Source organism: Chroicocephalus ridibundus, chromosome 11 (genome assembly GCF_963924245.1).
Source record: "Chroicocephalus ridibundus chromosome 11, bChrRid1.1, whole genome shotgun sequence".
Taxonomy (NCBI): Eukaryota; Metazoa; Chordata; class Aves; order Charadriiformes; family Laridae; genus Chroicocephalus; species Chroicocephalus ridibundus.
Genome location: NC_086294.1, coordinates 3751245 through 3822784, shown reverse-complemented (window position 1 = coordinate 3822784; position 71540 = coordinate 3751245). Strand labels below are relative to the sequence as shown.

The window sequence follows — 71540 nt, the reverse complement described above, 5'->3', positions numbered from 1 at the left end:
TGCAGTCACTCCTTTCTCCTGGGCATCTCAGTGGCTTGAAGCCTCATCCCTTCCCGAGGAGATAAAGCAAACTTCTGCTGAGCTAGGTGACACCCAGGGACTCTCTGGTTGAGCAGAGAATGGATACCCATTTTTCCCCGGCCTGGGCAATCCAGCTGCCTGGGCAGGCTGTGGCACAGTGCCCCGAGGAAGGAGGAGGACTGAAATGCAGAGCCTCAGGAGACCTCCTGGAGATGCTGCTCCAACGCAAGCCTGGAGCCCTCCGTCCTCCTCCTTGCCCCGAGGCGGGAGAAGCTGGGTTAGATCAACAGCAAAGCATGACCTGCCTAGATGCAGCAGGAAATGGGAGCAGGAGATAAACCAAAACCTCCTCAAATTCCCCACTCCTACTCACCCATCTGACTTAAGAAGTAAATCAGGACGTAACATGCAGTTGCTTCTTGTCTAGACCCAAGGTCCGGGCAGCGTGCGCGGGGCGGCGAGCCTGTGTGTGGCAACGGCTGTGCTTGCGCAGGCACGAAACCCACGTACCCTCCTCGCCTGCCGAGTTCGGCGAGGCCGTGGGAGGGCAGCCGCAGGGGGGGGATTCGCCCCGGCACGATACGCGACGCAGGAGCCCACTCGCTCCTTCCTGGAGACTTGGGCTTCCCTCGGTCCTGCGCAGGGACCCGGCAGAGCTCGCTGCTGGGAAGGAGACACTTCCCACGGACACGGTGGTCACTGGAAGCAACACCAGATACTCCCAGGCTGCCTGCGCTGCCTTCATCACTCGCTCTCTTTATTTCTCCTGCTTGCTTAGAGGTGGAGCTGTTTTCATTTTTATCCTCCCGGGCTAGCAAATATCCCTGCTCCTTGCCAGACCTTCTGCTTGGCCTTTCGCTCATTTGCTGTGTGTTTCCCCACCTCTGGTACCTGCTCTGCTGCCCGCACCAGCATCTCATCCTGTTGTAGCCTCTCTGCTACGATGGGCCCTCCTAGGAGGATTTTCCCGGAGCTGGGACGGGATGGGAGGATGCAGGAAGCGAGTGATGAATCAGGCGCGTTGTCTGATGCTCCTCACACAGGGACCCCTCTCCCCAGTCTCCCCGTAATGCGGGATCCTGGGTATGATTTAGCAGAAGGTGCCCTCTGGCTCTTCAGCGGAGGAGAAATTCCCCCTGGATGCAGTGACCACACCAGGACTGGGCATGGCACCCAGCACAACAGAGTAGCGATGGTGACCGTCGGCCCTTCGCAATGCCCGTGACTATCGGGGCGAGCTCGCACGAGGAGGTGAAGCCCAGTGGGACCAGTGACAAAGAAGGGTTTGGGCTGTTTGGAGTCAGGGCTACAAAACTGCTCTGGCGTCACTAATGTAGCCCTTTGGATGCCCCAAGTTCACGTTCTGGGACAGTGGCACAAGCCCATGTCCCCATGGCCGTGAGGACCCCTTCCTCAGGAGGGACACTTGCCTACCACGAGGTTTTTCAGCGATGCCGAGGCTGATGTCTGCTGTGCCTATCCGTAGGAGAAATCCATTAACCTTACTCTTCCAGGGTCTAGTAAATACACATAGGAACACGCACAGCGGAAACCCGGTAAGAATAAAGGTGTTGGTGTTACCCAACTGGCCAAACATCTTTGGTTTCCACCTGGTCGGACGTGGGTGTTGGAGAGAGGGCTGCAGAGAGTGTCTCCATTCCCCCTCATCCAAAGCCTGGTGCTGGAACAGAAATGGCTCAGCTGCCCCCGCGTTTGTTGGTGTCTCCTTTGGGGCTGCTGGGAACTTCTCCCCTCCACTTGTTGATGCTGGTTTTTTTCAGGTTTTGGCTTATTGGAGAAAAAAAAAATTTTCCTCCCATCTGGAGGGAGAGATTGCAATGAGCAGAGCACAGAGAGCACCAACAGACGGCGCGTCTAGAAATGGGCCAGGGGTTGGAAAGGCGGACGGCAACAGGACAAGGACATTCTGATTTGTACCAAAATCTCCCCCTCCTGCCTCCACAGCCCAGCTCACGCCGTGATTTTTACAAAAATCCGCCGCTGTGTGAAGTGTCTCCAGCGTGAGTCATTCATGGCAGCGCTCCGGTGCGCGGGGAGCGCACGAGGCACGGGGCTCTCTCCTAGGAAAGCAAATTTCCCTTCACGGCTTTTTAGACCTTTTAAATATTTGTTGTGATTGCGGTACTAATTAAATTCAGCTGTTGCAGGTAATATAACTCCTAACAGCTTTTTTTTTTTTTTTTTTTTTTTTTAAAAAGTGATTTTTCTCCCTTTTAGAGGGCAAGTGAGCAGCACTTAAAGGTATAGGGTCCATCCACCGGGATGGCTGCTGGCAGAAACGCAGAGCTTTGATTGAACTCTGCGATCATTGCTTTCCCCGTGCCAGTTCGCCGTAGCCCTGCGCGGAGAGGGATGGCGGCGCAGGGCTCTGACGGGAAGGCACAGACCGTTCCCTGCCCGTATTTTCCCTGCCTTCGGATCCTGCTAGACCAGGACGTGAGATGGGAAGGGAGGGCGTCCATCGTCTGAGCTCTTCCCCGGCTTGCTTTGGGTCTTCCCGGGCCTCAGCACCATCCCTCCTTCAGCTTGCTCGCAGCAGGCTGTGCGAAAACGGAGGCTTCCCCCGCCACCTCCGCTCCTCCGCAAGGGTTATCCAGCATCTGAACCTTCGGCAACGTGGTTCGGATTTGCGGGCAAATTGCGCAGACGAAAAGTGGGTGTCTAACGAGAAAACCGCGTTTTTGTGGTCTTGTTCTGGTGCCGTGCTGCGCCGCGTGTGGGGCTCGGGGCTTCCCGGCGCTCACCTCTCAGGTTGTCAGGGAGAATTTCTGCTTGTCGAAAATGATTCGAAACGCCCTCGCTGTGCGTCCTCCAATGTTTTGAATTTTAAAGAGTAGCCCCGGGGCGGTATATTTAAAACATGATCTCAGAGAAAAACTGCTTCATTGCATTTGTAAGCCTGAAGAGCAGAGCTCGGGATGACAACGATAAATAGACATCAGGGCTCGTGGAGTCACACCGGGGTCAGGCGTGTGTTGTGTCCCCCCCCAGCCCCGTCCCATCCCCCCCCCCGATTTGGGCCCGTATTGCACTTCCTAATTCACCACCGAGCCTGTTTCTTTGTGCGTTTTATGGGTGTTCATCCCACCGGCTCTTCCGACACGGGCACCGTGGCCGCTCCTGATGCAGGAGGTGAGTGCCAGGGCTTTGAAAGCCGGCTGCCCTGAAACCAGGGCCCAGGGCTTTCATTCCGCCGTCTGTACAAAAGCCCCTTGATCTTCAGAAGGCTGGAGCACCTGCAAGCCCCAGCGCTGCCGGGGGGGGACCTGCGAGCGCTCCCCAGCCTTTGAAAAAACGAAACAAAACAAAAATAATCAAACCACCGCGTTAGAGACCAGAGATTGGGGATGATAGCGGGTGATTGAGTTATTGCAACTTAACGAGCTGCCGCTCATCTGCCAAGCCGCAGCAGCCCCGTGCGTGTGCGTGTGTGTGTGCGCGCGCGCGCACGCTCCCGTTCATCTCAGCCCTCGGATTCCGACTGAAATAGTTCCTGCGGATTTGCGCTGGCTTGGCAGCACTCCCGAGGCCGCTCGCCGGGCGCTGCTGAGAAGCCTCAACCGGTGGCGCTTTGAGAACCGGAGTTCGAACGTCCCCGTTCCAAGCGCAGGGGGGGTATTTTTGGGGGCTGCCAGGGGCAGAATTGGGCTGGGGTGGGGGGGACACGGGGCGTGGGTGCAGGTGGTGTACGCATGTAATATACATTAGGTGACCCGGCCCTGCTTTACTCTGAGCTTTGGAAGAACGCAATGAGCTTGGGAAGAGTTCGAGCCCCTCTGGAAAAGGCAAGTGGAGCTACATTTGCGCTTAGCAAAGTGCCAAACCGCCCCAGCCAATGCCACCTGCGAAACGAGACCTCGGGGGCTGCCTTCGGCTGCTCCCAGTGCTCAGGTTTGCTCTCAGGGTTTTAATTACGCCGAGGAAGAGCGAGAGGCCTTTTTTTTGAGCGTCGGGCCTGGCTCCTTATTCCCATTTTCCTTCAGTACGGCTCTGAGCTTTCGGTTAAAGCCCATCCACTGGCGAAACAGGAAGAAATAAAAGCCTTCTGGTCTTGCCTTCGGGTCCCTGCGGCGTTTTGGCTTTCCAGCACTAGTCTCCTTATTTAACCATCGCAGAGAAAGGCGGTTAAAGGAGGACTTGTCTGGATAATAAGCCATCGTTTTGTCCCACGCTTAAAAGAAGCTTTCTGTGCTCTGAAGAGGCCAAATAACATTCCCCCCCCCCTAATTTTTTAACTTTGGGCACCTTTGCAAATGACTCTGCTGGCTGGGATGGAGCCCAGGAGTGCCAGAACGCCACGGGAAGAGGCTGCTCTGTGATACTGCCAACCTGAGGAGGAGGAGGAGGAGGAGGAGGAGGAGGAGGAAACGCTGGAAATCCCCTAAGCACGCCTGTTTTCTTGAGATTCCCAACTCAATTTTGCAAACTCAGAAGATTTTCTATAATTTGGTTTAGTCAGTTCAGATGTTTAAGGCACTTGGCTACACATCTGGATCGCATCTTGGGGGTGGGTTATCCAGAAACGAACTCGGAGAGAACAGTTGGAAATTCAGCCATTGCTAGAAAAACTGAGGGAAAACGAGAGTGTGGGAAGGGAAAAGGGAGTTTCGACTCTGCCACTTGGTGTGCGGGACTCGGGGCTGAAACCCCTGACCTGTCGCTCTACTTGTTTGAGCTACCCGGTAGCGGAGGAGAGACTTGACGCGCCATGAGCCACCATCGTCTAATGTGGTACCCTCTTCAGGGCCAGTGAAGGAAATTTAAACTCCCTCTCTAATCACCTGTCCCTGCCACCTGAAGGTCTTTAGAGCCAAAAAAACCAAACCCCAAACGATAAAAAAATTGATCTGTAATTTCTAAACATGCAAATAAATCTCCCCTCGGATGCGCCAGTGGAACAAGCGCAGCTCCCTGACGTGAGGGTTCCCACACAAGCGCCAAAGGGTTTTATTCAGCCTTCCCAGCCTGCAAACGCCGGCCTTAAAAAGCCCCTAAATGAAACGTTTCAAGTTGAAAAGTCCAAGGCGATTCGAACTAGAAACAAAGAAAGTTAATTTTAAGAGGCCTTTTAATTTTTTCGACCGTAAAAGCCAAGAAAGTTGCGTATCGATGAGACGGTGCCTCGAGCCAAATGAAACCCAGCTCAGCACCCCGCTGCTGGTGTTGACTATCCTTAGGTCTCGTTGTCTTCAAGAGCTGATAGAGATCAGCACCTCCTGGGTCTGAACCTTTAACCATTTGCCATGTTTTGCCTCACAGGCAGCTGCACTTCAGCGGTGGGTGAAACGATTCCTCTTTTTGTCTGGAAGGGCAAATTCTTCCCTTTAGATGTTTGCGCTCACCTCCCATTAACTTTGGTATGAGCTGAGCTCATGCTTCCAAGAGCAAAATTTGGCTTATAATTTCTGCATGCTTCGGGATCCTCTGGGTACCATATAAATGTAAGATACCGTGATTCAGTGCTAAAGAGCAGAGAAAATGCAAACCCCCAGGAGACGCTGTAAGAGAAAATCATATAGGGCTTTTGTTTAAAGCAAAAAAAAAAAAAAAAAAAAAAGAAAAAAAAAAGAAAAGGGTAGAAAGATTAAGAAAAAACAATTCAGGTTCATTCCAAAGCTGATTTCATTGCAAACCAAGGGCGAGAGCGCAGCACATCTCTTACTTAACGTGATGGCTTCTTTGACGTTGGTGAGTTACGGGCCATCGGATCAGGCCGCAGTTTCGAAGGCATTATTGAAAACGTCTTACCTCCTATATTTCCTGGTTTTTAATCAAACTCACTGCGCTGCCAGAGGTGTTTCATTTACCAGGAGAGGGGTCAGCAAGGCAACCCCGAGCAGCAGGAAATCGCAAATGCAGAACAGTTCCTCCATGCTTGGAAGCTCTCCGAGGGCAAACAGCGCTGGGATGCTCGTTATTATCTGCCTCCACGGCACCCCCCCACGTCCGGGCACCCCGCTGTCTCCCCTGGGTGCAAGCCGTGTGCGGGGGCGGGGGGGGCGGATCGGAGGCCGCTGGGGTTGGGGGCTTTTTGGTTATTGTCTTCTGTGCCAGCGAAAAGAGCTAACAATGCATACATTTTATAATTTTGTTTTCTATCTGCTGCCATTTTATAGTTTCTTGGCTTGTTACAACTGTCATAAAATTACTTTATTATATTTTCCCATCTGCTACACTTTTGCCTCTTTACAGGGGGACATCGCATGATGCACATAGGCTCACTTAGCTTGAAAATGGTTGTGTGACTGTTGTTTATGGAAACCGAGCACTGTATTTGCGGAACAACATGTGGCTTCTCCGTAGCACCAGGGAGAACGTATGAAGTCGGCAAACACGACCGTCAGCAGACGGACACGGCTGCCCCCTCCCCTCCTACCCCAGCGCTTTTGCTTTGATTCGTGGTTCGTCTACCTCAGTTAGAGCTGTGATTGCTCATTAATTTAGCCATCCACTCTGCATTCCCCCCGCCCGGTTGAGGGATCTCCGTCTCCACTGGAGAGGTCCACCACGTGGTGAAGCCGCTCGAGCTCCGGGTGCAAACTAAGCCAAAGAATTGATTTCCCAAAAAAAGAAATAGTCGGATAGAAGATAACCAGATGGATCTGCTCTCCCTACCTTGCTTTTCTCCTGTTTTCTTTGCTTCTTCCGTTCGATTCAGTCAAAGCCCCTTGATCCGACTGTTCTTTCTCATACCAAGCGTCTGTCTAGAAGTACGAGCCGCCCCCTGATCTCCTGCTCCCACCACGAAAAATGGGCTGTGACACCACGGCCTGGGTGGCAGAAAGGCCTGGGATGCCCTGAGCACGCACTGGGGCTCCACCAAGGCTTTCCCAAGCTCCTCCTTTAGTTGTTTTGCTTTTTTACCCGGCTTTTTAATTGCAATTTGCACTGCCACTGATGGCACCAGCAGGCCACGCTTTTCACCGTGCGCGAGATGTATATTAAAGACGTGGTACTGTTAAATTATTCATATTATTAGAAGAAATTGAGCGTTTAATCTGGGCGGTTGGTGATCCCGAGGGATTTCTGAACACACAAGATCTTGTTTTAAGAAAAAAATAGTGCAGTTTCAGAGTCCGATTTATGCAAAATCCCCCCCCTTTCACCTTCCTGCCCCCGGTTGTAATACATTGTGCTTTTTAAGCATAATTTTATCTCCGATAGAGGAAGCAATAATTACTCTTAATAGTGGGCCCGTTCCCACCCGAAGAGCCTGCGTAGTCCAGGGCACGCGAGGCGAGGAAGTTCTGCAGACCCGCAGTTGCCGGCGGCACCGATGGAAGCCATGAGAGCACTGATGGAAGGCGCCAACAGCACTGAAAGACCTGAAGCGACGATGTGAGTGTGCTGTCTCAACTGGGATTGGTGAATAACACCGAATACGTTTTGTGTGTGATTTCAACACATAACCGTAAAATTTACGGATGCAGACAACAAGTTCTGTGTTGCTTACAGCTGTCTAACTGGGAAGCCTGGGTAGATTTTCGATCTCTACGCTTGCCCAACTATTTAATGGCAGGTTTTGAAAAGGAACTCCAAGTTTCCCATTTAAAATGACGTTCGTATCTGCTGATTGTCGTGAAGAGGTTAAAAAAGCATCAGCGAAGATACCACGTCTGACTACAGCCGTGCGAGTTCCCTTCTGCGTCCCCTCTCTGGTGGCTTCATTCCTCTGGCAGTAGGCATTTCGCTGGCGGATGCTGTCCTTCAGGCTCAGGAAAGGGAACAAACAGAATTACACGTAAAATCGCGGCTCGTACCGGAATTTAGCTTGATGAAGACCTCGGACTGAACTGGCGAGGAGGTTTTGTTTGAACTCTGCAGCCCCCCGCGCTCAATTCCTTATTAACTTGTTCAATATGTTCCATTACAGTCAGGCAACAATATGGGAGCTATCTTGCAGCTAATTTAACACCTGTAAATTCCCCTGGCTGGTAATGAAACGTTGCATAGGCCAGTGGATGAAGCATTTGCTTCATATATCAAAGGTCATTAGTTCAGTATTTGTTAACGCTGTAGCTTTTATTAAATTTTTTTCAGCTTTTTTTTTTTTGCATCAGTGTACTTACAGCCTGATTAATTCTTCTGCTTCCCAAAGCTAGACACAAAAAAAAAAAAAAAAAAAAAAAAGAGGATCATCTGACCCAGAACATTGGGGCTAAATTCTTTGTTGAAATCTTGAATTAACCTGCTTGAAATTATGCTTCCAAAGCTCCTCTCCTGTTCAGTCCCGTGCAGACTGGGAGGCAGCGTGAGAAGAAGGGAAACGGGGAGGAGAGCATCACCCTGGCTCTCCTGGCTCCAACGGGAGGAGGGCGGGTAACGGTTGTGCCCACCTTTTAGCATTTATATCAACTCCAGACCAGGCAACCTTGTGGTTTTCTGGGTCTGAATTAGAAGGCGCCACTTAGCCGATACAAAACTTGTGCGCTCGAAGCTAAGTGCATATTTTGGTGCTCTGCTGGCTGAGGTGACAGCAGGTGCCATCTCAGTGGTGAGGAGCGATGGCTTTAGGTTACACATGTGCCTCCTGACACTTAAATTAATTCCCTCTGTGGCATGCTCAACAACTAGACACCTCTTAGTACCACGTATATATTTCTTATTTCCTGGCTTTCCCAGTTTTCCTTGGTTTTTGTTAGAGTAGTTTACAATTTTTGACTATTTGGAGGCAATCCTTGGAAGACAGAAGATGGGGAAGCGGAGCCACAACCCACCACAACCAAACCAAGTCATCTCCCAGTAAGCCATGTCCCCCCTCAACGTCCTCGGCCATACTGCCTGGCTACCGCTTGGTGGTGCTGGATGGAGGCGTGAGTGCCCCTGATTTGGGGATGGTCTCCACCGGTGACTTCCTTTGGTCAGGCTGGTTGGTCACGGTTACCCAAGTAACACCACTGCCATACCCTGTACCGTTGGTGAACGTACCATTTCCCTCGGCTGAGAGCGCGCCGTGCCATCACTGCTGCACTGCCTGCGCTAAAAAGAGCTGACGCAGTGAGCTCCGAGCCCCACAGATGGTTTTTCTGCATGTTTTGTATCTAAACTGACCCTTTCTCAACCCTGTCATGGGTTGGGTCCACCACAGTAGCCAACTTTTCAAAACACCACCGGCACAAAAGCAACATTCTAATGAAACCGAGCAGCTTCTGAAGATGAAATCACATGAACTCTGCATCCAAATGTGATGCTGCAGCTTCTGGGAAATGCTGAGCGTGCGCTTCTTCACCTTGAAAGGTCTTGGCATGGATGCTGTTTATCAAAATAACAAGCCATTGAAATGCAGCTGGAAGCATTGCCAGGAACGTTGAATGAACCACTGTTGTTTCCAGTCTACCATGGTCTCTACTGGCTTTTCCAGAGAAGGGAAATCAGCGGGCTCAAAGAACGAATCCTGTATATGGACCTCGCCCAATTGTAGGTGCGTCTCTCGTCAACCTGCAGCGAGTCCTGCCCCACCATCAGCAGGGCCTGAGCAGAGCTCGGATGCCTGCAGCTACTGCAAGAGCGGGACCTTCTCCGTCATGTATCTGGACAGTGAGTCCGGGCATTATTTTTAATAGTAGGTGCCACTGGTCGAGGCTCCCACCCCAGAACGTGCCGTTTAATGATCCTGGTTATCAACAGAGAGAAGAAATCCTGGATGTATTCCTGAGACTCACTATTAATTTAATCTGAAATAAGCTGTGCTTTTTATTAACGTCTTTATGCCGTAGCATTTTATAGGCTATTGGGTTCTCTGTAAGACACACATGCTGTTTTATATTCATATCTGCGCCTGCCTCGGAGCTGGCTTTGTGATGCAACTCATTAATTCAAGACTGAAATGTCTTTCTCATTCTACGACATTTAGATGCCAGATATTTTCTACAAAGCTTATGAAAACGCATTTTTGCACTTCACCGTTCCCTGTAGTACCACACGGTCACATCGATGCGCTCCCGTTGCTTGTACATTCCACGGGAGAGGGTCTTAGTCAGCTTGCAGAGCTAGAAAAACGCACGCCGAGGCACACATCTTTTCTAGACAAAGGAAAAACAGAATTGGTAGCAGGTCAGAGGTGCTCCAAAATGCTTATGGTTTGCCATAGCATTTGTGCCCAGGTAACGTCAAACAATTAATCTGCTCGCAAATAATAAGCATCATTCTAGAAACTCCCTGAAAGGAGGGTGTAGCCGGGGGGGGGTTGGTCTCTTCTCCCAAGGAACAGGCGACAGGACAAGAGGAAACAGCCTCAAGTTGCGCCAGGGGAGGTTTAGGATGGATATTGGGAACAATTTCTTCACCGAAAGGGTTATCAAGCATCGGAAGAGGCTGCCCAGGGCAGTGGCGGGGTCGCCATCCCTGGAGGGATTTAAAAGCCGGGCAGACGTGGCGCTGAGGGACATGGGGTAGCGGTGGGTTTGGCAGCGTTGGGTTGATGGTTGGACTCGATGATCTGAAAGGTCCCCTCCAACCCAGACGATTCCATGATTCTCTGAAATGCTGCTGAGGCCAGCACTGGTTAGTGCACAATTGTTAGCTAGCAGATACAAATTACCTTTATGAAAAGAAGAAATTAATTGAAATAAAGAGCCTGCAGCGCAGAGAGGCAGCCCGGCTCCCACGCAGTGGTCCCATGCCGGGCTGGACCCAGCACCGTGGCTTTCCCGCTCCCACCCGCACCCAGCCACGGGCCCCAGCGCCACAGGATCGGGCTCTTACAATCGCAGCCCCGATGAATGGTGGTTTTGAGGTTCTCTTTTATTGAGTTAATTTCGGTTTTGTTGCAATTTCCCCATGTGTGTCATAAAAAGGCCTGAAACAATAGAGGCCAGCCCTGCCGGCTCTCCATCGGCAGAGCCCGGGCCGTGCCAGGGCTGGCCCGAGCATCCCGCCTGAACTCAGGCAGCGTCCCATCCCCGCCCCGCGAAGCTTTGAAGTGCGGTTTTCAAAGCATTCAAACCCAGATAGAACACTCGTATTTGACAATGTTTCTGTATGTTTGATTGAACTTCTCAAATCTCTCCGTCTCTCTTCAGACGTACAGAGCCCGTTGAGCTAAAAGCCAAGCTTTTTCCACAGCTTATGTTCTTGTAAAAACAGCTCCAAGTACACACATTCTGCTCCTCGCTCCAGTCGGGGCTCCGCATGCCAAGTCAAGTATTTATTTTCATTACTTTTGAGACCACCAAAATTAATGTATCTTTCAGACAGGAAGAATTTTATTTATTATGGTGGATTTGAATCCAAGAGATGAAAGAAGAGCAGCGTGCATCTCGCAAGCGGCCGAAGTTGGGAGACGGAGGAGACGGCCCGACCTGAGCTCGCCTCCTTCCCTGGCACCAGCCCCCGCCTGCCCCGGTGCGTTTCCATACGGATGGACAACAGCACCGCGAATCCCCCCCCAAAACACCACTGTAAAGCCTGCCACAGTTATGGTACTGAGGGCAGGCCTCAATGTTTTAACCAATTCCCCATTTTCCTAAGTCGCCGATGCCGTTGCCGGTTGATGGTACAGCCGGGTGGGGTGGGAGGCTGCCGGAGGGAATCTGCTCGTCCCCAGGGAGCGGCACCCAGAGAGAAAACAGATAATTTTTCCCCTTTTTCATGTGCTTATCCCTGAACCCTACACCATAAGCATTTCCCGTAAGGCGACAGGTGAAACGGCCAAGCCGAGCCGCGTCTCTTTGGTGCCGGCTACAGCCCCACCACCTGTTTCCTTTGAGAAGCTTCACTCAAATTGCTTAAATTGGGATTTCGGCATCAGTCCATGCTGCTGAAGGAGGATGCTGAAGTATGAGGGCCGTGAGCCCCTGGCCCAGGTTGCCCAGAGAAGCGGTGGCTGCCCCATCCCTGGAGGGGTTCAAGGCCAGGTTGGACGGGGCTTGGAGCACCCTGGGCTGGTGGGAGGTGTCCCTGCCCCGGGCAGGGGGCTGGAACGAAATGAGCTTTAAGGTCCCTTCCAACCCGAACCATTCTGTGACGGCTCAGCTACCGGCATGAATTCAGATCCCCCTAATGACATGGACCCTCGCAGGTGTTTCAAGTTCTTCCCAACCCAACCTACTCCACCTGCCCCGGCTGTCCTGGAGCGTTCGTGTCCTCCCGGGCTGTCTGCAATGGGAAGGACACCCACCCGTGTCTTGTTTGTGTCATGCTTCGCTTCCAAGAGGAATACGTCACTGTTTACTTGCATCAGGTTGCTGTCTTTTAGAAAGATACAGAGCAATTATAAAAACCACAGACAAAATTGGGGCTTGCTCAAGCATTTCAGCTGAGGGTTTGGAGGCAAATCGGGCCTTAGTTATTCTGAGAGAAATTCCCACTGAAATCCCGCTCCCCAGCTCAGGTGAACAAGTCGGGTACATTGAGGATCCTGGTCCCAACAGTTGGCCCTTCAGTTGCACCATCGCTTTACCTCAGTGCTTCGGTGTGCTCCAACATCTGGATTGCGGTGCCAGAGGACATCACCGAGAGCTCCTACTGAATGCTCTGTTCGCCTGTATAATATAGGTGTTGTCTAATATTTTCTGCTGTTTGTGGCAGTAGTGTCCTTTGTGGTCTCCTCATCAAACCCACCCAGACATCGCGGCGGTGGGAAGCGCTCGGTGCAAAAAGAGCGAGAAACTGTCCTTGGACCTACCACACCGTGCTCTCCAGTGCGTCTTCCTCCGGGGAAATCCAGACGCAGCAGGGTTTTGCCTGTATTACTTAATTGTTTTGCTATGGATCCCATCATGATGTTCTTTGAAAGCGTCTGGAGTTCCACCAACACGTTGCCCAAGTCATCCTGTCCATTAGGAAGAAAATGGATTACATCTCTGTAACAACTTTTTAGAAAACATAATTTCATTTCTAGACCACAGCCAGTCCAGAGATGGATTGGGTTGGTCATTGGCACTGGTCATTTTTTGGTAAAAATATCCTACTGAGAAACCTCATTGATGCAACTACACTTGAGGCTCTTCTGCAGAGGGAGGCAGCCGCGTTATGTCACGCGGATGAGAGGAAAGTGTGGTGAGACCAAAAAGGAAGACAAAACCCATGGGGAACTAGGCTTGGAAGTTCAACACCTTATACAACAACTTGTTGCTTCTTCCATGAAGCCCACTGGAGCTTCAGACAAGTCCTAAAGGCGTTAAGGAGGCCCCCGGCCCCCGACGTACTTGCCTGAAGTAAGGCCGGTTTGGAAGTCCTGGGGATACAGGGTCATTAGATAGCGCCAGCTCCTTTCCAGGCTGTATCTGACATCATTTCTCACTGCAAAACCTTAAGTGGAACTCTAATTTTTAGTTGCTTTCCTCGTCTCTGATAACGCCTCAAGCCTGGGTCCCAGTTCTTTACGAGCGCAAAGGAAAAAGCGCCGTGTTGGACACCCAATAAAAGAGAATTTGTGCTATCCACGGTGAGTTTGAATTCAGCTTAATTGTTTATTACTCCGAGGTCTCTGAAGGATAAAGAATATGGAATGAAATATTTCTACCACCTCAGCCTTCGTGCAAACATTCACAACCTGTTAAACACTGGGGTCAGTAACTTTGAAATGATCTCACAATTCGATTTCATTCTATTTTAATTGTAAATGATATATTCCAGGGCTCAGGGAGGGTGAGAAGCCGGGACCGAGGGAACATTAAACCCCTGGTTTCTTTGTTGTGGTTTTTTTTTGGGTTTTTTTTTGTTTTTTTTTAATTCTCCAGCCAGCCGTACTGCAGGCAGGTGCAACACAAACTCCCAAATACCCTGATAACGCGAGGAGAAGCCCGACCTGGAGGGACCGACGTGAACGGGCTTCTCAGCCCGCGTGCTTATCCGATTCGCTCTGCGGAAAGGCTGCCAACCGGCGGGGGGGGACGCGGTGCCAGAAGCGTGGTGTTTTGTTTTGTTTTTTTTAAAATGCAAAGTTGCAAAACCACACAACTCGTTTTTCCTAGTGACCTTTTTACCACTAATTGTCGGGGTACTTAAAAAAAAAAAAAAAAAAAAAAAAGAAAAAACAGAAGTTCCTTTGGTCAGGGCTGAAATGATGTCCCAGAAACGCCCCTCCGGCAGCTGCTCCCTGGCCCCGCGCTGTTTGCATTCACGCTAGACCGGGTCCTGCTTGGATGAATCAGACGGTTTTTTGGGTGGTTGTTTTGTTTTTTTCTTGCAAAGCAGCTTTTGGTTGTGAAATAAATCACCAAAAAATAGCTGGAGTGTTGGAAAGAGGGAGCCAGGAGCAGGGGGCGGGGGTACGGACGAGGAGAGGCTCCCGGGCTGCGTCTGCACCAAACGCTGGATGAAGGGGGGTGTTTTTTATCCCTTGCTTTTGCTGCTTTTCCCCCCCTCTAAGAACACACAGGTCTATTTTACTTTATTTCTACGGCTTTTTTAGACACGGACTAGTCAGCAGTTACAGCTGGACTCACTGTGAGAGTTCGACCATGTTTTGATCTCCTCTGCCCAGGTTTTAATACCGATTCATTCCCTAATTTCGTTAGAATTGGCGACACGTAAGAGGTGTATTTGTGAGTGGAGCTTGACCTACTTTTTCCACCTCCTCTGCCGAAGGGATTTAGCCGACGCTCGGCTGGGGGCAGCGGGACGCTCAAGCCGGGCGACCTTTCAAGCCCGTCCAGTTCCGCGCTCTCCGTACACCTTTGCGCAGAATCCCAATTTCAAGTGAAAAAAAGGAGACCAGTCTACTTTAACGAGTCCCAGTAAATTAAAAAAACCCCTCAATGTTCCTGGGCTACGTTATTTATAATTTTGGCCATGTTGCGGTTTCAGCTAGAACGGTGTAAAAGCTGCTCTTAAATCATTTCTACGCACTGCAGTATTTCTATACTCTGTAAATATTTTAAAACGTAGCCAGTATTTACGTAAAAATGCCTAGCAGAAAGCTGAGCGGCAACGTCCCCATGACAGCAGGTACCTCATGGGAAGCGTGTGCTGCTTCTTCAGCAAAAAAAACCCCAAATTAAAGAACAAAATCTCCCCCACTGGACCTGGCCTCCTGCCGCGCTCGGCGGTCCCAAGGCGCTGCTGAAATCCGTGGGCGCAAGTCTGGATCCGCTGAGATCCATGGGGAATCTCCCACCGCCGCCAATGGGCCCAGATTGTCAGGACGGGGTTTCTGTTGTTGCTTTTACCGAGAGCAAATTGAAGAAATTTGCAGCCTAAATGAGAAAGAACCACAATTTGCAATAAAGCGGCTGATGACTAGGGGCCTGGGGATTGCGCTCAGTCGCATCCATGTGAATCCATCCCCCACGACGAAGGAAATATCCCTTCTAACCCAGGGATTTTGTTATTGCTGGGTTGGTTTGTTATTTTCAGCCGTTGTCTCCGCAAAATTTTTCACGCGGTCCAAAAGTCCTAAGGTGATTTCCTCTCCCGCTCCGAAGCCGCGTCTCCGTGAAACTCCAGCAACCGCTGGGGGACGGCATGTTTGTAAACACGGCGTGAAAGCGCTTTGCTCTGGTTTTTCTTTCTGTCAGCACATCCCAATTATCTCTTTTGCCTTTTTTTTTTTTTTTTTTTAAACTTTTTTTTCCCCCCTCGCTTCCCATTATTTATAACGATCTCCGGAAAACATTCTTGGCCTCCAACTTCTCCAGCTTGGTTTACAGCAGCGTTTAACATTCAAAACCAGCCCCGCTGATTGGCCGGCGGCTGGGTCACGTGGCAGCCCCCCCATTGGCTGCGCCCAAGGCGTTGGGTCAAGAAACCACCCGCTCCAATCGTAAGCGAAAGCAGCTGCCGAGGTAGCGGCGGGAGGGCAGGACCAGCCCCGCGTCGTCCATCCCCACCACGAGGGGCTGCGTCTTCGTACGCTCGTTTTTGAAGAAAGCTCTCCGCTTTCGGAAACGCGATTTTAGCAGTAAACAAGTTTACGGAGTTATTTACAGCTCAATTTACCGAGCAGCCTACCGGAACAATGAAGGAATGCTGCGGCGTGCGTTGTCTGTCGAGAGCGGCCAGCAGGAGAGAAGTCTTCTCTCAGTCTTTTAGTGCCTTTTGAACCCTTCTCCTTCCTCCGCTCCACAACCAGTTACAACGCAAGCCTTGCCCACGGCAAAATTCAACGTAGAAAACGCCAGGAACCCAGAAATGCAATCAAAGAAAAGCCAAAGATGGGTAACCTATAATTTTCAGTTGGTTTTTTTTTTTTTTCTTAGTTATCCCCGAGGATCTATCCTTGAGCTCTGCCAGAAGCCTGGGTAGATGGGCAACTTGTCAGGGGAAAAAAAAGCACGGTGCCACCACGGCCGTGTTGAGAGGGAGATTCTGACAGGGCAGGCTTCTCACCCCGCACCAGCGTCTGGTTTTGCTTGGACTGGATTTTGAATTTCACTTTTATTACCTTTGAGCCTGAAATTTTTCAAGGAAGCCCTCCAAGATCTTTGAAATTTTGCCCTCGTTTGGAAGGCAGGGCAAGTTTTACCCTCAATTTAAGCGAGTACAGAGAGAAGAGAGCCCAAGGCAGTTTGGAAACATGTGGCTGAGAAGGTGTCCTGTGATCTCCGTCACAGAACGGGGCCGCTCAGCATTTCCTGGACAACTCTTAATTTGAGGTTTATTTCGTCAACATTCAGTGTATGGAGCTCCCTAACTGAAAGCATCTAGGAAAGTGCAAACGGCCCCTGCCTTAACAAAATACCAGTTACACCAGAAGTAAAGAAAGGTGGAGATTCCTTTCCAGGGAACAGCTTTAAAAACGACTTCTCCAAAGCTGCAGCAGGACCATGGTCTCCCTTGTGCTTTGGAGCTCCTCCAGGAGCCGGTTCCTCCAAAGACACAGCGGCGTCCCTGCACCCCAGGAAAAGGGACTATTGGCCCCACCAAGACCTAAGGCTTCTCCAAATCGGGACCGGGATTTCTCAGACCTCAGCCCTAGGGAACAGACCTTCTCCAGAGGGTGTGACGGGCACCCCCAGATCCCACGCTGGGTGAATTTGCAAAGCTGGGTCCTTCGGGCGGGAGCAAAGCCCGGCGCTGGCTGCAGAGCGGTGGCACAGCTCGAAGCTTGGCAGCGGCAGACGCTGGGCGCTGGCACAGCAGCTGAGGAGCGGCAACGGCAGCCAAACGCATGAGGTCTTCAGGCACCCCGCAGCTGCGGCCGCCCGGGCTCTGCTGGCTTTCCTTGCCCTGGGAGGGGACGTGGTGGCATCCAGCTTCTCCCCCTTGCCGCACGTGGCTCAGATCAGCCCAGGCGACTCGTGAACTCCGGTTCCCTCTGAAACCCGTCTCGCCGCTCGGCTCAGCAGGAGTACTGCTCTCTGCCCGCATTTTAGCACAACGCACCCGTGACACCGTGAAGGTCTGGCACCCGCTGCGCGTTCGCAGCCCGTCGCAGGCCAGCCCGCGACTCCGCGTGGCTCTGGCTCCTGCAAGGCTCTCGCTTGCTACCGCGCTCCCGGGAGAGCCCGTCGGCACCGCGGAACCAGGCAGAGCCCCCTCCTCGGCTGGGCCGGGACCCCGCGGCGCTGACATTAACGGGGTTGCATCGGATTTTGCCAGCCGCGGATACCGCCCACAGCTGTCGTATGGGCCCTCTCCTCCCTCCACCATCTGAATTTTCTGGGCTTTGAGAAAGCATCTACTCATATAAACAAAACCAGATACAGGAGGAGAGGAACCTGTTTAAGATTTGAGATGACAATTCTGCCCTCAGTTACACTCTCTTGAACGAGAGCAGATTTGGTTAGTAACAAGATACAGACCTAATTCTGATTATTTTTACACCGGCAAAGCCAATGACTCTGGGAGAACGAGAAGTGCTTTACGCTGGCACCGGTGCAACACCAACCGCCGCTGCCGTTTAGTGCCCTGGCCATTTTCTCTGCAATATGGTTTCAAAAGCTTGCGAGAGCTGAAAACAAAGAAATGAAATACCAGCCTCGTGCAGACTTTAGAAATGAAAAATAAAATGTCCAGGAATCCCCTGCAAGGTTTTGGACTGAACAGGAAGATACATTACCGAACTTTTTCAACTTTTCTTTTTTTCTTTTTTTTTTTTCTTTTTTCCCCCAACTTCCAAGCAGCAGAACGCCAAAATGCTAACAGGCAGGGCAAATTGAGCAAAAATAAAATATTCTGTGGACTGGGTTAGAAATTAAGGCAGTGTTTATTTTCTTATGCTTTACACTTTGGCCAGCATTTATCCCGAATGAAGGCAGCAAATGTTATTAGATTTCATGGAATGTAAATAAACAGTTATTGGTAAATACATTTTGGTGGTCTGCTTGTTACACTGCATGTCAGGAAAACTATAGGGAACTGGCAGGAGTTCAGACGTCTTCAAGGAACACAGAAAACAGACATATTTTACTAATTATAGCTAACAAAAACACTCTGAGATTACAGTTAAATTACATTAAAACATAACTTGTTGGCAAAGGCTGCGAGCATAATGCTTTGCCTGTATCTTTCTGTATAACGTTTCATCGGAACGGAGCAGTAACATCGGGAAACGCCGGCACAGGCCAAGCGCCGGGGCTGGTCCAGCCGGTCACTTTGTTCCCCGCGCTAGTTTCTGTCCGTCCAGGGCAGTCCCCAAGAGGGACAAGACCTGGGTTTGCCCGCGGCGGGGGCTGCAGAGGGGTGACCCGATGTCCCCATCTCAACTGGCGCAGATGGGAAGGGAAGGAAAAAGAGGCACCTGCTAAAGGGGCTGTGCGGTCCCGGGGAGGGCCGGGAGGGCAGGAGGAGGGGTATGGGGAGGGCTGCACGGCTGAAGCTCCCAACAGGAGCTTTTGTATCCACGCCACCTTACCTGGACGGACTGAGCCTCCTCTGGCCGAGTCCTTGCCGAGCCGCGAGCTGTTTCTGCACCACAGCAGCGCTCCACTGCACCCTCTGCTTCTGTCTTGTGGGTCTTCTGCCCAACGCGTCTATGGCTGAAGGAGAGAAAGAGGCGACGGCTCTGGTCTGGAGTCTCCTGCAGGACACAAAGTCACGTTTCGGTACACTGGCACCTCCAGCAGTCTATCGCAGAGCTAAAATCAGCATCACGCCTTGACCCAAGCCAGGAGTTCCCATACGCATTTCAACGAACCTATTCACCTCCTTACAGAGATGGAGTGGGGCAGAGCAGCCCCGGGCGTGGGATGCCCAGGGGTGGTTTGCGGCAGGGCTGCTGAGGTCTCTGGCAGCCTTGCTCGCCCCCCGGGAGCATCTCTGGCCACGCACCCCCTCACCGCTCCCCAACTCCCCTCCTGACCTGCCCCATGGCACCGCTGCCCCACCGCCAATGCAAACCATTTCTGCCAGAGCAGACCCTTCTCAGCTATCGGAGGAAGAGGAGGCCTTTCTGCAGAAATCGGTGTTTTGATGATATCCAGAGTCTTCAAACGAGCTGTAGGGAACGTTGTCCCCCCAGCTTCCCCCCGCGCACCCACAGCGAACGACCCATGGTGTGGGGCATGCATGAAAACCAGCTGCAGAGGTGACTTGCGTTACACTGAATTAGATTATAAACGATTAACTTTTTTTTTTTTTAAGTACAGTTCGCATGAAGCAACTCGAGAAAGAAAGATGCTCGGGAGCGTTGCGCGTGAGCAGCACTCGGCTCCCAGCAAAAGCAGGCGCAACGTGTGGTTCTGTTCTCCCATGGTTGTACATCAGGAGATGAGAGTATTGTAACTTTACAGAAAGTCTCTAAACTAGAACAATTTCCTTCCATCTGCGGGTGGGATGTGAACGCAGAGGGGTCCCTGGCAGGGTGACGCAGTGGGGCCGGTAGCGCCGCTGTGCCACGATGATTATTGATTTTAAAACCAGGTAAATCAAGGCGGTCATTTAATCTGGCCACAATTTAGACTACGAGAAAGGCGCGTATCACTTTGCCTGCTGAGTGAATGAAAGGGCAATATACAGCCTTATCTCCCCAGAATATTAATATCGCTCCTGCCACTGCGCCCCGCTTCAGAAATACACGGTTGCCGTGGCTCGGGTTATGCGCTTCGTCCATGCCCGCACGTAAAGAAATCCTCTAATGAAATCATGCTTCGCCATTACCCCACGGTAATCTCTTCGCTTGGACTGTCTTTGTGTCACATTTATGGCCCAATTCTTTGCTGGGAAGATTTTTACAGGGGATCTGAAGTTTAAAAGAAGACAGATGACAAGCTGTGATGGCGAGGAGGAGAGGCTCACCATATGGAAACAGAAAGCCCTGGCTCCCTCCCCTATCCCTCCTCCCCCCTCCCCTGCCGAGTTTCTCTACTTCACATGATGCTATTGGGATTTGAAGATCAGAATACAAATTAAATTATTAAACGAGGAACAAAAAAAAAAAAAAAAAAAAAACAACCCAACCCTAAAAACAAACAAACCCAACAAAAACTCGGGCCTTTCCTCTCCATCCTCCCATGTGATCGGTAATTATAAATCAAAGTGGGGAAAACAACCCCGCTGGAAGCTGGCATTTGGGATACAGCCCAGCTGCCTACAGAAGGACAGAATGCTCAGGAGACACGTATGTGCCTTTGCATGCTATGGGGGGGGCGTTCACGCATGAACCGGTTCTATAGCTAAGAAATTATTTTATTCACGCGGCGTATTTCGTATATTATTTATTATTTACTTACTGGGAAAAGCAGAAGCACCACTCCTCAATCCAGCCCGTTTCTCCACCGGCGGACTCGCAGTCACCAAAAACCACGCGGCGTCCCCCAAAACAGGCCAGCCGAGCCCCCAGCTGATGCTTTTTAGTCATTAATCACCACGACCTTGATGCGCGGTAGCAATCACTTAAACCCTAAGCAGTCAAAGAGAAACAAATTAACGCATTTCAGCTGGACAGAACTTGAGATGTGGTACTTTTGGAGTTTATTTTGGTGTGGCCCAGAAGGGACTCGCTGCAGGGGATTTTGCAGTTTGGAAAAACCCCAAGCACACGCTGCCGGCCCCGAGTTTTGAAAAATTTGGTCCCTTTTTCAACGCTGGCTTCGCAAGGCTTGGGCTCAGCTGCTGGCCTCGGTAGCCAGACGTACAGAATAAGCACTTAGTCCCCTTAGCGCGGATTTGGGCTACGGACATCCCATTTAAGGCACCCATGTTTGAACACCGGCTCCTCGTAGCCAAAATAAATAGCTGAATCAATGCGACACAGAGTTAAATCTAAACACGTAACGGAGTCTAGCTCAGATATACACTGTATTCCATCGGCAGGTCCCGGAGATGGCAAACTGAAGCCTGCTTTTATAGTGTGCCAGCTCAGGGACCTGTTCCCAATTTGCAGATTTGGCCTGTTGCATTCTGAAAGATGTTTAATATACTCGATGCCTGTTTGTGTTAATGTTTACCATTGAAGTTTTTCATTATTTGATGTTATATTTGGCCTTAGCATTAAAATTCCATTGGACCGACTGAAATCTAGTGTCAAGTTGAAGCCAAAGAAGCTTCTTTGTGATAGACCTTCAGCTCCCATCCAACCACGATAAAAAATAATAATCGATTGTAGGTGTTTTCTTTGTAGCTTTTCTTCCTTTTGCCAAATGTCCTGGTTTGGGCTGGGATAGAGTTAAGTTTCTTACTAGCAGCTGGTATAGCGCTGTGTTTTGGCTTTGGGATGAGAATACTGTTGATAACACACTAATATTTCAGTTGTTGCTGAGCAGTCGAGGACTTTTCGGCTTCTTATACTGGCGGGGGGTACCCAAGAAGCTGGGAGGGGATGGCTGATCCCAACTGGCCAAAGGGCTACTCCATGCCATATGTTGTTGTTCTTAGTACGTAAAGCTGGGGCAGAAGAAGGAAGGATGTTTGGAGCGACGGCGTTTTGTCTTCCCAAGCCACCGTTGCACGTGATGGAGCCCGGCTTTCCTGGGGATGGCTGAACACCTGCCGGTCGATGGGAAGCAGGGAACGAATTCCCTGTTTTGCTTTGCTTCCATGCACAGCTTTTGCTTTACTTGTGAGACTGTTTTTGTCTCAACCCACGAGTTTTCTCACTTTTACTGTTCCAATTCTCTCCCCCGTTTGACTGGAGGGGAGCGAGCAAGCGTCTGCCTGGTGCCTAGTGCTGCTGGGGTTAAACCCTGACACCAAAGAAATAGCAAACACCATTTATTAGCTGTTGTTTTTATGGGTGCAGCTCTGGAAGAGCTGAGCCCAAAGCCGTGGCCAAGCAGGGAGGTGCCAGCCGCTCTGCCGGGTGGGCACAGGTCCATCCTGCGCCAGGGTCAAGCGGGAGCAGGGACGGCTGCCACCTCCCTCCAAGGCCTTGTCTTTTGGGATAAAGAGGATTCCCTACAGCCCTTGGTCCTTAAAAACCGAGGCACGTCGGGGACAGCCGAGGGACTACACTGGTTTTCCTGCTGCTTTGCAAATTACTTATTATTACTTGGATCATGATCAACCTTTGAAGCCTGAACAAAACCCCATTTCTCACCGTGCTAGACCCCAGCGTTGCAGGGAGAGCGATCCTGGCCTGAGAAATCTAAAGCCTTGATTCACAAAACTACTTAAGCACATGCCTAAAATGAGACAGCTGCGCTAGGACACGCTTAAACGAAGCGCTTGCATTAACTCTGCACCTACCGAGAGAGCTGGCCTGTCCCGGGGGTCTGGCTCTCCGTCCTGTCCTCCCCTCTCTCAGCACGCCTGCATCTGCTCGCGGGCCAAGGCGGGGAGCGGGATTTTTGGTGGAAACGCGGTGATAGCGGATGAGGAGTCGATCCCCGAGTGCCGCGGGGAGTCACAAGCCTTGGGGGGATGCGGAGGACTCTTGGCACTGGCGGCCGCGGAGCCTGCGAATCACGCAGCCGCTCACAGAAACCCTGGCACAGCTCAGCAAGGCCAGAGCGAAAATAAATGAAGGAAGGTTTGCCGAAGTCCAGATGTGCCTGAATTCAAAGGGACCTGGAAAATATGATGGCCGGGATGAAAAACTGCGAAACAGCATTTAAACATAAAGCCACGAGGGCAGGTTTTGAAAAACAGTCAACAGATATTCTCTCAGCTAGTTAAAGAGGGGGAGCTCTGCGAATAACCCGTTCTTCGGTCCACCAAAGAACTGCCAAAGCAGACAACGGCGGTTCAAACCGCGTCCCCTCCCCAGAATATTTTCTCCAACTTTCTCATCGAAGTTAAGATCAGATATTTTGTATTTCAGTGAACTTTACTTTTTTTTTTTTTTTTTTTTTTTTTAAACTCAGGATGGTGTTGTTTCGATTTTAAAGATTATAAATTATGTAAATGTCATCTCAGTACATAAGAGCAGTTATTTTGACAGTATTAAAATGGCATGTTTTGATTAATGAAAAGTTCCCACTTAGCTCCAGACTGGATTTCTTTCTGAAACGGGAAACAAAAATCTCTGCCTGCAAAACTTTGTTCAGCTTCAGTTAAATGCTGAGACACTAAGAAAAAAGATCTGCAGCATTAGACCGAAGTAAATGTTCTATACTTATAATATATAGCAGCAGTTGCGAAAAGCAAGACCAACCCTGGGATTACTCATACGAAAATGTTCTTTTTAAGAAGTACGCAGGAACTTTGACATTTTGGGGAAAACGAAGACACATTCCTAAGAAGTCCCAGTGGCCACAGGCCACTAAGACGACCCTCGTTAGGGTCCAACTGAGATTTTAGCATTTAGCCCATTGGCGCGGTTTGCCAGGCTGTATTTATTTCTGTATCCAGAGCTGTTAATCCTGGATGGTGTCATTTTAATACATCATTCTCTAAGAAACTGATTTACTAAAAGCCTTTGAGATCCCAGTGGTACTGGTTGAGATGTTATACGTCACTGGCTCCAAAGTGATGGAAATCAGTTTTCTCCCAGCACGAGTGTTGATTGTAGTGATCGGGTTAGGATGGGTTACCAGGTTCTCCCACGTCAGCCTCCAATTTTTTTAATGTTTCTGCTAAAATATACTGTTCAAAGGGGTGAATTTGGTTTCCTTTGTGACCTGCCGCTGGCTGTGCGCTGCAAAAAGTATGTTAGGATTTGAAAGTTGGGCAAATTGTTCCCTTTAGAAAAAAAAAAAAATCTTCAACACTGTACTTAACGAAGTGTGTGAAGCTGCTAACGCTGGCGCCGGTGCTCAGCGACGAGCTTCTCTCCTCACCATCGCTGTCGTCTCCTGCTCTCGGCAGGTATCTCGTTGACGGCACCTCATGCCTAGAGCTGAAGCCCGGCTTCTGGAGGGCTTTGGATGCCGCCCCCTGGTTTAGCTGGTGACCCCCCGCAGCTGGGTCAGTTTGAAGCCGCAGAGGCTGAACACCATTTTCCTCTCGCGCTTCTGTATTTACCTGGCATCGGTTTCACGAAAGGACAACTTGCCTAACACAGGACAGCCTGAAATAACAGACAGTCCACTTCCCGTAAGACTTAGAAAAAATATAGTGATGGGAAGGCCATTTGCAGCAACGAGATGTCTTTCCGCTCTGCTGACGTCAATCCATTTTGTAAACCCACAGGCTGCACGGGTTGGGGGACGGCAGGCTTCTTTAGTGACAGCAAACAGCCTTGGCCACCAACGACCGTTTCACCTGCTGTACTCCCATCGCTCGCCCAGGCCCGACCCCCTCAGAGGCTGTTCCTTGCTTGGTGCAGGCAAGAAGAGAAGGGTACGTACTTCTCTCCGAGTAGCAGGCACCGCTTTCCCCTTCTAGTAAAAGAACGACTGTCCCTGGGCTTGAAGCAGCTTCTAGCTTAAGCCAACAGAAAGACTTAAGGTCTTGGATCTGGCCATGAGACAGCGACGGCGCAAGAGCCGGGCCAGGCTCTTACGTGTGAATTGGATCGCTCCATTGGCTCCATTGAGCAAACCCCGTCTTTATCAGCAGAGGATCTAGTCCACGTCATATCGCAGCTTGCTGCACCTATCCTGAGTTGTATCAGGAAGGAATCTGGCCTCCCGACGGAGCTGTCGCATCTGCCGCTTCCAAATAAAACGGGCTCGTAGTATCAATGAAATGGCATCAGAGAAAGCTTAGAGCAAACGTAATACGTTAACCATGAACCGCAATGCTCGCAGTCCTAGAAAGGTCTGATAAGCCACGATTAAACTTAATTATGGATTATTTTATATTACCTACCTCCAAGCACTGTGGAAAATTGCTTCCTTTTAACTGCCTTGGCTGGCTTTCTCTGACCACACACATACCGGGGGATATTTTCCCGTGATTGATGTATTTGTTTACCAAGCTCCTTGCTCAGATACAGGCCGATTCTCCCTTTAATCAGAGGTGTGAATACCTTAATAGTTGTCAGAGCCCACATTAACCTCTTGATTAAAAGACATCCTCACACTTACCATTAAAGACATACATGGAACAAAGCAAATTTGTGTTCTCAGCATAAAACTCGCGATGGACAAATAGTTATTTTACGTCAGTGTACTTGGCCCATTGGCATTGCATCAAGTCGTATCTTACAACAGAAACGTTTTTTCCTTTTTTTTTTTTTTTTTGTTTCCTTTTACCAATGAGTAGATGGAAGGGTTTTGGTGGGTTGGGTTTTTTTTTTTTTTTGCCTTTGCCTAAGGGCGAAAAGCTCCATGAACATCAGTTTTCACTCGACTTCCTTTGACTGCTTACCTACAGTGCCTGTTACGCTCTTTCGCTACAGCAATATTACCAATAAAATAAACATGTCAAAATTCAGAAGCACAAACAAGTTCATCTGTGACACTAATTTTGCCTGGCAAATAATTCTCCTCGTTTCTGCAAAAGCTTCAATTTCTTGCGGATTCCAAGCAAATTCGTCTTTAATTTGATGCCTCAGTCTTATTTTTCTTTCCCAGTCTCATTAGAGTAAAAATAGCAAGGATATCCATATGATTAAAGACTTCATGTGCAAGAAAGCAATCTGGTCATAGTGCTCCTTAGCTTTATGTACTTCTTTCTATTTGACAACATTAATTTGCCATCTGTCAGCTCAGTTACATAGTTTACTTGCTGCTTGCTTGGCGTTCACCTCCCCCTTTTTCGTTGTCAGCTGTTTTTAATAGTTGGGCCTCCTTGAGTGGGCCATTTATGCAGATTTGAAACAGGAGAAATCCTAAAAACTGACCATATGGGAAGGCACTTTGTACTCCCCAGGCTGACATAGCCATGCACAGGCCTCCTCCCCGTCCCGTGCACCCCCTGCGCTTAAAAAGAAATTAAATTTTTCCATACCTCCGTAGCACCTTTCATCCGGAGGACTCCGGAACATCCCACCGCAGATGCAAACAGCCGAATTTCACTCTCCCGGGCAGGTCTGCTGAGGTCAGCTGAATTCTCCCAAGATTTCCCGGGAGCTACGCTCAGCCCTGAATACGCGATCAAATAAATGAAGAGATCGTTAAGACGGCAGAAGAAAGACAAAGTAAGCGTGGCCAGGCGAGTCTTCACGCAGCCCTCCACCACCGAGGGTACCCACGGGGCCGTGTGCCGCACAGGTGCCACAGACGGCTGATATTTATCTCACATCCGCAAGAAAAGTTACGGATCTGTTCCATAATCGAGTTTTCAATCTTTTGTGATAGCTGTCGGAATTCCTCAAAACGTTCCTTTTTCATCTCAAGGCCTTAATTCTAGGAAAAAAAACCAAAACCCAAACCAAACTGGGAGACGGTGAGGAGAACTGGGAGATGGGTGAGGAGAATTGGGAGATGACCTTTTACTACAAAACGTGTCGTGTTTTGCAGAGGAATAGGAGCATCTAGTTCCCAGCTTCCAACTCCTACCAGGCCCCCAGCAAAGTGGCAGAATAAAAGCGGGCTTTCATCTGGAAAACCTGATTTTTTAGAAATTCTCCCCAAAACTCTGAAATTTCCAGTATCTCTGTCAGCGCTACCACTTCGTTATTATCGTCCACTTGGTACGCGCTCTCTCTGAAAACCCTTCCTTTGTGCAATATTTTTAAAGTGGTCTTGCAACTATTGAAGCATGCCTACAAACCTTTTGTTGCTATAATTAGTATCTTCTGTCTTCCCAAATCCACGGCAGAGAGCGGAGCCCAGCGGGCAGTGGCTCAGCCTTTGTGTGAACAATCCTATTTCCCACTCGACGAGGCTGAGAAGGTAAAAAACGGAATGCTCTTCCTTTTCCTGGAAATGCCCTGTTTTTTTGAGACAAGAGGCTTTTAGAGCAGGGTCTCTAAAGCATCAGGGACGAGGGGACTGATGCGGGAGGGGGACCTGGTTGTCAGATTGAAAAGACTCCATCAGTAGGGGCAATTTTTTCCAGATCCCAAACGTTTAATGCTCCAAACCTCGTATCTGATGGTAAGAATTATGCTTGTAAAAGGCGAAACATCAGCGTATCTATCTGGAATCGTACTAATTTACCTGAATATACAGCAAAAGCAATTCTGTCCATTTTTTTTTCCACGTCGTTTTTCCGCCAGTTGAAGAGTTTCGGGATACTCGGGGGCACTGAAATGAAAAGATGAACTTTCCTCCTGTGCAGAAAGCCAACATCAAGGCTGGTGATTACTGATTACCGCTTAATTCGTAGGGGAAACCAGAGCAGTGCCCAGGCAGCGCTCGGCGAGGGTGAGCACCCAGGCGGCCAAGCGCTGCCCTTCGCCGATCAGACCGGCCCACGCTCCTCCTTCTCCACCTCAGTTGCGCGAGGGGAAGTACACCTAAAAGGGTTTTCGTCCTCAGGAGTGGCTAAATTACCTGCAGATAAGTGAATTAAGCGGTTTGTATCAATAGGAGAATTCATTACGTTCCAGAGCTGCCGGCTGCTTTGTTTATGCCCCGTTTCAGGAAAACGTGACGTTATCAGGGCTCGGGAGTAGTTTGCACTGGTGTGGTGGGTTTTTTCCTGGTTGCCTTTTCAAAAACTCGTTTCCAAGTGATTAGAGAAAAATGTAAAAGCTTAAAATCTTTTAAACTGAAACGACAGCAGCAGATGTAGAACAGTATCTCAGGTCTAGACAGTTTAAACGTAAAAGGCCCTGATCCTTCCTCAGAGCCGTGCAGGGAGGGCGCAAGGTTGCAAAGGGATGTTAGTCTGGGTGACCTCCACCCACGTTGAGCATCTTCACTAAGACCATCCCTGCAACCCAGCACAAAGGCTGGACAACATCAGCAGAGGGTGTCTGAACTCGGACGGCACCCGGAGCTCAGCTGAAGTTGTTTTCGCTGGTTTTGATCCACGGCCCAGGCAGAAAAAGAGCCAGCGCTGGGGCAGGTCCTCGCCAAGGAACCCAGAAGAGAGCTGCTGGTGACGGGGAGAGAAGGGTCGGTCAGTGGGCTGACCGCGGGCACGGAGCCTGACAACACTTTACAGCCGGATTAATATTTCCAGAAAAGCGAAGATGGAAACGACTTCCCGGCTCTGATAGCCCAACCCCGGTACAAGCAAGCATGAGAAGATCACCCCAGTAAAGGGAAGTCCGACTGTGAGACGGAGCCAACGCACTACCTCCAGCACCGCTCCCCCGGCGGGAGCCTGGCCAGATGTGTGCCTGCCTCTGGGGCTACAGCACTCTTGTAATTTATAACAGTCTCCAGGCTGCTCTCATTTACGTTGGGGGCCAACGCACAGCTCGCTTCAGACAGAGTTCAAAGGCTGCCCCGGGCTGCTCTGCAGGCGGGCTGGCCACCGGCCGCCACCCGGGTCACCAGCTGGCACCATCCACTTGCCAGATTCGGCTTCCAGCCCCACGCTGGGCTAGCTCGTACAAATGGGGCTGGCGACCAGCTGGCTGCTCTAACGGGCTACCAAATGGTCCCTCGCACCTCCTCCAGGTACCCTGACGGGCTCTGCTGTGCGTCACCTCTCTGTAACGTACGGATGCGCCCAGAATCACGCAGCTGGCGCAAAAACGTAACCCCGCAAAGATATCCAAAACTGGTTCGAGGTTGGTGAAGCTCATCCCATCATTGCGGGCAAAGATACTTAAACTTGATATCAAAGGCAGCATTTCATGATTTTGAAACACAACCACTGCTCCCAACATTTCCCAGGGTCAGCGCATGTTGGGTTCAGGTATCCAAATATTGAAGAGTACCTTTTGGGGCTGGAAGCTCTGCACCACTGGCCGAGCCTTGCCTTGCATAGGTAATGCGTTGGCATAGAAGACAGAAGCTATAATGGCAAAACAAACACATCACCACTTTGACCAAAACAGAAATAGTGGGGAAAAAAAGAATATCAACATGATGCTGTTGGCAAAAATGTTCAGTTTAAGAAAGCTGAGCCATTTACATTTACAATAAGGCCTGACAGCTTTTGGGACACATTGTCTTTATGGAGGTTGGGTTCATTTTAGAAGCTCATTCATTCGCACGGGGGGTTAGTGAACCAGTCCTCCTCCTTCTCCTCGCTGGGAAGGCTCATTAGCTACAGGGAAACTCCGTGTGAATGGGAGGGGCGCGCGGGGTACGGGTAATTACACAGGTACCTCAGAAATAAATCACGAACCTACTGTTGATATGACTGCAAACCTGGAACTGATCCTCATTGTAGCCTGGGAGAAGGTCTTCAGCAACACTCCATAAACTACAAAGAAAAGAAAAGGAAATTGACTTTAAAAACAACACTTCAATAATACCGAGGTGTTGACAAAACCCTCGGAGAGCAAAGGAGCTCCGTCACACGGGATGGACCCACAGCCTGGGAAGTGGCTCCTGGCATCTGCTTGGGGTGCCAGCAATGGTTCGTTAGCCCAGAGACTGCTGCTGTCGCCGTGTCTGGAGAGGACGCTGTGGTGGCAAACAGCCCGCAGGGATAGATAAGCTGGTACTGGCTGTCACAGCGACTGTCTTCAAAGGCGGCTCCCCAGCAGCAGCGATGGCAGAGGCAGGACCGCCCTCACCCGAACAGGAAGCTGCGGAGCCGTGGTGCTTCGCAGCATCGTGACATGCGAAACGGGAGGTCAGAGCTGCCGTATTTCTTATCGGGGAATCCCAGAGGGAATCGGGACGCGCGCTCCCGAAGCATGTGTGCGGTTAGCCACGCGTGCCTGGGATGGAAACGTGAGCGCCAAGTGCAAATCGGCTGTCTGGCACATCGGCTTCGAGCCTGGAATACCCGAGAGGCACCAGCCTTGTGGTGCACGCACTGTGCTGTTCACTGCGTGCGTGCAGGGATTATTTACCCTGGAAATGGATAAGCCAGGTTCTTGGGCACACCCCGTATTCCAAAATACACCCCCCTGGCTTTCAGCAGGCCACCTGACATCCAGATGTCCTACAGATGCCACGCAGCGTCAGTGCTAATAGGGACATAGCGACGCTGGTGGAAAGGATGGACCTGTGGAATTCCCCCTGGTTACAGCAGAAAAATTCAAATCTGGGAGGTTCAGGATGCGCTTCTGAAAGCCTGGCCACATAAATTCAATGCCCAGGGAACACCTTTAGCTATCCCCAATTGTAGGAGCTATGCTTTCTTGAAAATCTATTATTTCCAGGGCTCTGTTCTCTTCCCTTAAATTGGGGTCATAGTTTTGACTGCCTTTTCGGCGATGACGGTCTCCTGCACTGGAGACACACAACGTCTCAGCCAGCGGATCCGCGATCTTTACAGAAGCCGAGCTGACAGTAACGTAACAAAAATCATATTGATTCTGCGTTAAGAGCACGGTGCAGAGCGCTCGCGTTGATACTCCGCTCACTGCAGCGACGCATGCTGTTAGATCCGAAACCACGAGGGAGAGGCACTGGAGTCCCGAAGCGAAAACCCGTGTAATGCAATAAAAAAAGCCACAGAAAAACTCACCAGAACGCAGCGGCCTGATGCACCCTGCTACCTCCTGACTGGTTTTGATAAAATTACGCTGTTTCCAGCCAGCTGAGAGTGTCTCTCTGGTCCGCGGCTCAGGCAGAGGTTTGAGAGGCACACAATAACCCCAGTGATTTTACGAAGAGGAGGTGCCGAGCCCAGCACACCGAGCAGGGAGGACAGGCGGCCACGGCTCCAGGTAGCCACCTCACCATTTGTCATGTCAGTCATGCTTAGGCGGCTTAAAGGAATTCGTTTTCCATTTAATTTGGGAAATTTTCCCAGAAAGTCTCAACCCCTGAATACAAATAAGAGTTCCTTAGAAAAATCTTCCATCGCGCTTGGCTACCTTTCGGCACGACGCCGGGTTAGAGGAGTCCAGCCCGGGCAGAGCAGCCTGGTTCACTGGATCCTTGGCTGAATTTACCCGCAGCCTGCGAGGAGCCAAACGGGCTAGAGGTCTTCTGCAGGTATCTGCTCATTAGTGTTACGTTTCCTAATCGCGACCCGTTTTCTTGGCGCCAGACTCTTTGAAGGTGGGATATCGGGTATTTACAAACAGGACTGCTGCTATTCAAGGAAGGAATCGCTGCAGAGACAACCCTTACACTTGGTAGCAGCCCGATGCCGGCGCGCGCTGCTCCACGCTGCAACCCCAGGGCAGTTCACCCGGCAAGGGAAAGTAGGGATTTTTCTCACCAGCAGAAATGTGACTTCGGGTCTTGCAGCGGTAATAGGTCAGACCATAATCTAGCGGCTGAGGCAATGTTTAAATCCGGTCTCTGGAGTCACTGGGTATGCAGTGGGTTACGACCAAGCCATAATGCCATAAATGCAATTTATTTACTGCGGATAAACCAGGCTGTGCAATGGATATCTGCTGTTAATAAGGAAGGATTTTGTGTGGGTGATGAGTAGGGAGGTGCTGCCGCAACCTTTGCTGTTTGTAGCTATACAGCTTTACGGCAGCTAAAGGCACTAATCCCTTCAGCCTCTTAAACATACTTTGTCCAGTAAAATGCATGACTGATGTTCCACACCCGCGCATCCTACGTAATTCCACAGGTACAGCTCTCTCCAGCTACGACCCACCACCAGGTACAGCACAGGACACCTTCCAGTCCCCAACGTGCCCCCGTCCCCGCCTGCGTAACACCCGCAGCACCGGGACTCCCTTTGCTTTAACTAGAGGGACAAAGGAGCTGCACTTACCATGTATTTTGGTCACGTCCTGCTATTTCAACCTGCTAAAAGGGAACTAAAGACCTCTAAATAACTGAGTTATTCTACAGATCTCCCCTCCCCACATCTCCCTCCCGGCTTTGCTTTCCTTAAAAACTTTGAAGTTCCTTTTGCATTGTGGTTGGTTTTCAGATGCACCATAAAAATCCGCGTGCTGGGAATACTGTGGTTAAGACATGGGAATGCAAACATTGTGGAAATAACTTGGGTTTTGTTTTTCTTTTCCTTCCCCTTTTTTCCCTTCTATAAACTAACTTTTCCACTTCTTCAGTATGTTGGCACTTAGAACTTGTTTGGCCTGTTCATAGAAACAAGGACCGAAGGGGTCACATAAACGATCTGTTTTGAAAAATGAGCAGAAGTCTGTTGCGAGCTCTCAGCCAGGATTCCAGCAGGTAATTTCGGGTGTAAGGACTCGCACGTGTAAGCATTCAGCTGTTGGGAACTCACGTGGCTGTGACTCACGACCCTCCATCCCCCAGCCAAGCTTGTCCCCCAGCCCCTGCCTGCCCGTCCCTCTCCCCCAGAAGCCTGTCCTCACCCATCCCTGACCTCTCTCTTTTGCTGGCTCTTGTCCAAGGGCCTTCTCCAGGTCATCCCATGTCACTTCCTTCTCCCAGCTTTGAGAAAATCATTATAGAATCATAGAATGGTTCGGCTTGGAAGGGACCTTAAAGATCCTCCAGTTCCAACCCCCTGCCATGGGCAGGGACACCTCCCACTAGATCAGGTTGCTCAAAGATGACCATTAGCTCTTATTGCTGCCCACAGTCTTACCCTCCAAGGTCCTCTCTGCTACCTCCCTGCACGGCTGATGCCGTGCATGCTTTTGCGTCCTAACAGCACGTTTGAACAAGCACTGGAAGGTCACGGCTGCTGTAGATCTCTACAGAGGGCTAGACACCGCACGGTATCACCACAGCGAGCCACAACCCATCCCACCCAATACTGAAGACTTATGGTAGAACGAGCAAGTTCACTGTACCAGCTCCATTGTCCATGGAAGACATTCACTGTCAGTAATGCTGGGCTCTCTGGAAAAAAAAAAAAGAAAGTAATGTCATGAGAGTTTGGGATTTTTTCCGTGGTCCTTACAGATCTGTCCCAGATCAGACCACAGACCAATTTGTTTTTGAAAGAGAAAATTATTTGCATCGAATAATAAAAAGACAAAAAGCGTTTTCTTAGGAGTGCATTTTCCCATCGATGGCTCCTATAACCACATCGTCAACCACTGCACAACCTTCACCCCACCACACCCTGCCTTTACCTTCAACGTGTTGAAGGAAGAAAAGGCTAATGTCCCCTTCCTGTCACCTGGAGACCTACGACTCAGGGAGCCCACACGTAGCCCACGGGGCCTCGCGGGAGAGCGCTCACTGCCAAGGGCCAAGCCAAGTCCCCAGCCACTCGCCTTCTCCCAAAGGCTCACTCTGCTTCCTAGGAAGTAGCGCTTTATGGAAAACAGTACTTTGGTTTTTACCTTTTCAGTAAAGAAAACATTCCTATAGTTTTTCAAGAAGGACGCAAGATGTGATATCGTTAAAAAAGCAAATAAAATAATCTTACTTTTTTGTAATCTTGACCTGTATCTCCTGAACAGGTCAAGGTTTTGGTTTGGTTGTACTATGTTGTTATTCAGTTTTTCACTCTTCACCAGTGTCTCGGAGACGTCTGCGTACGGCCTGTTTCTAAAGGGCTTTGGACAGTGATGTCTATTCCAAAACACGCCTAGAAAATAGAATAACACGAGGGTGATCTGAGCTCCCTGTCTCTGGCCTATCTGCAAAGTGCCTGGTGAAGTGCTGTTGTAGGCAGATCATAATTAATAATTAGCATTATTTATAGTGGGGCCCGCAGAACAGAATTGAAAGTGTCATCAGATTTTACATCCAAAATATTGTCTAAGTTAGTCCTTTCTAATTCCCAGGCATTGCTGTGGGAAGATACAATTGCACATGTAAATACTTTCCCATGCCTCCTCACCATGTGCATATTCCGCATGTGTAAAGCATATGGGAATGTACGTAGGGCCTCGTTGGAAATGTAGTGTGTGTGTAAATTGTTGCTTGTCTACATCTGTGTATCTAATTGCATGTGAAAATCACTACTTTAGTTGCATCAATGAAATACAACTTTTTGAAAATATAGCTTGCATGTGTTTCTCATTCATTTTAGTGAGGCACAAGATGATCCAGTTGAAAAACAGTAGCTAAGACCAGATGTTCTTCTGTTCCTCCAGCGTGAGAGAAGCAGCTCAGCCTTAAGAAACTCCAAGCTGCTTAGCTTAGGATCCTTGCAGTACCATGGGAGAGAAAGATCACCTCCTTCAGTGCCCTCCTTGTCCAAGGACTCAGACCTACTCCCCAACGGCGTAAATGGCCAAAGTTCACCTTTGCTTCCAGTAATTTAGAATCAAGCACCACGTCTTCCTCACGTGCTGATGAGCAACAGCTGGAAACGCTGCGCTGTGGTCATTCTGTGGGTTTTGAGGCAACCAGGGGACGCTGCTGGCCAGCTAAGACCGGACATTTGGCAGAGGTTTAATGTAATATATGATGGGAAGGGTAACTCACCCAGCTTTGCCAAAACGTCATTTTTAAGCTGTGTGCCTAATTTCTAAACAATTGAGTTTTAAAGATTTTAATAACTCCTTGGATTTTTCCACGGCTCTGCTGTGGTCGTATTTCCAAATTCAATGTACCTCTTACTCCTCCACTTAAAACGTTCACTTTTCATTTAAACCTGCAGGAAAAACAAAATCTGGATTACTTTCAAATTATTGGCCAAGCTCAAAGAGACATCCCAGCCCTTTATGGGGCGCAGATAAAAGAGCTCACAGTCCCCGCTCTGCCAGGAAAAATGTTCGCTTTCTGTGAAAAACATTAAGACATCAAATGAAGAGCTTATTAAACTTTTAGATGCAAGAATTTGCGAATTGGACAACGATGCATGTATATGTCAGACCCTCGAGATGAGATGGTGCCTGTCATAAACTGCTGCTGGATGCGTAACTAAGACTTGCTGTGCTCTCCCCTGAGCCGTCGAGTATTGAAGTAGGAGCTCGGGCTGAAAGCACTCTTTGTGAGGATCGGCTCCACAGATTTATGCGCAAGAACCTTTTCTTTATTTACCAGCTTGCTGAGACTGAACAAAGTATTTGATAGCTCGGAGCCTCCAGCCTGAGAGCCCGGCGTGGAAGAGTATCTGTCGGAGATTGTACCTGCTTGGCTATTTATTTTTCAGTGCCCCAACCTGCAAGTGCCCTCCCGTCCCATTGACGAAGGACTTTAAGCGAAAGCAAGCCGCTCCACTTCTTCCAAAAGCCTCAAACAAAACCGTTTTGGGTGCTTTATTCTAGGACGTACGAACCAAATCCTCTACTTTTCAAAGAAGCATTAGTTATTCTAATAGTTATTCTAAAGTATTAGTTATTCTTCTGAAGGGAGGTGTTTGCGTTGGCAGAGGGCCTCACTGGCCATCGCAGGTGTTGGAAGTGTAGTTGTACCCGAGGGAGTGATGACTATTAAAAAGCGCTGCTTCTTACCCGTCGGCTCTATAAGGTTACTTTCACAAATAATTGTAGGCTATACGGGGAAGACAAGTCATCTTTATGCTTATCAACCCGATGGACCTTCATTGGTACCGCTAATAAACGCATGAGCAGCTTTGACTTGCAGAGCCCGCTCTGAGTTCGCAGAGTTAGCAGCTACAAAAAGCTTTTCACTTCTTACTAGTAAACGCGTCGCATGTGATCTGTAAAGGGAGACAGGCCAAGGTCTCAAGTTATAGATGCAAACGTGCAAACGGGGCTGCTGCAAGCACAGGTGTGCGTGACCCCAGGTGTCCATCCGAAGATGCGACAGGCGTCTGCCAAGTTACCCGGGGAGCTGAGCGAGAGAAGCATTTTGCATTGTCTCCTTGATCAGGCGAATACAATACGTGCCCAGCTAGAGGATATTAAAAATAAATACCTATTTGTCAGTCTTCCATATGACCACATGGAACAGAGATCTTGGCTAAAGATTCGCGTGACAGCTCATATTGTTTGTCCTCCGAGCTAGGTGCACGGGTACGAAGACAGGGAGACCACTTAACCTTGGAATACGCTGCTTACGATACTGCATGCTTTATTCTTCCTTTCTCCTAGCAAGATCATATCCACCTTACTGATGAATTCTGTTCTAAATACAACTTACGCAGAGCATTTGAAACATTTGCAAACCTTATCTGCATTTTTGTGCGTATATTTTTGCTCCTATATTGGATTTTACCTCGTGAGCAGGCAGTGAGACTACGAACAGGTAAGATATTAAAAAGTTTGAGTCGGACCACCAGGGATCTCAAGCACTCCATGACCGCCTGATACGAGCCCTAAGCCATCACAGATCAGTCTGCTCCATCCACATCCAGCTCACGCGGCTGTAGATTCGGTCAGGCTCTTCTCAGCCTGTTTGGCCCTGCCGCATAACTGGCTGCTCTTGGAGCTCCCATGGGCTCCTTGGACCGAGCTCTTGTCCTCCTCGAGTATTCCAGCGTTCCCAACCCGCACAGCCCTGCTTTATGAGATGACTGGGGACAAGAGTCTCATCTTTGTTCAAGGACTTTCCTTCTGACACACTCCTCAAGACGGTCCCAAGCCCTGACCTCCGCAGCCTGCACCTTCCATGCCGGGTTAGAGAGCAGGGTCCCAGGGAAGAGAGGGCTTGTGCCACGGATCCGCCCAAAGCAGCCCTGGTAAGAGGTCGTCTTCGACACCACCATGTGATCTATTTAGGTACCTCTAGGTATTCTCTGGTAGCACAGGAAAGATCTCAAAGCACCATGCTTCCAAACTACAGGCAACAGTATTTTAGGGTGACCCCTGGTTAGTCTCCCTCTTCTCCTTTGCAAGAAGAGCGGCACTTGGGTCCAACAGAGGACTCTGGATGAAGGACAGCGTCCATAAGAGTATTCCCTGTCAAGCTTCCATGTTTCTGTGTCTCATCTGAGTGTTTGGCCACGTATGTCTTTTCCCAGTTTTACGTGGCAGTTCGCATGACCCAAAATCATCTTGAAGTGTCCTGGGGCATTTTACACGTGCTGCGCGTGACTCAGCAATCCCACGGCGCTGAGAAAAAAAACACCTTAAAAGCCAGCTTTCTCCAGGTGCCCCCCTGGCTGACAATCTCTCCCATGCTCCGGGTGATGGAGTGCAAACCTGACGATGCCACGTACCTCGAAACGGTGCGTTAATTTATTTCAGAGTGATTTCTTAAGACTTCAACCAAGAACCCAGTAGGCTCTGGCAGAATGGTGGTCGGAGTCTCCCTCCACTCATTCAGAACATGTTATTGCTGGTGCGGGAAGCAAGTACAGCCGACCAGCGATGCCTGCTTCCAAAGAAAACACTCGCTTTACTGTATCTGGTGTTTTGAAATGTACGAAAATAAATTATTTATTATCATGACTTTTGGGCTGAACCTGTTTATATGGGCTTGCATCTGTCTGATCTGAAGACTGAGTCACTGACTGACAGACACCCTGTTGGCTGGTCCAGTTACTTACATTATGTCCATACCGTTCCAACAGCTTAAATAAAAATAGCAAGCTTGAAACTTCTCCTCTGTTGGCATTTCTTCATAGAGACGGGGTGTTGCTTAAAGAAACATCAAATCACTCTGAAAGATGTCAGATCTGCAGGGCGAAATTGGTAGAATTAATGGTGAGATTAATTCTGGCTGCAGATTTCCAGCCCAGCTTTAGACCCCTCAACAGCTGTGCTGGATGCCAAGAGAACGGGCGAGGAGGTTTGGACGACACGTGAACCGCTTCAGAGCTTCCCGCAAAATATCAGTCCATGAGAATTAAAAAAATCTCCTTGAGTCCAAAACTTGCAGCCCTGCTGCCACCGCCAGCCACTTCCACGTCTGGCAGCCGGGGCAACCTCAAGAGCAGGATTTCCACAGACACCAAGTTCATTCTTTTTTCCTCCTTTTTACTTTGCAGCCCCTCAGACCCAGTGAAGACTGAAGTGAGAGCTGCAGATGAGCCTCTTGGAGAGGGAGCAGGGTGGAGGTGTGGGACTGCGGCAGAACTCTCCCATCCCTGTGTCAAGGAGCTTCTGGTATGGCATACAGAATTCCAGAAACGTGTCTCAGAATAGAAACATCATTTTCCTCACTATCCCACCCAGCAAGGTACAAACATCTCACCTCTCAGTGCAGAATAAGGGGACTCGAGGCTGAGTTTGAGTAGTTCCAGACTTGCAGACATTTAAGGCTTTGTACCATCGGTGCAATTTTCTGATTTCCTGACTTTCCATTAGGTTGTAACCTTTAAATCTACATTTCCTGAGTTTATTTTTCATCCCATCATTACAGCAGCAATGTTACTTGAAATAACCTGACACCTGTGCAGATCCTCAGGTGTGAGCGAAAGAAAGGCCACCCGGATGGGCAGAGAGAGCTAAAAAAGACCTGAGGCAACAGGTAAAATGTTGTCCCTCCTCCCCATTTCCTTGATTAGGTAGGAATTGAAAGTGGCTGACGGCAAACGCCGCGTCTTACAAACAAGCAAAAAGTCCTGGCACAACCGTCAGACAGCATTCCCATGGGGACTGGGCCCCCACACGGCTTTTCTGGGATATTCTACAGCCATAAATGCCACAAAATCCTACTAGCGTTGCAGCCGGGAGCAAGTAAGCAAGAAGAGCCTTGGACATTTTGAGGGTCAGCGGCAATACTGCCGTTGCAGTGCAGAGATATGGTGTTAGAAGAGGCATTGGCCATCTCGTAGCATCTTCCTGGAGGCTTTAGTACAGATACTAACGATACTGTGACAAGAAAGGGATAGTCCTAGCGTGCTAGTGAACCTTCTACCTCTCTCAACACCATGAAGGCTACAATTCCTTACCTGGCATGTCCTTTTGAGAACTACTTTGTGATATCTTGAAACCACAAAGAATTAACCGTACATAATTACGCTGCAATACACACCTGAGTGTCCGTCTGCCGGGAACCGAGCAAAAAAACCAAACCACAGCCATGCCTTACTATTATTAGTTTGAATTATTCGTCATTTTCATTCCCAACACTCTGATCAGGATTAGGAGCACAAACATATCAGATGGTCTACAGCGAACACCACGACCTGCCTTTTGTCTCAGAAGAACTCTTAATTCGGTGAGTACAGCCACTTGTGGGTGAGATCTACAGGTGATCAGACAGGTTTTTTTCCACCTGAAGGCGATACTCCTTTCTACGTAACTGAAACAAGCGTCTAATCACAACTTCTCCCGTGATTTCACAGATTATTTTTAAAGAAGAGGAAGCAATTCAGTACCGCCTGGACTTCTGCGACCGAGAAGAACATGCAAAGATGAAGAGGACCTCCTGCTGAACACACATACCTTGGAGCAACAGCCAATATCTAAGTGAAGTATAATATCCTCCACTCGCTCTGCACTTGCAAGCATGGAAGACTATGAGTAGGATGTGTGTTTGTGGTCGAGGAGGCATGCGAGCTATGCTCTGTGTGGATGGAATATGCCTGGTGCTGAAAGCTGCGGGATGGAAGAATGAATGCAGTTGTATTGGGAGAAGGAGGAATGCTTGCAGTATTTTGTGTCCTCAAATGTGGATTAGCTTGGACAGGGATGTAAGGTGGGAAAGATGTATCCTGAACACCTGTTTCTACATCTGTATTTTTATTTTTTTTTTTTTTTACTCATTTTGGAGACGGCATGCCTTGCTCCACGCTCTCTGTCCTCATTCTGCGCTCAGGTCCTTTCCATTTCATGCAAAAATAGTTTCTCCTCTCACGAGAGCGGGTTGTGTTTCTAAGCGGGGAGAGGCTGGGAGGGGAGCAGTGCCCACGCGCCTGCGTTAGGGCTGAAGCACACATCTGCCGATGGAAGCACCGGGGAACTGGAGCAACAGAGAAGCACCTATGCTGGGACCCAACCTCCTGCTGCTCCACTGAGGGCACGCCATGGCCGCCAACCTCCTTCCTGCTGGGCTTTGCTCTTGCTCTCCTTCCCCAGCTCAAGCCGCCACTGAAGTCGGTGGGAATTTGGTCAAGTCAAGGCATTCAGGGTGGACCCTCTGGGGAAGGCAATTAAAGCTGCCACATTCCCAAAGTCCCACGCCAACTGCGCACGCAATGAGTCGGCAAACGGTGCTACTCACACTTTTGTCAGCAAAAGGAAACTTAATTGATTTATCAAGAAGCTCAGGTTAAAAATCTCTCCGGAGGCAATGGAAATATATGCACTTTCACTGACCTCTGAAAATACGTGATTTATGGGAATACCCACTTATTTACCTAAATTCCCACAAACTGACCTGAAAAAATTAGCCCTCGATCTGTGATGGCAAGGGACTCCACAGAGGTAAAGTCACTGAAGGAGAAAGAAGCAAAAACAGAATCAAAAGTATTATTTAAAACTAAACAAACTAAACATTGAAGGGCTAGAAAATAATTTGTACTAAGTAGTGTAACAGAATATCGCTTGGCAATGCTGTTAGGCTGTGGATGGACAGAGAGACTTAGGGCTTCAGGCTATTTCTGTTTGGCTGTTGGTAATTAGGCACTTGAAAGGAAATGTGGAAACACAGAAATAATAATTTCAAGTTGGAAATGCTACAGTTGCGCGGACCGATAGCCACACGCCTGACCTCTGTTCTCAGGGAACTTCCACGCACACCCCTCCCCAGAGCTGCTGGGCTTGACGTAGTCACACTCCACTTGAGAAATTAATTTTTTAGAGGATGGCTACCACCCCTCAACGCTACGCTGGGTGTCTGGTGGCCGGTACTTTCTGATGGATCACAGAAACCTTTAGACCGCAGGCTCAAAGACAAGCCCCCTTGTGAAAAGCTCTGTGTTCTCTTACGGTGTTTCTACAAAGATGACAGGACCTTGACTCTCAAGATGTCCCATGAAACCATTTAATGCAGTAGACTGGACCGTATGTAGTGCTTCCATCTTGGAAAGATGAAGAGTTTTGTTCATTCTGTTAGATTTGAACCTGAGATCCAGAGGGTGCAAGTGAGATGCACAGGCCAGCGCATCAGCCCTCATAGCAAATGCTAGTTCTGAAGTTTTCTTTGAAAAACGGCTTGATGAAATTTAACCTTCCTCCTTGCGGTCCCAGCACAGCCAGCTCCCCTGAATTCAGTCAAGAAATACGAAGAAAACGAGGTATTTCAGATGCCGGATCCAAAACGCATGCTGCTCTACGTGCAAAGAAAGCATTGTGATAATAAGATGGACCACCATCAGGTTTGATGTGCAATGCTTGAACTGATCTAGGATCTTGTATGGATCTAGGGAACTGAGGAAATGAAAAATAAAAGCCCAGAAGTCATCAAAAGTAGATCAGAAAATCAGATCTGTAAATTTGTTTGTCCAGGGAGTGAACAAGTTCACTAGGCCATACCTTGCGGTGGCTCTGAACCGGGACTGGTTGTTCTGTCATGCCTCAGAGGCCTAACCTCAAGTTACTCTTTGATATCCTCATGGCGTTTTAAGTAGAGAAGCCACAGAGTCCATCAGAATCAGAGCGTGAGAGCCTGAAGCCAGATTTGGATCTGGACTCTGTGGGTTTGGCTCATTTCTAAGAGTAAGTGAAAATGCGTTTGGTGGTCTGATTCAAGTCTCCAGCAAACAGGTGAGTTGGCTTTGTTCAAAACCACCGTATAATTCTGCATGATTGGCACCTTTCACTTAGAAGAAGCCTGAGCTGCATTAGCCAGCAATGAATTAAATTGGCAAAGGCTTGGGGAGGTTTGTAAAGCAGTTGGCTCGGTTCGAGCCTTAGATTCTCTCATTTTCATGAACCCAAACCCACACTGGAATAGAAAGCAAAAGAATAAACTACCTACCCAGCATCTGATAGCGCGAAGAATGCCATTCTTCTTAAAACAAACAAACAAAAGAATCCCTCTTAATGTGATAATCTTACAATAACTAATTATTTCAATGAACAAATGACACCAAGACAAGAAGTATCCCGGAGTCAGAGGCATGAACTTTTAGCTGGTAGGTCAGCGGTAACATATCTTGTTTGAACAAGCCTGACAAAGATCTGCTGAGCAATATCCATTGGGGCCAACAGCGCTTGGCTGTCTGCATTGTGGTGGAGAGATAGACTTGGATAACGGTGTCACTCACTCCTTCGCTGACACCGGCCAAGCATAATGAAGCATGGCCAAAGCCTTCTTCAGCACGATGGCAAGAGAGAAATGCTGAAAAGACCTAAAAACGGTTGATACGGATGAATTAGAATGAAATGGTTCAGTAACAACGATCTGAGACGGCGTGTCCAGCGTCGAAGCCAACACAACCCTGTTCCAACCCCCTCCTTCCTCTCTAACGGCTTCATGCTGCAAAAAATTACGCAAGTACGTAGGGCCCACGGCGGTGTCAAGGGATGTCTACGCCGCAGACTACAGGGTAATGCCGACGTATCCAGATCCGCTGTAAATGAGTAACTGCGGCTTCACGATTTGCTTGGCATAACTGTTTTGTATTGTCATTTTTCATGCCGATAATAGCATTACTATTGTAACAGAGTTAAGGTGTCTAAGGCCAGGGACCTGCTGATTTAAACCCAGGACACATCCGCCCCCAAGACTCCCAAAACAAGATCAGACGCAGCAAGTGGATATGGAGAGACAGGCAGGCCGAGCACGAAGAAATCAACTGAAGATTTGCACTAGCTTAGCTCTCACAGGAAATCCTCGCTGCTGTCAAATCCAAGCGTTAAATGAAAATGAAGACAAAAGGGAGAACAGAAAATTACATCGTTTTTTTCTGCTTTGAAGGAGAGTTTTGCCTGGCTCTCATCCTGCAACAGAGAACAAAACTTTCACTGGATGCATGCAGTAAATTCAAATCTTTGTTAGAAACTAAGCTATGAAGAGGTGTTCTCTTTTGCATGAAAATCCAGCCTGAATTTTTCAGGAGCAATTGCTATTTTAGCCATTTCACAAACCTGGCCTAGAGAGAGCGTATGACTTTTTGGCCGTAAGAGAGAGCGCTACGACATCACTCAGAACACCTTAATCCATCTTCAGAGAAAGGTCAGATCATCAGGTCAGCATCAAATTTCTGGGACCAGACTCTTTTCTGGACTGTATTCTTCCTGCAAACCCACTAACGACAAAATTGTGTGAGGCAACAAGCCATACTGGCTTTGGCCAATGTTTGCGAGCAGCATCGGCCCAAGGGAAGGGCAGCCCAGCCCTTGTACGCTCCGTGTTGAAATGGGAAACACAGATTCAACCCAAGGAATCTGGTTGACCCACAGGCCAGTAGGTATCTTTTAAACCAGTTGAGAATATCATTTCCTCAGCCATGAGAAAGAACTCAAAAAAAAGGCAATGTGGATATTTTTTTTTGCGAGCAAATTGAGAAAATGTAAGACCGTAATCATCACGGTCCAGGACAAGGAGGATGGGATGGCTCAGGATGATTTCCAAGAGTAACTAAGAAAGAGAAGTAAAGGGATCCTGTGCGGCACAGCTCAGTGATGATAACAAATTAGCGCAGATTAACGTGCTTCTCAGTTCCTAGGTGTTGGTTTGGCACTATGAATGACCCAAGAAAGAAATCGTAACATGTTATGCTTGTGGAATGTACTCAGAAGCTGAAGGAAGCCACAAAACCCAGGCTGATACTGCTCTATTTGTAACACGAGCTGATGGCTGCTTCCAGTCCTTCTCTTTCTCCAGTGCATCTCAGAAAATAGCTTTTGAATTCATCAGATCTTGGACATACAGCACGGGTAACGTTCCAGCAAGTAGCCGTTTATTTTATAAGGGGATTTAAATATTGTAAAACTGAATAAAACGCAGGTGTTTGCATTACAGACAAGTGAACTTTGTGTAAGCTCTATAAAGACGTGAGTCCCAGATTAAAAGGGCTTTGCGCAGTTTGTGCTGCCTCAGGGGAGGAGGTGGATTTTTTGGATCATCTGGTGCAGCATCTTCCTTTGCATGATGAGGTCCCGGATTCAAACCTCTACTGTGTTTGCACACCAGGGAAACACACGCAGTAAGACAGATGGTGCTCGTATTCACATCTGCACAATTTTGTCAACTTTGAAAATTTGGCTGAATGAGTTCAACCACCAGATTGCCCAAACACAAATAATTGCCATCTAGTGTCTGGAGCTGCCATGCTTTCTGAGAAGGATGGACACTGACCCCGTATTGTGCTACTATTCAGATGACGCAGCCCAGGCTGCTACCAAGGGATGCTGGGACTAACCACCGGAGGAGCATAAATACACGTGAAAAATAGATCCACTGATTTTCACACCGGATTTTGGTAGCAAGGAAAGAATTACAGCCACCTCTTGGAAAGCTGCCCCAGTGATCAAACCCAAACCTTCTGGCTCGTCCAGACAGGATCAGCCTCCTCAAGAAGAGAGATTATAAGGAAAACCTTACAACAAGGCTTAAAGACAATGAAACTCTACCTGTGTCAGTTCATTGACTCCTGATTTACACCAGTAAAAGTGAACAGATAGTCAAGGTAATACTGGTTAATTATTAAATATATAATCAGTGTAACCATGCCCTCTAGAGGACTAAGTCATAGACTTCATAGAGTCAAAGCCAGCCCTTGGGTCTGAACATTCTTAAAATCTGGGGGAAAGGCATTTTGGATGTTGGTATTTTCCTTCCACGTCTGAATCTAGACGTGAATCGCGATTTCCTCACTGGCACCATACCCTACAGCGGGTTGAACCAACCCCCCAAAATGGCACTGATAGGTGACTTTTGGTATTTGTACCCACCTGGTGTCTCTGGCAAACAATTAATTCAGCTAATCTCCACCCAGAGACTGGAAGACTGATCCGAGGTCTTATTCTCCACCAAAGGGAAGGTCACTCCCGTAGACAGGCTTTGCGAGGCCTGACCCAAATCAACATGCTGAGTATTAAATAAACAGCGTCCATTTTCTTACCTCCTGCTTTCCACATCTTCCTTCCTTTTCTTTTTTTCTGCGTTCACTGGCAATTTCCCCAACTTTCCTTGGTCAGTGCGGTTTACATTCCCAGTTGGCTTGAGCTGCAAAAATGAGAGTGAAATCCATCTGCGTGCAGTTTGCTTGCCGTGGCTGCGGTCGCCCGAGTCCGACGGGATGCTGGTGGCAGGATCAGCCAGCCGTGTTCGTGGGGACTCGGTGCAGGCTGTAACACGGTCCTGAAGGAGCCCATAAATGCTTGTGGAGTTAGGTCGGAAACATTTTTGGCCTGAAATGTCCACATTTTGAGATGAGGAGCCCACGGCTGTCAGCGTGTGAGCCACACACCACCAGCTGTGTGGGCAGCTACTTTGAAAAACGAAATCTGGAAAGGAACAGGGAAAGGGTCAAAGGTATGAGCTAATGGGAAGCAACAAAGAGGAAATTCTCCCTCATCATCAGTTCAGTAGGTTTCTGCTGGGGAGGTTGGTCTACGCAGAACTGCAGATATTCCCTTGAAAGTCCTGCAGACCAGCCGGGGGACGCGGGGCTGGAGTGGTGGCCTCCCTTCAGGCTGGCGAGGGACAAGCACACAACAGGGAGGACACCCACTTTCTACCTTTACTTTCTGCTTTCTACCAGAGAATATTTTGACGTCTTTTTCACAGCACCTTAGCTCGTGTCTCAGGTTAGCCTGCTCCCCAGTAGTTTAAGGGCCAAACGTAATTAGAGCGCAGCTACGTCGTAGTAGCTCTGTGAGTAAACACGAAATAGCTCGGGCGTGGGATTTTCAGAGCCTGTACCATCAGCTTTGCTTTTCTCATTGAGGCGTTGGGATGTTAGACACCGAATATACCACAGCTGTCAGACGTCGGTTTGCAAATCCACTCCGTGGATGTTGGGTTTTTTTTTTGGTTGTTTTTTTTTTTTTTTTTTAAATCCCACTTTACTGCATTCATTATTTTTTTTCTGACTTTTCTCCCAATACAAGAACATGTGTTTTTTTCCCTTGGTTACTTCCACTCTGCTGACCTGGTTTCTTGCCTTCGTTTGGAAACATTTAGGTGTCTCAGCAATGGAGAGGATGAATCAGTGAATGTACAGCGGGTCTGGGAAAAGCCCGGCAGAGCGGAGCGTGTGGGGAGCAGAGAGGTTTGCGGAGCCTTTGGAAACAGCTCGGCAATGAAGGGCACTATCATTTTCTCTCCCAATTTTCATTAGCAGCCAGTATTGCTGCTCCGAGCAGATGCTGCCCTTGCTCTTAGTTCAGGAGGACGGAACTCAAAACACCTTAGCGTCAACTGAAAAATACGTACCACATTGCGAATTTTCCAGCAGTGGGAAATTTTCCAGCGTATTGGAAAGTGAAGGATGATTGGTTGGGAAGGCGCAGCTCTAGCCCTTGCAGAGGGCTAAGCACAGAGGCACGCACTTAGGTTTTAGCTCATTCTCAGGAACGCCAACTGCCTCACCTCGGGATCAAGTCTTCATGGTGACCAGTGCTTGGTCACAGTCTACTGGAGATATGGCCATTTGCTTCCTCAGCGACAAACGCACCTAAGAAACGGGCAGAGATTTGTAGCTAGTTCACCAACAGAAAAAAATAGGCCGCCTTTGTCAAGTAAATTACATGATATAAAGGACACCGAAAATTTGACACACAAATACGGAATGAATGCAGAACAATCTAACATGATGATGTAATGACTGAATTTTTAAATAGAAAACTGAGATGTAATCTTTAGACACCCTCCCTACCCAAAGGTCAGGAGCGATATTCTAACATATTTGTTATTCTTCTTTTTTTTAACAAGACTTCCAGAGAAAAGAGTGAATGAACTGCAATTTAGGCGAAAAACGTTCCCCCAGCATTAAACGTCCTGTGTCTTGGCCCTGCGGCAGGGATGCACATAATTTTAAGCATTTTGAGTCATCCGGCTGATTTCAGCCAGATTAGTCATATGCTCAGTCTAAGCACGGAGCTAAGTACCGTGTGCGATCCGACTTTTTCTTTCGAAAAAGAATAGATGTTCGTGCTCAGATTTGCAGCAGCTCCCGCCGTCGAACCAAGGACGTGCGCCTGTACCCTGAACCTTTGAAAAGTGCTTTATACAAACGCGTGTAGACTTACTGCAAACAAACACTTTTTTCGCCTAGAATCAGTTGAATCTGAATCAAATGAATGGGTGTGTTGAAATGAAGACTGAAAAACAAGAGCGAGTTGCGTAAAGTGATAGTACTACTATTAGGGTTGAGCAACACGCTAGACCTTTTTCTGAAAGTGGTAAATATTTTTCGAATTCTGAATGTTTGATACAGCTACAGCGACCGACATTCTGGTTTACAACACGACTAAATCACACCATAACGAAATTTAAAGGTAGTTAACAAAATAATTTTTATGTCAAATGGGTGAAATGTGGCTTCACCACTTGAAAACGTCACTCTTTGGTTTTGTAGTGTCCCTTAAAGGCTAATCTGAAAGAAAATTAAATTAATCTCATGCTCACCACCTTTAAATTGCAGGAGTGAAAACCTTTCAGGACTTGCCAATTACTAAGGAAACTTCATAGCTGGATTATTCCCAAATTGCACACCCTTTATTTTAACCACTACAGGCAAACACATGGTTTTGATGGGTCGTAAAAGAACAGGTTGCTTTTTCAGTACTGAAAGAAGCTGTAATTACTTCCCTTGTTCGGTGACTTCCTGATTTACTTAGGTTGTTATGGGTGATGCTATTCTGCTAAGGTAATTGGAGCTGCCGGAGTGAAGCCGATGACCTGAGGGAATGACCAGCGGCTTTTCACTCTAGGTGACTTGCACCTAATGAGTAGAGTCCTGCTGCCCAGGAAGAGGACACTATAACTGCCCTAAGTGCTTGGTATGTGTACTTTAAAGGCTTATGTTTCGCAGCCCAAGCGGATTATGTCTCTGTAGGATATTCAGAAACCAAACTAAGTCAGTTCCAGATACAGATAAAATAAAGGTATTTTCCTCAGACAGAAATACGAGAAATAGATTACGCCCGGAAGGTGAGCTTCAGGTATTTCGCTAGACAACCAAACGCCAACACACTAACATCAGGAGGTAACCAACAGTTCCTGAAGTCAGTTCTTGTCTGTAACGTCGTACCTAATAAACCATGGCTGCAATGAGTGCCAATGGGCTATTGTAGTATGAATTAAACTACTTAACTCAAGATTTTGAAGACTACGTACGTTTTCAAAGGCTAGCACAGACTTTGGGAGGGCATCATGCCCCAGCCATCCTTAGAGGAGAAAGCTGCCTGCAGTTCGACTCCGGGGGACTGGCCGCCCCCTCAACAGAGGTCCCTTCCTTCCCCCAGCAGACGAGACAAGCAGCCATCCGACACCTTTGCAGTGCTCCCCAGAAAAGGCATTCTTCTCCGCTGGCAAAGGGAGTGTCTGGGTTTAGCTGTAGCTGCTGCCTGGTTTGGTTTTTGCACGTTTTTTCAGATATGTGTTATATTACCTTTCTGTTCGGAAGGACAAACTTTGACTTGCTGCATGTTGTCTGAAGCTGAGATACATGATTGAAACCTCTGGTTCCTGATTCAAAGTATCCTAGATCTCACGTGTTTCGAAACTAGTGCTGGCTTGGCTTGTTGTGCAATAGGCTGCTTGCTCCAAGTAAACTGATGGGATGAGGTTAAATCAGCCAATTCTGAGGATAAAAGTCCTCTATCATGAATCATACATAGCTTTCCACTTCATGTCCCCTGCATAGTCTGGTGGATCCATCCACGTATGAAACCTTGCAAGGGGTGTGGGTACACAGAGAAGTTACGGCGAGATAAACACAATTTACACCATTGTGTAAATTCAATTTACAGCACCGTATAGCTGTCTGTTCCTCTAAGAACAAAAGCTCAGGTACTTTTCCTCCAGGGGAAAAGCAAGCATGGGCAAAGACTGAGGAGCAGCTGAGATGCTGATGGTTAACACCTAAGTTAATCTCACAGTAGCTCAACCTTGTCCACAGATTCATAGTCTCTGCTAGAAGGTAACGCATGAAGATGTGAGCAGGCAAAGACAGCCCAAAACCTAGGTCTCTAAGACACTCGTCATCTATGGACTGACGTTAAAACACCAACCAGGAAAGAGTTCGGCTACGGCACCTCTTCAAAGTGTCCAGAATATACTAAGACTTAAACTGCCCAAATCTTACAGCATCTTAATTTCAGCAGTTATTTCAAGAGACGTCTTGCCTCTTAATGCAAGAGACTGCAGACAAGTACATTTACAGCTAAGATTCTTCAACACCTGCAGGCACCGCCAGAAAGTCTCACATACGGTATCCAGATGTCCCGCACGGCTGGAAAAGGCATAGAGAGCACAGCATCCTCCAGGAGTGGCCATGGAGGGCTCTCCTTAGAGAGGCAGGTGGCCAGTTAATCGTTGCAAAGGCTCCTTCCCCTGTCTTTTCTTTCCCAAAGTTCAACTAAAAACCTTTTCAAAGTATTAGAAAACCCGGCCATTTCTTTAAAGTATCCTAACGGTTTAAGCCTTCCTTGTGAAACACGAGCAAATTACATTTCCAGTGGCTGGTACACAAATTGGATGCCAGAATAGCATTATGTAGCATTTTACTTGAACCCCAGGTCAAAATTAGTGATTGAGGAGAGGCTTCATAACGTTGGGAGCCCCAGGAGCCTTTGTAAAGGTGACCGATTGAGTAACATCGCCATCAAGGACTTGAAGATGATCTGAAGAACAAATTATTTAAATTCATTACGGATTCTGAAATAGCAGAAACAGAGCTACTACTGATGATACTGAAATAACATTTACGGAAGGCAGGAGTTAAAGCTAGAAACCCGAGCCTGAGCTTGGGAGGGCACACGTGCCTCCGAACACACGCAGTCGAATGACAGGGGAAATCTAGAAAAGCGATAATGCAGAGACGTATATTAAATTATAGCTTGCAATGCTGTGTGTCAGGGAAAAAAAATCCTACCTATTAATTGGACAAAATTTCTTTCCTGTGTGAACTAAAAAGGCACGTCCAGATACCCCGTCACCCTGGGGTTGTCACCACCACCAGGGCCAACACCATACTCAAACTACAGCACGTGCGGGCGAGTGGAGGTGAGTCCCCGAGATAAGATGCCCCCCACACTCTCTGTTTTTTTAAAAAGCAACAGTCTACACCATGTTAAATGGATCAAACTCACAGCTCATTCCCACCAAAGCTCCTGGCCTGGCTGAGGGCTGGGGAAGCAGATTTGTCCCGGTCTCCGGGATGGACTATGGGACACCAGAGCTGCGTGTCAGTGCCCCGCTGTCATTTCACCTGGAAACACCCCCGCTTCCCCCTTCCCAAGTCAAACAGCCTTATGAAACAGCAATATCCAAACAGAATCTGGTAAGGACCGAAACATCAGCCATACATGGGTGAGTAATTAATGACCTTAAAGGATAAGTGGGGCATTTTTGAATTATCTTATCCGGTTGCTGTAGGATTAACATGAATTTATCAGCTCGTGTAGTCAGCTGTGTCAAAAGTTACTGGAAAAGCGCCCTAGGTAAGCAGTTACCTGGGATCTTTGTGGCCTTCAAGGAGACACCCATCACCAGCCAGGTCAGCTGGGACTCGGGAGGTGCCCAGGAGAAGCACGGCACCGGCAGCCTGAGCTCTCCAGGACACACAGAGGTTTGCCAAGGGGTCCTCCTCCCTTCGACAAACCTCCCCGAAGGAAAAGGCACTGATGGGCAGTTCCCGAGTGAGGGAAGAGATGCCCTCTGCTTCTCTGCCCACCTCCACTCCACAACGATCTGACAAGCTGAGTACGGGAGATGATGATGAAACGGCTTTGTTTACTCTTTTCCGATATAACGGGCAAGGAGATAACATTTGTTGAAATACAGATCTGCCATAAAAATAAGCAACCACAAATACAAGTAAAACAAAACAGCCTTCGCGTCTTAACTTTCCAGATGTAAGTTTCTGAGCTCCCACATGGGTTGTTATTATTACTATTACTACTATTACTACAATAATAGGATTCCCAGTCATGGAGCAGAACCAGCACACGTATAGAAATGTAAGACGGGAGAGGAGAGGTGAGTGTGGCCAGCCAGGGGAGCAGAGGGTTCCTCCTCTGCTTTTTCCAACGTGCCGAGCACTCGTAACCACCGCGTCCCCGGGGGAGCCTCGGCGAGGCAGGCAGGCTGGCGAGACACCTCGCCTAACAGAAGGGACTCCAAATCCTTTTACAGTCACACAGATTATCAAAGTATCGGCCACAGTTGTTAGAAAGGAGGAGGAGGTTCAGGAGCAGCCACAAACCTCTTTAAGAAAGGGCCCATCCCTCTACAGCTTTACCTTCCAACACGGGTTTAAGCTGCGAGATTTGGAACCAGGCGCCGGTAGTTTGGGGCTCAACTTTCCCCCGAACCCTGGGTCAGTTTGGATTTAGGGATTGGGCCTCTGCTTTGTGAAGGAGAGAAGGGCTCTAACTGCAGACTTTGGATCTAAATTCAAGCCTTCCCAAACTTACGCGGGAATGCTCCGACCCATCTCTATTTGTCTTGGGTAGGGGAGTCGCTGTGATGCTATCTGCAGTGGAACTTTCCATTAGCAACAACACGAGAGACAAAGAGCTCATGCTCTGACCTTTATAAAACTATTCCTTAACAAAATTTACTCAAGTAAAGAATCCACAATCCTCTTTGGTTTTACTCATTTAATTGATACGGACATCAAATATTTTGCGTTGTTTTAATAATACTTTGGTTTTCTGCTATTTAAAAAATAAAAAAAAAAAAAAAAGAAAAAGTTCATTTCTCCGAACGTATTTTTAGCAAAAATATTTTGCTTGAACTTTTTTCCTCTGCCTTCAAAGGCTGCTGCACAGTTCTGGGGTGCTAAATACTAAACTCACATTCTACCACTCCATCTCCTCCCATTTGGATGGTAATCACAGGATCTCGATGCCAAACTCTGGAAGATATTTTTTCCAGCAGCAGCATCTGGCTTCTTGGCAGACCCCGCGAGCAGTTGTGTTGGCAGCGCTGGGAGCTGCTTGAGTCTGTCATGTGTTTAGGCTGCTGCAGAGCTGTCTGAACCGCCTTGTTGCCTTAGACAGTATGTTCTCTTGACTTCCATTTAATTTTGATAAATTTGTACTTTCTGTTGTCCGCCCGGTAACGCAGCTCTCCCGATCCTGAAAGGATCTATATATAGTTTCTCCTCATGGAGAATCATAACGGAGGTTTGCGGAGAGCTTTTTTAGCCCGCCGGACCCCAGCTCCCGCTCGGCAGAGGAGAACGGCTCCGTGACCTCTGCAGAGGGATCGGTTTGCACGCCGCTGAACCGCAGCCACCTCCAGAAGGGATCGCGGGAGCCATCGAACTCGCAGGAGACCCTCCGGGTCCAGGCGCTCTCTCCACTGTCCTGCCACATGCCAGGAACACTCTGACTAATGCTTGTCACGGGAAGACCAAGACTCCAGCCTGCAAACTGACTCACCCAGCTCCTTAGAGAACCCCCTTTTTGTCTCCCGAGTACCTTAAATTTTGTGTTCTGGTGAAGGCACACCAGGAGGGACCCGCTTTACAGATTGGCAGTGGAGTAACTTTGAACTTGACTCCCTTTCAGGCTAAAGGAAGACAGAAGTAAAGAATGGATCTGTCTCCTACAATGCAAAAACTTAAAATGTTATTCCCGGTTCTGCAGAAAGATGCATATGAAAAAAAGAAAACTGTGCTTAGCTCTACATTCCCTTGCTAAGCTTGGATGTCCCTCTCGATTTTATCCACTGAAAAGCCCAGCAGGGTGCCCGTACAGCAGTCCAGGCTGGGATTCAGTGCAAGACTTTGCCCTCCTGTTCCCCTTGCTGGAAATCATTGGTTTTATCATAATTCTTCAGATATGCACTTTTCTTCCTGAGGCTCAAAACGTCCCCGAGGCTCAAAATTGCCTCGATTCAAAAGATTAGTATTTCCTTGAGGTAATCCATTTTAACACTTATTCAAGAAGATTGCTAGCCGTCCTTGCTTAGCTCTAGGAACACAGATGTCTCTCTGGGTGGCCAGGTAAAGAGCCTCTCGTGGCCAGAGCACAAACAGAACCTGCTAACACCTTTCCAGCGAGGAGAAGGTTGCTCCAGACTGGAAGGATGGGGCTCTGTTTTACCTAAACATACAAAAATAATAATAATCCATGCAGTTTATTAGGCCAAGTCTCGGACAAGACTATAGAAGGATCTGGTGAGTCCTGATCTCCGAGGACCTGGTGTGTCTGGGTTGGAGTAACGATGCCCCGTGACACCCACCGCAGGCTGTTAGGATAGGACACGCAGAGTGCTGCATGCTGCTGAAAGGCAACCGGAAGTCGTAATTTAGACATTTTTCCTTAATGTTGTTATTTGTCCAAGACCTCTAATTAAGTATCTGAAATCTTCAGAAAAGGACTCTTCAACGTATCTAAGAGAAAATTGGGTTTAAGTTGAAAGCAGCACTTCTGGGAGATGGGGGTCCCCCAAAAATTCTCCCCTTAGAGGAGCGTTAGAGCGGCCACTGTACGGTTACACCTATCAGACTCGCAGCTTCTCCCACAGCTGTCTTGAGGAAGGGCCAGAACCACCAAACATCCAAGCATGGCCCAAACCCCGCTTTCCTGCATTTCCCCTTATAGCATCCTTGGGAGGCACAAACAGGAGACGTGTAAAATGGCAGCATACCTGATTTAGGTTTCGCAGGGTACCTGTGTGCAGCAAAAAGACATGTGGCAGGTCCCCTGATGCTTCAATGGGGCCTTCATCACCGAGCCATCCCTTCTGTACACCTGCAGCACACACAGCACCCATCTACTGAGGCCTTCTCTCTCCCTCCTGCTCCCACTGCAAGGTTGGATGAGCTTCTTCCCAACAAAACGCTTCGGCAAGTACCACAGTGACCACGTGGGCGTCTGCTGGAGAAAATACTGAAGAAAGATGAGTGAGCATTTCAAGATTCCATAGCCATAAAAAATATGACATAAAGGTCCTTCCAGGAACTTGCTGAAAGCAGCACAAAGATGGATCCTACTGGACATGGGGACACTGAGCCACAGCTGCTCTCGAACCACAGAACCAGACACAACAGAGATGAAACCCAGCTTCTGTAAATCAAGTAGTCTGTTCTCCTACGCTGCCATAAAACCGACCCCTACAGGAATTAAGCTGAGGCAGGATTATTCCTGCAGGTCATTGTGGGCCATCCCAAAGATTTATTTTTATAACGGGATTTAGCTACACTGGACACAGCTCTCGGTTGCTGGAGCCGAGGACTTGCCAGATCGTGCAGTATTTTTGTTTCGATTACAAGTGTAAGCCACCCGACAGACCTGCTGCCATCAGGGGGCTGGCGAGGGGACAGCACTGCACGCCAGAGGCTCAAACCGCCCCGCCACCCCTGTGCGAGGTGGGCAGGTGGGGACCCATGAGCTGTTCGCTCTTCCAGCAACGGGCCCCTACGGAGTCAACGGCGTCTGCAAAGAGTGGCCGCTTGGGTGCTTGAAGGGAAAGGGACTCTCTTCCCTCAATTCCCTGCCGAAGGGATGGAGCAGTCTCTAAGTAACCAACCCTGCCCAGGATCCAACCACGCGGTACCCTGTCCTCTCCTGGGCCACCTCCCCTGGCCGAACAGGGCCAGGGGGGAGGGAGCCGCGTCTACAGATGTCCTCTCTGAGCCGTATCTGCAAGTCCTTCGATGTTAAGATCAGTTGAGAAGTTGAAATTAAGAGGTCAGAGCTGCGAGAGCACTGTCTGGCCAAGGATCCTATCAGGAGGATCTCTGGCTTCCTGCTCTACAGCAGAAATACTGTGCCCCAGCACGTGAAGAGAGTATCTATCCCCAACATTTTCTACAAAAATCTAAATAAAATCATGCTACTCCAACCCCAAAGCTGATTTCTACACAGAGACATTTGAAAAGCTACTTGTGGTTTGACAGAGTGTTTAAGAAGAAAACAAAACAAAAGTTTGGAAACGACTTGCATTGTTTATTTATTAAGTCTGAATTGGGACCTAATTTTGTTTCCCCTGCTTTTGTATTCCCTTCTGCAGCTTTGGCATGGTTGAGGGATCTGTGTGACTATCTCCAAAAGATCACAATCCTACAAACTTTAGGAACGAGTTTGTTCTTGTTTATTTACCAGTTCAATTCACCATCCCTAATTTCTCAGCACTTGCTGAGATATGACTATATCCAACCTTTTAAATCTGGACGCTTCAGAAGTATGTCTGAACGAGAACCCTGACTCAGACTTACTTCCAGGCAGTTTTGCTGACATACGGATTCAGAGAGACCCGATCGGGTTTCAAACTTTTTCAGTTCTTTTTCTAAGATCAACACACATGCCAGACGTTCTGGGATTCACTCATCACTAATAAACAATCATTTTACTATTGCAAAACCTCATTCGACTGCTATTTCCAACCCGTATCAGAAATGCTGCTTTAATAAACTCAATTCATGCGTTTCGTCTGAATGCGCAGGAGTTACCCCAGGGGTGATTTTGGATCAATGTATTTAATTTGTTTTGTGGGACGGAGGAACATTCCTTTCTCATATATGCGGTTTATTTGTGTCTATGTATTTTGCAAAGGAGAACATAAGTCATTTAAGGAGCCAGCTTAGGAAACGTAAGGAACCACATTAAGAAATTAGAGAGATGGATTATTTGGAGGGGCTCCTTTAAGCTCCAACAGAAGCTATTTCGTTGAAAACTTTATGAAGAACTAGCCCATGCAGCATCTCGATGTATTCCCAGAAATTCCAGAAATGTTTAATCAGATATTTAGAATTTCCAGTATTAACCAGAAGTGCTGCCAGTGGAAAGTTGGACTTCTAGCACAAGACTTTTGTCTTCTTAAGGCAGGTTTGCTTGTTGTCAGAAGGTGTTACTTCCCAGAATTTTATTATGGAAGGGACGGAGAAGTAATGGCTGATGGCAGTTGTGGATTTTAGAGATAGCCAGGAGTCATAAGCAAATCCCAAGATGTACAGTTTGGTTTTAGTTAACATCAGAAAACTGCAGAGATAAGGTTCTCAAAGGAACTGAAGGGGTGCACGTCATTCCCATCAAGCCTGGACATTGCTGACACATGCCTCTCCAAACGTCCTTTGAAAACCCCAGTTTAAATCTCAGCCTCTGGCATGCCTTCAGTGAAGCAACTGGGTCCAGTCTGATAAATTTGCTAAGAGCTATGAAGGGCTGAAGGCTTTCAACTGCCTTTTTTATATTTGGGGGTGAAGCAAGGTCAACTCTTCCCGAGAGCCACTTAACCACTCGCAGGATTAGGCGTTTAGACAAGAAATGCCTTTTGCAATACGCATCCGGCCTGGAGAGGAGAAGGGGGAAGAACCCAACTGAAACCCTCACTCCCCTGACTTTAATCCATAACCGGTGCCTTCACCAGGACCAAGGTTTTGTACAAATATCTACGTATTTCATAACCTCAGAAACTGCCCGAGCTCCTTTTACGCAGTTGACACAGATGCAAGGTTGAACGTTACTTAGCAGGGCAGGTTCCCTCCTTCCCACTCGGCCAGTTCTTCAGGTCACCATATATTCCTCGCAAATCGAGGGAAAAGTCTTTCTGGATACTTCCAAGAATCCCATCATCTTTTTAAGCGGGCCCAAATTGTTCTGGCAATGCAGCTTTCCATACGTATGCTCAGCAAAGGCTCAGAGCAATAAATCAAGCACAAATATAGGATAGGCAGGCATTTACCACCTATAAATACAAGCAACATATCTGATCCCTCTCTTTCCTATCTGTACTGTAATCAGGTGTATTATAGCTTCGCTACGAAGATTTACTGAGATATAAAATAGATCATGACCGAGGGATGAGACCCAAAGCCAAAAGGATGCTGGAAAACAAAAAGGGCACAAGCAGACAAGCAGAGCCCTTTGGAAATGTAATCACCATCATCACACACATTTTTTTATACTGTGCTTTTCATTTGATGATCCCTGAGTGCATTAGATCCTCTCGCGGTATAAATCAACACGGCTTCACGGAATTCATACTGACTCAGCTCAGAGACCTGACCCATGTCATTTTTCTCTTCTTTGGCTCTGTCCTACCTCCAGAGACAGAAGTATCCAAGACTGTCCCCACAGCTGAAAACATTTCTCTAGCTGAACATCTGCCCAAAGCCCTGGCACGGCCACATCCATCACAACGGCAGAGCAGAGAGGGCGGCTGCGATTCCTCTCCGGAGCCTCTCCCAGCTGTAACGTCAGCCTCACTGGTGGCCCAGGCTGGCACTCATGACAGCCAGCCCTGCCCGACCTGCAAAGTGACTGCAGCTAGGGCTCAGAAAGAGAAAAAGTAGGCAGGGACAAATCATTTTTAGATATCCCCAAACATCCCCGGGCTACCCATGGTTAGCAGGAATGCTTTCAGGCAGCAAAGCTTGGGTGAGAGCATCCCAGGGAGGCGAGGTGTGCAGGCAGCAGTCGGTACCTGTCTCACAGGTTGGGGAGGGCATCCAGTGCCTGACGGGCTTGGAGCATCGCCCCAGGAGTTCTGCAGAAAACCGTGAGGGCCCTGCACAGCTCTGCTTGCTTGCTTCAGCCAGACAGTATGAAAATAGCCTAAATGAAAGTCTCCGGTCACCGGGAGAGACCTGCGATTGTAGAGCAGTCAATTAACATGAGTTTTGATGTCTCCTGCCTGCGACTTTCATGCTACCGTGAGACAATGAGGCAAAAGATACCTCTTGAAGGCCAGCCTGAAACTCTACACTCCCATTGTCATGCTACTTTGCCTCCCCAATCTGGGCTGCCTGTCCTGGAGCCCTTGGAAATCAAGAGATCCTACCGGAATTAGTTCAAACAGATTACTCAGGTAGTTTTCACAGAGGGTAAAGAGGAAGTTCAGAGGCACCCTGTTATCTTTTCATTAAATAAAAGTGTCTTTTATCTGCTGTATTAAAGGCTATGAACATCTCAGCTGAGATTTCTTTAAGTATGAATCTAACTTTTTATCCGGCGTGAACCATCTGCCAAGCAAAGTTCGCATCATTGAACCAAGGGAGATCAACAGGCCCAGAGCCCAAACAGCGAGACACAGGTTATTCAGATAAAGAACAAAAAAAAGCCTTACAAAATGTTTCTGTATTTTACTAACTAAAGCTTCCATCGCTGACGGTTGAGAATCTTAATGGTTAGACAGGAACACTGGCTTACAATACCTGCAAACTATTCTTTGAAGAAGTGATGTGGTTTAGCCCTCCGGATACCCCATTGTTAGCAATTACTTTTTCCTATTTTGACCACATCTATTACTGTCCAAAGTGCATTTATTCAGAAAGGGGCCTATAACTTGGTGCTTGTTTGCAAAGACGGCGCAGGAAGGTACAGAGCTATTTTGCTGATTTCTCTCTCAGCTAAACCCGTAGGTGTCCAGGGTCCCACGTTACGGACATGACAAACTCTGTGGTAAAAAGTGTGAGGGACAGGTACCTGCTTGGTGTCTGGATGGGCAATTTTCTCTTCCGTCTTTGTTATGGAAAAAGGAAGGTTTGGACAATATATCACAAAGCATAACTGAAAGAGATCTGGCCTCTTGAGAGCCAACATGGCTGCTCAGCTGGGCAAGAGCCCTGGGACAGGCTCGTAGTTTGCTCAAAATCCTCTCCTACGTGCCGTTCACTTTTGGCCGCCACCAGATCGAAGCAAAGAGCTCTGCAGCGTGGGGCCACGGTGACGAATGTCCATCAAAAGGTAACATACGGCACTGAGGCAGAGAAGGGTCTCACTCCCTGGAGGTGAAAGATCTGCAGCTTTTGGAGAAGGACATGGACATATACATAGAAATTAAGACTTCTTTTTAAAAAATTATTTAGTTGAAAGTAGGAAAAAATATTCTCGCAGTAACCTGTTCATAGGCACTGGCTAATTTAGCATTAAATCACATACTCTCCCTGGCACTGGTGCAGAGGAAGGTATTTCCTGAACAGCTCGTTTCAAGTTTCATTCATAGGTACTGTCTAAAATTAGATCCACCACTTTCATTCAGGTCCAAAACCTTTGCCTAGTGTAACATTTTTTAGAAACAGAAACTCAGTTAAATGTGCTCCATCATCTGCACTATTCCCCCGAGCTGGCTGAGGGCTGCGAGTCCCACCAAGCGAAGCATGAGAGCCAGGCCGGCAGCGGAGGCTCGTAAACCCGTGGCTAAATGCAAAGTACCTGTTTTTATGGGTGATCACAAACTCAGAAAAAAAAAGAAACAAACGCTCCCTTTGACTCTGGACAAAGCACATCCTGTGCCACAGAGATAAACAAACGTCCGGTGGCCAAAGTCACCGGGCAAAGTCACAGGCAAAGCCTGTGAGCCAGGCTCTGATGGTGGAACCCTGAAACGTGGCCAGAGGATGCTCTTTCCTTGACGACACGGAGCGGTGAGATTCGGGAGGCATTGAACTACACGTCCCAACAAGTCTCAAACAGCAAAATCCCTTAGAGAAAAGGGCCTCGCCAACAAACTGCGCAGCGGCTTGGATTTATTTCGACCCCAGCCCATTAACTTTAACCACAGCCTTCAAGCTTGCGGCTGATTTTGGTTTCAGAGTCTGTCCCACGGGTGTGAGTGACAATGGCCTCCGGACACGTTCCTCTTCCCACAGGAAGGCAGGCCGATATGGGTAACCCTGACGGCTGCGGGCGGCCCTGCGTGAAACGGAGACCTCAGCCCACCTCCAGACGCAGGCTTCCCCACCCCAGGCCGTGTCTGCCACGCCATGGAAGGGAAGAGCTAAAACCCCTGTCCTTCAAAGTTATTTTGGTGCTCCCAAGAGAGTTAAGCCCCAAAGCTCCTTTGACGTCAGGGCTTTAATGGCTCCTGCCATCATCACCCCAGTGCGAGCGTGGGACAGTGAAACCCAGTCACCGAAGGCGGGTGATGGAGCACGCCTGTCACCCAGAATCACGATAAAAACACCAGTAATGCACAAAAAAATAACACCAGGGCACTTCAACCCCCTGCCCAGGACAGGCATGCCCTGACGTGAGCCCAGGGGGAAACACGCTCCGAGGCCCAGACACTGCTGAAGGCCCCGGCGGCCACTCGAGGCACAAACTGCTGGCAAGCGAACAGCAAACAGACATTTTTTGGCAAAATCCACGAGAGAGAGAGAGAGAGAGAGAGCACGCTGCCTATTTTTAGCACTTGTTAATTGTTTTAAAATCCATCTGGCAGTGGCTGCTAAATAATTTAGCGTTTTGACCCATATGTCTGAAGCAATAAGTAACACAATCCCTCGGAGAGGTATGGCGGTGGGAAGCAGAGGGAGCACGCCGCAGCCGGCCCTGCGGGGCGGAGATGGCACCGAGGGAAAGGCCCACGTGGACGCCCAGGGCTGGATTCCCCTCGCCCGACCATTCCCACCCAAGGGTGAGGTGGTTCGTCACGCCAGCTGGTGAGGGTCCTCCACAGCACATGGCGAGAGAGGTGCCTGCAGCGGAGGGTTCATCCTGCCTACTGTGAACACCTCCATGGATGCGCCACTTGCCCGGGGATACGCTTGCTTCATAGAAAAGAGGGAGCCCAAATCATTAGTGCAGATCAGAAGCTTAATTTTAGATAGTCAAAGTCATCTGAGGTTTTTAACCCGAATATTAGGTCAAACCCTCAATATCAGCTCCAAAGCACACCCGAGTGGGACGTTCCTGGGGAAATCCCGGAGCCAGAACAGCCGGAGCACACAAGGATAAGACATAAGGCACTATTCCTGTTTATACACTCGAGATTTTCCAAACCACGGACTTGGGAAAGGTGCAGCCCGCGGCGTGGCTCGCCTTGGGAGCCTCGCCGTGCGTCACACCGGGGCTCCCTGCCCTGGCTTTGTGTGGGCATTCACCCACCGATTGGACACAGTCAAGCGTCTGCTTTTTGGGGAATGTGTTTCTCTCGCATTAAACTTCAGCTCTGAAAAGCACTCGCCTCCCTCCTCCCTTCCTCCTGGAGGCTCATGAATCACAGAGCCGCCAGACGAATGAGTCACCCGGCCAGTTCCTGGTCAAGCATGCCAGTCTGGGAGGCTCTTCTGTGATCAAATGTGAGCAGGGCTGGCTTTGTCGGTGACTGGCCATGTGTTGAGTCGTGTAAACCTCTCCTAGGGGTCAGCCCCACTCTCTTTGTGAGTCGTCTCCGTCAGGTTGTAATTGCTCTTTTGTCAGGAAAACTTGGGAACGTATTAAGGGAGGGAGGCAGGGGAGAGAGTGGGGGGTTTCTTAGGAAGGAGAGCTTCAGAGGGCTTCCCAGGATGGCAGCGGCAGCCGGGGGAATTGTTCTCCAAAGTCTCAGTTCATTGAGCTTGAACTTCCAAGCAAACCCGGCCCATCCCTCGCGCCTGTGAACCGACCCCGAGGACGCGGCTCACGAAGCCTGTGAGGGTCCCACCCGGCCCTATCAAAGGCTTGTCCCGGCCCCCAGCAGCTCGGCACGCACTGGGGTGCCCCTGGCCCGACGCTCAGAACTGGACTCGGGGTGGTGAGGAATCTTTAGCACTGGTACAGACCGCACACATTTGAATAACTGGAAATATGGCATGCTAAGAAACAGTCGCCTCAATTTATTCCTGAGTTGGAAACTTGAAATCTGCCACCAGCTTGTCAATTTTTTTTTTCTTTTTTTCTTTTTTTTTTGAAAAAAAGAGAGAAAATAGCTGAGGTTCCAGTCCTCCTATGTTAAAATGCATAGTGGGGTCCTTTTCGGGCATTCAAAGCGAGTTTCATCTCCCTAGGAATCATCTATTTCATTATTACACCATTAGGCACGGACTGCGCTCCCCCGGGAAGTCGGCTTTGCCCTCTCCCACACCTCTCATCTCTTCTGCTCCAGCGCCAAGCACCACGGGCGGGTGTCCCACCTGAGCCGCTCTGCTTTCCTCCCTTTTTAATTTGGCTCCTCAGGTCTGCGGGTGGAGGAGGCAACTGGGAAGGATGACACCTCTCACTGCTTTGTCCAGACTGCAGGAAGGATGGCGAATTTAACACCACCTCTGGGCGAAGCGGGTGAACGCACAGTAGCACTTTCCTTTTCGCAGAGGGAAAGTGATATAAAGAGGGATCAAGGAAACGGGAAGAGGTAAAGGATCTTCACCTAGATTGCAGCGCGAGATTCGTGGCCTCACACTTCATGCCGCAGAGATTTCTCCTGCAGTAAACGAGAATCATTCCTTTCCTAGTTAGGTGGTCCTGTGAAACACCTGGCTATCCAGACAGGTTTCAGTGGGACAGAGCGGACGTGTCTATGGTTTCCTACACAGGAAACAGTCAGCAGCTTTCCCCAAAAGCCCCTTGCAACCAAATTTCCAAAAGTTGCCAGCAATTCAAGCTCTAGCCTCAAAGAATTTGGGATATGTGAAAATGTGGGCTCTCTGACACTTGGTCCCTGACCAAAGGATCCAGCCCGTGGGATATCACCCCTCAAACAAGCAGCTCCAGCTTTGCAGGAAACCCAGCATGGCTCCTGCCTGGGATCTCCAACCTTCTCCTTGTCCTGTGCTTTTAGGGAAACACGAGCTGCACGGTCACTTTAGTGTGACTTAGGTAGCTTCAACCCAGTATCATGTGAAATACTGAACTTGCTTAGGGTGAAAAACAAGGAGAGTTTATCCTGGCAAGGGCAAAGACTGCATTCTTGGTTGAAAACTCGAAAATACCTCTACAAAAGCAGAGAATAACTAACGAACACTGCCTGAATGGCTGCACTGAACTTCTTTTCTCACTATCACTTGGGTCCTTTTAGATATCACTCAGTCACAGGAGCCGAGGGCAGATTCACCCTCTCCTGACATCCCGAATGCGGCCATTCAGGTTGTGTCACCTGCAGGCTTCGTCTTCAGACATGTTCCTTGGCCCGACGTTTCTCCTCATTGACTCTCACCCTCCCCGCCCCCAGCATTTTTGAAGCTCCTTCTCGCACGTTTTGTTCAACACAGTTCGTATTTCCTTTCCTCTTTTTGTACTGACTTAACTCATGCTGCCGTGCATGGGCTTTCTCCTTCCTCTTCTCTGAGGTTTGCCATGAGGTTTTATTTCTTAGCACATCCCTTCTAGCCACCTTTTGTCAGCTTTCCCATCTTTGCCCACTACCTAGCCCTGAAATAAACTGGAATGGATTTTCAGAACCGTTCAAATGCTGGTTATCCGTGTTCCTGCCTGCTCCAAAAACGTGGGGTGGTGACCCTGTGTTGCCCACAACCAAAGCTACTTTTCCCCTTACCACCCTTCACGCCTCTTCTCTAGCTACCACATATACTCACTTACTCAAGGCTGAAATTAAATATATATATAAAAATACAATTTGTAAATACACCTCAATCTAAATATTTTAGCGTCTTGGGACCAGGCAGAGCTGGTAAGGGTGATCTGAACGTATTTTTCACAGGCACCCAAAAGCAAAAGATCAAACATATTCTGGCTCTCATGTATTGAATATAAATCCAGGAGCAGATCAGGCACATAAGAACGTGTAGCTGTGACACGAAAACATGGGATGATGAGTATGTTCCTATCTAAAAAGAACAGTTGCAGTTTTATCACTTTCTTAATTTGCTTCTTTTCACAGATATATTTTCTCCATCTTCATCTTTTATCTAAAATGACCTGATTTAGCCTGGGAAGCAGCTGCGAAATCTGCTGTTCCAGGTAAGAAGTGGCAGAGCGCGTCTTCAGTAACGTCGGAGTGATGCTGGAGTCCTAAAACCCTCCCTCCCTTCCTGACCTTTCCTGGAGTATCCGCTGAGATGTGTCCATCTCCCTGTCCATCAGTCCGTCCGTACTGCTATTGACCACAGTAGAGTGTCTTACAAACAATCTACATCTTTTCCATGTTTTGTCTATAATGGAAAGAAATACTGAAAAACCTGATCCCAACTACACGTCTGAACGCGGTTCGTTGCTCAGGATGAAGTAAAGTTGGGCTAATAACGCTAAAGTACCTAGCCACAAACAGTGATTCTATGTGACAAACAAAACTGTTTAAACCTTTCTGCATTTGTTTCCTGTCGACATTAAAGCGAGTGAGTTTTACTGGCAAAAATGCATATAAAAAGCTTATTTCAAAATCACGCACAGGAGTATTCACGGAAAAGGAATTTTAAATTGCATACACCAGATTGATCCTATAAGTAAGAGTACGCTCCCCTAACCGCGTCAAAGGAAGGACATCTTGTGACTAACGTGGCCAACCACCGCAAAACAACAGAGCAAAGATATTCCTGAATAATCCACCTGGATTAATTCAAGAATGTATCTGCCAAATAGTTTATGGAAATCAAAAGATATTTGCAAACATATCATGAGCAGAGAAAAGCAACCGCGTTCTCTAAATAGACTACTGCTGCACATCACCCCCTCGCTTCCCTGTTTTGGTGGCCTCTCCCCGTGTCACACGTGTCAGAAGTTCCCTGATCACCATTCAAAGAAGTTCAAGGGTTGGTCCCTTTTTCAGGAACTTTCCTGAACATTTATGGCAACATTTTTTACCATCTAGTCTGTGGCAGTCGTCAAAAGTGGAAGGTGCAGCAAGAGGAGGATCACTGAATGTTTTCCTGAGGGAAAATCCAACCTCTGAGTCTTAGAAATTAAAATAAGCAGATAAGGGTTTGTTTCTTTTTTTTAAATGGCTTCTGCTAATGGGTCTCACCAGCAACCAGCTCCTGGTGTCTCCAGGGATTTTAGCTACTTGTATGAGGGGAGGATCCATGTGAGGTTGTTTCCTCTGTAAAGCGAGACTACATAAACTGACATAGAATCATAGAATCATTTAGGTTGGAAAAGACCCTTGGGATCATCGAGTCCAACCATCAGCCCCACTCTACAGAGTTCTCCCCTACCCCTTATCCCCCAACACCACGTCTAAACGACTCCTAAACACTTTCAGGGATGGTGACTCCACCACCTCCCTGGGCAGCCTATCCCAGTGTCTGACCACTCTTTCTGGGAAGAATTTTTTCCTAATGTCCAGCCTAAACCTCCCCTGCTGCAGCTTGAACCCATTCCCTCTTGTTCTATCGCTAATTACCTGTGAGAAGAGACCAGCACCAACCTCTCTACAATGTCCTTTCAAGTAGTTGTAGAGAGCGATGAGGTCTCCCCTCAGCCTCCTCTTCCTCAAACTAAACAGTCCCAGCTCCTTCAATGGCTCCTCATAAGATTTATTCTCCAGGCCCTTCACCAGCTTCGTTGCCCGCCTCTGCACTCGCTCCAGCACCTCGATATCTCTCTTGTATTGAGGTGCCCCAAACTGGACACAATACTCAAGGTATGGCCTCACCAGTGCTGAGTACAGGGGGACAATCACCTCCCTCCTTCTGCTGGTCGCACTATTTCTAATACAAGCCAGGATGCCATTGGCCCTCTTGGCCACCTGGGCACACTGCTGGCTCATGTTCAGCCGCTTGTCAATTAGAACCCCCAGGTCCTTTTCTGCCGGGCAGCTCTCCAGCCACACTGCCCCAAGCCTGTAGCGATGCATGGGGTTGTTGTGGTCCAAGCGCAGGACCCGGCACTTGGCCTTGTTGAAGCACATTCGATTAGCATTGGCCCATCGGTCCAATCTATCCAAGTCTCTCTGTAGAGCCTCATGTAGATCAACACTCCCGCTTAGCTTCGTGTCATCTGCAAACTTGCTGATGATACACTCTATGTCCTTATCAAGGTCATCAATAAAGATGTTAAACAGAAATGGTCCCAACACTGAGCCCTGAGGGACACCACTTGTGACCGGCTGCCAGCTGGATTTAACTCCATTGACCACCACTCTTGGGGACCGTCCATCCAGCCAGTGCTTGATCCAGCAGATCGTATGCTCATCCAGGCCATGAGCCGCCAGTTTTTCCATGTTGAAAAGAAACAAAAGGAAGGTCTATTTGTTTGTTTGCAAACTGTGGACTTTCCAGAGAGCTGTATGGAGGCCAAAAAATATAAATAGATTCAGAGAGGACATAGTAACATAGTTCCCAAAGATTAAGGCTTTGGCCACTACTAGTCATATGGAGTATGGCTAACACTTCTAAGGGTCTAAAAGGTGGACGGGCCACCCATAACCCGGAAGAGGAACGTATACTCCGGTATGTGCTCTGTAAATAACCTCTTGAATGGAAGAAATGCCTTAAGCACCTCGCGTTGTCACGTAAAAGATTTCCCATCCCTTAAACCTTGAATCTGGACCTCTATAATACTGGGAGAATGGTCGCGTTCCAAGTCCTGGCACACGTATCATGCCATTGACTATTTCTGCCTATTCCTGCTATGGACAATTAATTCTCCCCTCACCCACTCATTCAAAATAAACCTTTAAAATGCAAAAGTCAGACATCGCCTGAACCAGAGACAGACTCGAAGACCTATGAGGACTATCAATATGTTGCTTCTCAATCTCAGAAGGAAACACAAAGCACCCTCAAAACCTTACAAAACACTCTGCTAATGCCTCCACTGGGTGCCCGGCATATTCACTCCTCCAGTCACTCCAAAGGTGCGACACAGAAAATGATTAATTCCTGCATTATAGAGCTGCATTTATGTATATTTACACAAAAGTTTGGAGCTCAATGCTTGAAGACGGTCACAAACAGGACCAAAATTAGCAGTGAGCTTTCTTTTGCTTCTTAGCAGGGATATTAAGGGTCAAAACTACACACACAACTCCCTCTCTGAAATGCTTATACACCAATGCACGCAGCATGGGGAATAAGCAGGAAGAGCTGGAGGTCTGTGTGCGGTTGCGGGGCCATGATCTCATTGCAATTACTGAGACGTGGTGGGACAACTCGCATGACTGGAATGCTGTCATGGATGGCTATGTCCTTTTCAGGAAAGACAGACCAGCGAGGCATGGTGGTGGAATTGCACTCTATGTGAGAGAGCATTTGGAATGCATCGAGCTCTCACTAGGGGCGGATGAAGAGCGGGTTGAGAGCTTATGGGTGAGGATTAAGGGACAGGCAAATATGAGGGACACTGTTGTGGGTGTTTATTACAGGCCACCTGATCAGGATGGGGAGACTGATGAGGCTTTCTACAGACAACTGAAGGTAGCCTCGCAAGCGCAGGCCCTGGTTCTCATGGGGGACTTCAATCACCCCGATATCTGCTGGGAAGACCACACAGCCAGGCATGCACAGTCCAGGAGGCTCCTCCAGTGCATTGATGACAACTTTTTGACACAGGTGGTACAGGAGCCAACAAGGAGAGGAGCACTCCTGGACCTGGTACTGACAAACACAGAGGGATTGGTGGAGGACATTAAGGTTGGGGGCACCCTAGGTTGTAGTGATCATGAAATGATTGAGTTCAGGATCATGGGTACTATCCACAAAACAACAACAAGAAGTAAAATTACAACCTTGGATTTCAGGAGGGCTAACTTCGACCTCTTTAAGAAACTGCTTGGAGAGATCCCGTGGGCTAGGGCTCTGGAAGGCAAAGGGGCTCAAGAAAGCTGGTTGATATTCAAAGACCACTTCCTCCAAGCTCAGGATCGGTGCATCCCTAAGAGAAAGAAATCGGCCAAGGGACGCAGGAGACCTGCATGGTTGAGCAGGGAGCTTCAGAAAAAGCTCAAGTGGAAGAAGGAAGTTTATAATAAGTGGAAGAAGGGACTGACCCCTTGGGAGGATTACAAGAATGCCACCAGAGCGTGCAGGGATGAAACAAGGAAAGCCAAGGCCGCCTTGGAATTAGACCTGGCTAGGGACATCAAGCAAAACAAAAAGAGCTTCTACAAGTATATTGGAAGCAAAAGGAAGACCAGGGAAGTTGTAGGCCCACTGCTGAATGAGGCAGGAGTCATGGTGACGGAGGATGTGGAGAAGGCAGAGTTACTGAATGCCTTCTTTGCTTCGGTCTTTTCTGCTCGGCCCAGCCCTCAGGAGTCCCAGGCATTGAATAAAGTAACAGGGAAAGAAGACGACTTCCCTTGGGTTGAGGAGGAGCGAGTGAGGGACCAATTAGATCATCTAGATATTCACAAGTCCATGGGCCCTGATGGGATGCACCCGAGAGTGCTGAGGGAGCTGGCGGAAGTCATTGCTGGGCCGCTCTCCATCATCTTTGAAAAGTCCTGGAGAACAGGCGAGGTGCCTGCGGACTGGAGGAAAGCCAATGTCACTCCAGTCTTCAAGAAAGGCAAGAAGGAGGAGCCGGGGAACTACAGGCCGGTCAGCCTCACCTCCATCCCTGGAAAGATGATGGAACAGCTCGTTCTGGGTGTCATCTCAAGGCATGTGGAGGAAAAGAAAGCTATCAGAAGTACTCAGCATGGATTCACCAGGGGGAAATCATGTCTGACTAACCTGATAGCCTTCTACGATGGCATGACTAGATGGATAGATGAGGGGAGGGCGGTAGATGTGGTCTACCTTGACTTAAGCAAGGCGTTTGACACGGTCTCCCACAGCATCCTCATAGGGAAGCTTAGGAAGTGTGGGTTAGATGAATGGACAGTGGGGTGGATAGAAAACTGGTTGAAAGATAGAGCTCAGAGGGTTGTGATTAGGGGCACAGAGTCTAGTTGGAGACCAGTGACGAGTGGTGTTCCCCAGGGGTCAGTACTGGGTCCAGTCCTGTTCAACATATTCATCAATGACCTGGATGAGGGGATAGAGTGCACCCTCAGCAAGTTTGCTGATGACACCAAGCTGGGTGGGGTGGCTGACACACCGGAAGGCTGTGCCGCCATACAGAGAGACCTGGACAGGTTGGAGATCTGGGCAGAGAGAAACCTTATGAAGTTCAACAAGGGCAAGTGTAGGGTGCTGCACCTGGGGAGGAACAACCCCATGCACCAGTACAGGTTGGGTGCTGACCTGCTGGAGAGCAGCTCTGTGGAAAGAGACCTGGGAGTCCTGGTGGACAACAGGATGACCATGAGCCAGCAATGTGCCCTTGTGGCCAAGAAGGCCAATGGCATCCTGGGGTGCATCAAGAGGAGCGTGGCCAGCAGGTCAAGGGAGGTCATCCTCCCCCTCTACTCTGCCTTGGTGAGACCGCACCTGGAGTACTGTGTCCAGTTCTGGGCTCCCCGGTTCAAGAGGGACAGGGAACTGCTGGAAAGGGTGCAGCGGAGGGCTACGAGGATGATTAGGGGACTGGAACACCTCTCTTATGAGGAAAGGCTGAGGGATTTGGGTCTCTTCAGTCTGGAAAAAAGACGTCTGAGGGGTGACCTTATCAACGCTTATAAATACTTAAAGGGTGGGTGTCAGGACGATGGGGCGAGGCTCTTTTCAGTGGTGCCCGGGGACAGGACAAGAGGCAATGGGCACAAACTGGAACATAGGAAGTTCCACCTAAACATGAGGAGGAACTTCTTTACCCTGAGGGTGGCAGAGCACTGGAACAGGCTGCCCAGAGAGGTGGTGGAGTCTCCATCTCTGGAGACATTCAAAACCCACCTGGACGTGTTCCTGTGTAACCTGCTCTAGGTGACCCTGCTCTGGCAGGGGGGTTGGACTAGATGATCTCCAGAGGTCCCTTCCAACCCTATGATTCTATGATTCTATGATTCTATGATTCTATATCAGTGGCCTGCAGGGCTTCACCTGGCTGTGTGTGTGCTGAACACATGCAAAGTTGCTGTTAAAGCTAGAAAAATCACCCGATTCGTACTGAACGCTAAGGTGGGGGGTGGAAATTGGAGGTGCTTGAGACCCAGCAGTGAGCGTGGGAGCAGCACAGCGAGTCCTTGCCAGCAGAGGCACAGGCCGGGGAACGTGGTCGCAGGACAAGGTTAGAAGACCGAGCCAGATCTGTTTCACTTACATCCCAATCACGTGCAAAGGATGAGAAGAGCTTAAGGAAAAAATGTTGCAACGAACTGATTTACTAAAAGAACTATTCTGTGCCGAATGCGACAGGAATTGCTCGCTCGTGTGATGAGCTTTGCGCTGCCGTGTCCCTAGCACAGCTCCATTTTGTCCTGTCCTTGCCCTCCGCACTACAGAGGCCACCTTAGGAGCTTCCTAGAAGATCCTGGATCTACAGCTGTTTATTGTCTTCTCAAGTCTTTGGCTGTGGAGATTCAGGAATGTTCCAGAAAAGACTCACATTAATCAGTTTTGATCCCTGCAAGAATTTCAGCTTGAACTCCATTCCCTATGCTTGATTTTCTACAAAGGAGCATCTTTCTCATTGTTTTTTTCTCTCCCTTTACTGTAAAACCCCAGGTCAAAGGAGGTTTGACAGCTCTGAGATTAGAAGTTTATAAAGACAGAGCTCTGCACACACGCAAGCCAAATAAAACTTGCTTTTAAGTAAGAAATACTACCTACACCAGGGGAACTCCTGAGCGGTGCCTGCCTCCTGTCTTGTGATTAACTGGGTTTTTTCTAGGTAAATGCTCGCTTTATCACCATTTACCCACGGAAAACCATGGCAACAATGAAATACAATAGTATTAATATGAATGTCTGCCTACTTTATATTGACCTTTTGCTTGGGAAAAGGAAATAATCAGATTCTATAGGAAATACAGAAATATTCTACATATATATATTCTATATATATATAAAAATATATTCTAATAGGAAAGCAACGAAAGGGAAAAACCAAGTTATTTGTGAATGTCAAGTGGTTCAAACGTCTTTTTTTTTTTATTTTACTACTGAGCTCAGAGTTGGCAAACTATCTCAGTAGCTCTGGACATGAAAGTAGAGCAGGATGTTCTGGGGGAAGAGAAGACAGAAAATATTTAGCAACTGTCAACTGATCGCCTTATTGCGACTGTTAACGGACGCGCCGGAATTGTAACTGAGAGGAGATACAGATATATTGTTAGGAAACACAAATACTATTGCTGACTGTGAGCTGAATGTCTTTAGGAGGTAACAGAAGCACCTCCAGAATATATTCACAGATTGTACCCAAGCTCTTGACTGCTTATCCAGCAGTAGATTCTCTTTTTCTCGGATGAAAACACGCTCCATCCAGAGTGTGCTCCAAAGTACTCATGACAGAAACTTCACCATCCAACGGATGATCACAAATGTAATTTTAGTGAATTAATTTTCAAACCCTTGGTCTTTACCTTTCTCCTAAGTTTTCTTCTGACTGTGGGACTTTGATGTTTGGACGCTTAAACCCAGCCTTCATGAAACTGCCTAGCAGAATTCTTTAAAATAGGCCAAATATGTCTTCCTTCTCTGTTCTTTTTCTCGTTTATTTTTCAGAGTGGAAAAAAAAAGGGCTGGATCATTTTTATTGGAATCTTTTTAGCACTAAATACTGCAATTAAATAATCTTCCAGTGTCAATACACAAAGGGTAAAATCCTGGCTTCAGGGGAATTAAGCCTTTGATCGCGGTGAGATCGGTTGTTTTTTTTTCCTTAGTCTTTATAATCTCCCCTCCCAGGGTGTATAATCAGAGGAAGAGGGAAGATCTGACGGTATGTTTGTGAAGAATTGTTCAAATGGGCACCACTTCGCAAGAAGTTTTGGTGAACAATTTTTGTCGCTGAGTTACTTTATTCCCGACTAAGATGCGAAGACCCAAGAAAATAAAGCTTTTCACATGAGAATGCATCGCTGCTTGATAGAAGTCTCCTGGTTCCTAAATGTATATAAATCCTTTACATGAGGGATTGTTACTCTCTTGATAGTATTTCTCGGTACTTTAACTTTGGA

The 71540-nt window shown here is 48.4% G+C and overlaps 2 long non-coding RNA genes across 3 annotated transcripts; both read right to left on the bottom strand.

Annotated features, from left to right (window-relative positions):
• Positions 1-12485: 12485 nt before the first annotated feature.
• LOC134522172 (uncharacterized) lies at positions 12486-31813 on the bottom strand. 2 transcript variants are annotated; one of them, XR_010072951.1, is made up of 4 exons: positions 26140-31813; positions 20598-20767; positions 18782-18946; positions 12486-12814 (listed from the first exon to the last, which is right to left on the bottom strand). It is a non-coding gene; the product is annotated as an uncharacterized LOC134522172 (long non-coding RNA). The 2 variants fall into 2 exon arrangements; XR_010072950.1 differs by lacking the exon at positions 12486-12814 and having other exon boundaries at positions 18620-18946.
• A 1599-nt stretch (positions 31814-33412) lies between these two features.
• On the bottom strand, positions 33413-45225 carry LOC134522173 (uncharacterized). The gene is made up of 3 exons (XR_010072952.1): positions 44881-45225; positions 34500-34668; positions 33413-33654 (listed from the first exon to the last, which is right to left on the bottom strand). It is a non-coding gene; the product is annotated as an uncharacterized LOC134522173 (long non-coding RNA).
• Positions 45226-71540: the final 26315 nt, after the last annotated feature.